Source organism: Aplidium turbinatum, chromosome 1 (genome assembly GCF_918807975.1).
Source record: "Aplidium turbinatum chromosome 1, kaAplTurb1.1, whole genome shotgun sequence".
Classification (NCBI taxonomy): Eukaryota; Metazoa; Chordata; class Ascidiacea; order Aplousobranchia; family Polyclinidae; genus Aplidium; species Aplidium turbinatum.
In genome coordinates this window covers 15186796-15258884 of record NC_137472.1, presented here as the reverse complement: position 1 = coordinate 15258884, position 72089 = coordinate 15186796, and the positions used below count along the sequence as shown (strand labels likewise).

At 38.4% G+C, this 72089-nt stretch overlaps 2 protein-coding genes across 2 annotated transcripts; both read right to left on the bottom strand.

The window, feature by feature from the left end:
• Nucleotides 1-33652: 33652 nt before the first annotated feature.
• LOC145781691 (uncharacterized) lies at nt 33653-34882 on the bottom strand. The gene has a single exon (XM_082593390.1). It carries the CDS (start codon nt 34880-34882, stop codon nt 33653-33655), a length of 1230 nt encoding a protein of 409 aa, XP_082449516.1.
• A 4454-nt stretch (nt 34883-39336) lies between these two features.
• Nucleotides 39337-60697, bottom strand: LOC145769548 (replication factor C subunit 3-like). The gene is made up of 8 exons (XM_082581202.1): nt 60393-60697; nt 55763-55937; nt 53266-53341; nt 52702-52821; nt 52120-52250; nt 41902-42016; nt 41189-41311; nt 39337-40902 (listed from the first exon to the last, which is right to left on the bottom strand). Exons 1-8 carry the CDS (start codon nt 60529-60531, stop codon nt 40711-40713), a joined length of 1071 nt encoding a protein of 356 aa, XP_082437328.1. The 5' UTR covers nt 60532-60697; the 3' UTR covers nt 39337-40710.
• Between the last annotated feature and the right edge of the window lie 11392 nt (nt 60698-72089).

Below are 72089 nucleotides of genomic sequence, written 5' to 3'. Positions count from 1 at the left end.
TGTAAAGTTGGAATTGAGTTGCGGGGGTTCACCACCCGAAAAAAATTGATAAATATAATCCTGTTTTGGTTACTTTTGGGGCATTTTTGGCGTAATAATGATTATTTATTGTAGAAGTGCAGTACACACTTTATATCTGACCGTAAGTTACAATGTATGTGGCCTAACCAAATCAGAAAATTGAAATTGGAGTTGAATAGAAAGTTTGGTTTTAAAATTATTAACATTTCAAAATTATTGCCATTTCAAAAACATTCAGTCACGGCCACAAACGGATTTCAATCACAGGCCAACAAAAAAAAGTTTGGCACAAAACGTGAGAGTCATTTTAAAGAATTTTAGGGCCCCTGATTCCGAAAATGCACTTAGTTTTTTCAAATTGGCTCTAGTTGTCGAGACATTCGACAATGAAAATATTTTTGAAATAATTGTTACTCAAAAGCTTTCAAGTGCCCCATTACTTATTTTTAGCCCTGCTTACCATTGTCATATCATTATTGCACTTGTCTAGTTCAATTGATTGATATTGTACCAAACTTCAAAACGCAGGCAAGGGTTGAAATGAACTGTGATTAATGCAAGCAAAGGAGACATGAATATTTAATGAAAACAGTTGTGAATCAAATACCTCACACAAAAAATAGTCCGAAAGTCATGTGTTTATGAATGCAGCTTTATATTGAAAAGGTAGGTCTACTGAGATGGATACTTGTATAAATGAAATTTTATTCTAAGCCTTTGCTAAGGCCAAGTCTTTGCTACAAGAATTTTTTTGATCTATAGGCTAATAAATGGCATCGGCTAATAAAATATGCCTTTGACCAGTAGGATGCTTTCCTCTACTGTATACGGCTGCATTGGCACTGTCTGCATTGTAAAGCGCTGAGGAGCAACGCATTCTGCGATAGATACAGCGCTATATAAAAAAAAGCATTATTATTATTATTACTTTGACATGAAACTGGTTGATCAAGATAAGTCCTGGGTTCCTCCTAAAGCAGGATTACTCAACTAATTTTAGCAAAGGTCGAGTTTGACAAGTTGAATATTTTAGCGGTCCGGTAAATAAGTTATTTCACACGCAACCACGAAAGTAAAACTATCTGGCAGTGACTATTGGGGAGTCTGGGAGTCGAAGCCCACAAGCAGCTTTGCTTCCTACCAGTAGCAATCTGTTTACAGAAGCCCTGAAACGTGGCAATGAGGTTAGTCTTCCAAAAGCTCAAAGTCCACCATCAAAGCCCAGAAGGTCCAGATTCGGACAGCGGTCCGCCAGTTGAGTAGCCCTGTCCTAAATTATGCAAGCATTGCATTCAAACCCGTTTCTGGGCTCAAGGATAAGAAGAAGTTTAGAGTATCATGGCGTAAAGAGAGCCGTGGAATTACCTTATTGAAACTTCTGTACAGTAAACATGTTCGAATGAAGTCGTCACAAAGGAAGTTGGAACATCATATTTACATGGAGTGCGCAAGGCGGCCATTGCATGGACGTTGCTATTTATGTTTTTTTCTTTGCCCTCTCTTGTTACAAGTGGGGATTTGCTTGAAACAATAGTAAAAGTGGAATGGCCGAGAGTAACTTCAATACCTTCAGCAATGTTTTGGAGCAAGGTCAAGGTTTTTTCTCAAAACCCTTTCTACCACCTATTGTAGGCTAGTTAGAGATTTTATTATCAAAAGTGGCAGCTCGACTTTTGGCTCCTCATCTCGATCAACGTGGCCAGTGCCGGTCTTAGGGTATTTCGGGCCCTGTGCGGAATATGCTTTGCGGGCCCCAATGACAATGATCCAATTCAATAGCGTAGCTAGGTATTTTGAAAGGGGAGGGGGTGGTCTGACGCAGTGGCGTAGCCAAGGGGGGTTTTGGGGGTTACAACTCCCCCTCCCTTTGGCACGCGTGTGACGTCACGATATTGAAAATGATGCTTTCAGTCTAATAAAAAATTGCCTAGTTTTAAACAAAATTGCATTAAAAGAACGAGTTTTGCCAATACCAAACATTCAAACATCTCAGCCAGGAATTAGCAACAAGAAAACACAGAGACTTAGCTTTATTTCCAAAAAATGCCGAAAAAAACATGATCTTATCCTTTTGCTATGCAACCAGACAGCACCATTTTACAGGAATATTCGTACCCACATTTTTGTTAAAAATGCTCTCAGAATGCACCAAATTCAAAGTAATTTTTCAAAATTTTCTGGGGGAGACCCCCAGACCCCCCGCCGCTGGGTAGTCAAAAGCCCCCTCTTTCAAAATTTCTGGCTACGCTACTGGCTGACGGGTGGCGGGCAAAGTCTGACGGCGTGATCGCCAAGGGCGACACCCAGCAGCGGGGGTCTTGGGGGCCTCCCCTAGAAAATTTTGAAAAATTACTTTGAATTTGGGGCATTCTGAGAGCATGTTCAACAAAAATTTGGATATAAATATTACTGTACAATGGTGCTGTTCGGTGGCATAGCAAAAGGATAAGATCATGCTTTCTTTGGCATTTTTCGGAAATAAAGCTATGTCTCTATGTTGAGTATGGATGCAACCTATTTCGTCCCCTGAAAAATTCTTAGGCTACTCCGATTTCGTACCCTGGAGTCGTGTAATTAAAAAAAAAAGACATATTTTGTCCCCTGAAAAGATCGAGAAATTTTAAAATATTTGCGGCAACTCCGATCAGCGACTTCGGCTCTGTTGTTTTTTTTCTCGATCTTTTCAGGGTACAAAATAGGTTGCACTCGTTGAGTCTCTATGATTTCTTGTTGCTAATTCCTTATTTGTTGAATTCACTTGTTGAATTTTTCCATTGGAAATGACAAAATTACTGCAGTTTCTGACTAAATTGCGGCCCCCTAATTTGCGGGCCCTGTGCGATCGCACGGTTTGCACACCCCAAAGACCGGCACTGACGTGGCATTCTTAACTCCGAAGCCAAGATTACGTTCTTCCGTAACAAGGATGAAATTCTAAGCAGCTACTTTACTGATAAATAACTTTGTATTCTGTAATTACATAAATGGACTTCATACCTTGATGGGGTGTTGCTCAGTAGGCTTACCATAATAAAGAGTTGCGTTTGTTCATCAATAGCTTTGTTTTGTTTATTTGTCTAGTTTGTTAAGCGAAACAATGTATGCATTTTGTTTGTACTTAGTAGCTTAGTTAGTAAGTCTGATACTGTTGAAGTCAACAAATATATTAACGCAAAACACAAATTATATATTCTACATCTTGCATCATCAGGCTTGCTTCACGTCGTATTTTGATTGTTACTGGGCCAGTAAACGTTAAATAACTGTTTGTTTGGGTTGTAATCAACGTGATTGGTTCCCAATAGCGCTTATACAACTCAGAAATGTGCCTGGGATTACTTTCAGTTTTGTCTATGCAATAAACGACACGATGTTAAATCTATAGGGGCTCAAAATTCCGAAAAAGATGTTTTTGTTGTATCTCAAAAACTAGAGCCAATTCGTAAAAACAAGTGCATTTTCGGAATCAGGGGCTTCGAAATACCCTATAATGACTCTAACATGTCGTGCCTTTCAACCCGTTAAGTGCGTGATTAATTTTTTGAGACTCTCCTTACTGTGCGTATTTAATTTGATCACTCACAGTATTTTTTGTCGCATTATTGCTTGCGATTATTGCTTGCTTGCCCCCATGACGCAGCACAATACGCTTTTGTTCAATTTTCTTTTGTGTTTAATGCTGAGAAGTCTCCGGCTGGACTATTTTTTTTCTGGTGTAATCGCATTACTGTCAAGTGATTATACCTTTCACCATTGTGAAATTATTCAACTAGTTGTTTATTATGAAAAAAAATACATCAGTTCACAGAACAGAATAATTTCTAAGCATTTATAGGACATTAAACAAAGTACACGTAAGTTTAGTTTGGAAATATTCAAACTGTATCATTTTCTGACGCTTGTTCTAACATTAGCAACAACACAAAACCCTATTGTTTTGTTGACTATTTATGTTACAAAATATGTTTTCGAACACAACAAAATATTTCTGAAAGTGCTTGCATTACATCAAAATGGCTTCATACTGACTGAACGCGCATGATGTGGTTCGAATTTTGTATATTGAAAGGAAGCCATTTCAGAAAAAAAAAAAACGTTTGGGATGAAATCTTTTTATTCTTGCAATTGTGGTTATATTGTAGGTAAGTGAAGAAGCTACATAATATTGTAATAAAGTGATTTAGGAATTAATGATTTCCGTAAGGCTGCAGCAATCGTTATTGTAGTGTATGATTGAAATTCCTGAAAATTGTATAGCCTATTCCTATAGCTTAGTGTTGAATAGACTTCCAGCAGGCTAAAACTTCGAAAACCTATTTGAGATATCCCAACCTTCACCTATAGCATTTTTACGGCACAATTCACTTCATAGGCTAGCCTATCTCCATGAACACTGAAATTTATCAATTTAATTATTAATTAACTATACTATTTTAGTGAGCAGTGTTTACTTGGAATATTAAATTTACTTACAACTATTTTATGGGACATAAAAAACTTTTTATTTTCTTAATCCACTTCTGAAACCATGCATGCCCTAAAGCCCTATGTAGGGGAGAGTGGGGTTGGTTGAATCATTTTTAGGTTTTATTCCGCTTGTGGGCGCCACAGACTACGGATCATAGTGAAAATTGGTATGCTGATACTTGGACATATATTCTACTAGATGAAAATGGTTTCATATAGATACTACAAAGCAGTTAAAATTGGTGCAAATTTCAAAAAAAGTACTATTTTTTGAGACAACGGGGTTGGTTGAATCACATGGTGGGGTTAGTTGAATCATTCATAAAATCATATCAAAGAATTCCTTGTTGTTTTGTATAACATAACACATTATTTCGAATAACTACAAACTAACTTAATGGCAAAATATTTACAGCGTTCCACAAAAAACAAGCAAAACAGTTTAACACATTTTGTGCAAATAAACAGCCCATCTGTACAGAGCTCATGAGCCTATTAGGATACATTTCACCCAAGCTTCTCTGTCAACACTGTTATTGTAATTTTCTCCACACTGGATGCATAGCCATGCCCTTCCATCTGCAGTAGCTGCTGAACGTCTTTTTTCCTTTTTCTTGTGCTCTTTTTTTCTGGCGTGTCCGTCAGTATCACACACTTGAGGCGTTTTCTTCCTCCATTTCTTTTACCTGTTTTGACAGGGGCCTTGGGGAACGCATGCACCATTTCAGAGCTGAATGGCCTTGAATTAACTCCGGGACTTGTCAATACGAGTTTTTTCCTACATAAACGAGAGATTGAAGGTGTATTGACCGGTTCCTCATCGCTTGTGGCGGTTAACAGACCTTGCACATCAGAAATTGAGCTTTCGTTCGAGGCTGGTGACTCATCAGCAACGCCAATGGTCTGTGACATCATAGACGTTTGAACACGATTACATTGGTTAGTAGATTCATTTGACAGATTATTTGACTCATCTCTGATTAATGATTTCATCAGGTAAAAATATAACGGGGTTGGTTGAATCACGTGATTCAACCAACCCCACCAAGATATCACAGAAAATAAGAGTAAAAGCTATTTTATACTGAGTTTGAACTTGGCCGTCATTACTGATTTCTTAACACTTAGCTAACTGGCTACAAAAATAACTTTCACCTTCTCATCTGCACACTATCTAACTAAAGCTAAACGAAAAATACAAAAACACTGAAATGTTACAAACAGCTATAAAATATGGGGGTACTCAAAATCGCCAACTAAACACCAACTTCAAAACTTGTGCGTTGCAGCATGCTGAAATGATGGCCATGCCTTGCGAAACAAGTTATCTGATTCGGTTCAATGCTTTTAGTCTCAGCGCAGTCGACCGTGATTCAACCAACCCCCGATTCAACCAACCCCACTCTCCCCTACCACTGGTCAGGTGAATAAAATGTGGTTGAACGAGCAAAGCGAGCGAGAAAACCAAGCAAAAATGCATGTTAAGCAATAAATACTAGCCTATTAATATGGTACTATACCAAAAGTACTCAATGCCAAGCAAAAAAGCCAAACAGAGCAAACTACTATAGTTACAGTATTACTTCTCAAAACCTTTACAGCATGTTTCACTTCAAAAGGGGATCATCAGGGTTAAATGTGATAATCAGAACGTCCTTAATGAAATAGAATATTTGGATTATTCAAACAGTTCCTATTCAAAGTTTTATTTGAATAGGCTAAGACCTTCTGATGATCTCCTTTTATGGTGAAACAGGCTGTAGAGGTTTCAGAAAGTAACAACTATATTTGTCCGCCCCGTTAGCTCAGTGGTTACGCGCCCAGCTCAAGATCACGCGGCGCTGATTCGACTCGCGGGGTGTGCGCTTGAGTAACGCATTTCAGGACTGCTCTCCATTCAGCGGCACCTAGTGAATGGAATAATTACCCGGCAACAACACTTCAACAATTGGAAAACTTCACTCTGCCAATTTCAGTAACCGGCCCTGCGTCAAGATTTAAGAGCCTCTACAATTATGCTAAACTATCAGGAATAACCTATCAAGGCTTTGTCAGTCCGAGGATATAGATTTAAAACCAACCAAACCAACCAACCAAATGTTACATGAAAAACTAACAGCCGAAAAACGCTGTAGGCTACAAACTAAGTTTGAGTGGTCCCCTAGACGGAGGTGGGCGCCCAGCAGAAGTTTGAGAAGCGTTAAATACCGCCTTGCATGATTTAAGCCATTGATTAATTAATTATCGGGCTTCTGTGGCAATATTTTTTACTTTTTAAACAATAAAAAGACCTTAAACAGACTAAATGGCGTGGGACCTTCAATATTTGTGCCCCCTCCCACCTGAAGGTATGGCGGTAGTTGACACGGCCTTGCGTGGACTCACAGCTCTGCTCGGTCACACGTACCGCTATTATTTATGATCACAACAAAACAATGGCGTTTCATATGTTACAATGAATAATCAACAACAGTTTCACAAGGTGCGCCAATTTCTTGTAAAATATATGAATTGGCATGTTGCGTTGGTACAGCATATTTTTGGAAATTAAATAGGCTTCCCTGCAAGCCGCCAGGGAAAAATTCCCAAACAATAAAATCCTGTTGAAAATATAAGCTAGAAAACTTAAAATGCCAAAAAAAGGACATTTGAGCATTTTTGAGTTGTTTCCGGAGGATCTTTCATTAAAAAAAAAGACAGATCACTTAAAAGAGGACATATGGTAGCCTTACAAAAACCAATGAAATATTGCTACCTGGGCGCACAAACGCTTACCTACCTCTTCAATGAAAATCCCAGAAAGACCTGGCAACACTGATTTTAATAAAAAGTTTTTTTTATTTTATGTTAAAAATAAGTAGACTACTCAGAACACGTCTGGTACCTATGAAATTGCTAAAACACCCCTTACAAAACTATTAGTAGACCTCAGTAATTAACACAACACGAACAAACGCAACTGGAACAATATCAAAGTAAGTTAGAAGAGTGTGGTTAGGTAGAATAGGTAAGCAATGCTACACAAAGAATCAGCAAAGTAAACTTTACCAATGTGGAAAAATTCTACTTTTCCAATCTTTCACTGTCAGTTGGGGCAATAAAATTAATATTAAATGAACGCTGTTGCTTATAAAATGATGCATCACGTTGTCAGGGAAAAGAGTGTAATCATTAAGAACCAATAATCCATCAAGTATTACGGTTGTTACAGAAATGTTACAGATTCTTTTTAAAGTTTTCATTTGTTTGCGTTGGCTACTGAGAAACTCCTTGTCTTGCTCAGCAGCTGCTACCATTGAGCTTTTTTTATAAATTGGAAAGCCAGAGAGCCAAGCCATCATTATATGAATGAACATAAACGAAACACTGCCTAACACTAAAACCCTTTGAGAATTTGTTCCATCACCTAAAGTCCTGCAAGTATACGTCCCTGGAATTGGAATGAACTGAATCCGTGTTACCAACAAATATATGTAACATGCTTCCAAACCTAAACCAACAAACAAAAGAACTGACTTGACAAGACGATGAAAGGCAGTTATAAAAAACAGAAGGTCTTTCTTGGCATAGCAATTGTTTAATCTTAACCACAATTGCACAAAACTTCCAAAAAGAGCTAGAGTCATCGCTATCTTGCCAGATTTGGGTGCAAAACCGCAGGTGATGACTAAACGAGCACGAAGATTCAATCGAAGCAGTGGAATACTAAATCCATATAGAAGAAATAGTAAAGAAGAAGCGTATGCCATGCAAATTAAAACGTATAAAGCAGTTTTCCTTTTGTCCGAGCTTTCTCTCCATTTTTTCATGTTTCGAAAACAAGCAGCAATCCAACAGAAGAATACCAAAGCGGCAATAATACTGTAAAATGCAAATAATCCATGTATGCTCTTGTTCTTGGACATAAATATCAAGTCCTTTGTTTCAAGCGTTGTAGCAAGTTCGGTTGAATTGGTTTGAATATTCATTGCTGTTTCTTCAAATACACAGCAACGTGTCTATAGTCTATCAGTTCACTGAGCAAAGACAAATTAAAAGGTGTGGCCACTTTTATATCGCCTCGTTTTCCCGCTTTTAACAAGTAGGTGTTATGGTTTCCATTTTTTAGCCTATTACAGTAGCTAATGAAGCTAATGAATATTGATGGCACAATAATTAAGTTCAATTACTGTTGTAAGCAAGACCCTTATTGCTGGGATGTATTTGACTTGAGTACTTGACAGTGCCTTATTGTAGATTTAACTTATCCGTGAAGTGTGTGGGCTGCAACATTGCAGAGCAACAGGGTCGTAGCCAGAAGCGTTAACAGAAGGCTCCAAGGGGTAGCCTACTTTTGGATGGTTTTGGAGATAGTAACCGCAACCTTTCCAAAGGGCAGGAAACTTGAAGAAACTGACGCGTAGTCTATTCTTTAGATTTGGGTATAGTTCGTTTTTCTTGGGAGTATGGTCGAATATTGGTACCAGGCTCAAATTATTCTCTCAACGGCACTGGTCATAGCCTCCACACTTCAACGATGCGATGAGAATGCTGCTACTGCCCTTCCATCTGGCTCAACGTATTAATGTGAAGACGCATCTTTATCTCTTGTTGCGATGAAAACAAAATCCCGAAATTGAATGAATGTCAAAGAGGATTGGAGTGGTGACTGTTGCCATGCATTGAGTCTCGAATACCTCTTCTCGCAAAAACAAACTCAGACTTTGCATTGATTGTTGTGTAGCCTTGGTCGGCTAGTTCTACTCAGGCACGGATTAGCAAGCCAGAAATTTGGGAATTTTCTCTCTGAGCTGGTTGAATTACTAGATGTGTGCCAATCAGGCGATTACTATTTTTCACTATGTAGACTACTGAGAAAAAAATCAAGATAAAGTGCACAACTGCACATGATGTAGGCTACTTATTTGACTCTTTATTAAGGCAACTAAAAAGAGGAATCAACCAAATGTCTCATGCCTCAGGATTTCACAATCATTTTTCAATAATATTGTTCATTTTTACATAATTGAGTATGAAGACACGGTTTGATTCAAATAAGATTTGGACAAATGGTTTGGTACTAACATATTATCACAACTAACTTATTACCTATCTTCGCATCATGAAGAAAACTTCCACACTTTTAAAGTATTTCCAAGCTTTTGGATGAGACCATAAAAACGCTTCCAATATGGGGGTCTGGCGGAAGCTATTATAACTTACAAAATGATAGGCTATTAAACAAATTAGTCGTGACTTTGTAATAAGCCGATTTGAATGAAGCAGTTAAACAATATTTATAATGTTATTACAAGTGATAAGAAGGCTATTAATAGTGTTTACTTCCCCAATGTGTAGCTACAAACGATATGTTTGAGCCTGATGCTGCGTTGCTCACCAGCCTACTGTACTGCAATTCGGAAGCAGAGAAGTACATTGAAAAGTAAGCTATTAGGCTACTGCAGAAGTTATCCTCTTATAGGCCAACAGGCATAGCCTACCAAGTAGGCTAATCCTCACTCTTTCAGTTACACATGTGAGTTGTGAAAGAACTTTTAGGAAGGTAAGCTAAAGTCGCCTACGTGAGGAATCGTTTAAAAAGTCAAGATAGTCTCGATTGGCTTCCTATTATCCTAGTATTACGTGCGTTCAACGTTGAAGTTTTTCTTTACAATTTCTAAGCATGCAGGCTATTAGTTTTTCTACAAATCATTGGGGCAAACTGGTGCGAATCAAAATTTTCACTTTGATCTATATACCTAAAAACAAAACAGGCCCCATTTCTATTGCTACCAGACTACGCCTCCATTTCTTGAAACATCAGTGTGCCTGTTCCGTTTTGCCACGTTATGTTTTGTCTGGTTTTAATATTTTAAGCTGATACGAACCATAGGATAAAAAGTAGCCTAAAAGGTTAGTAAATTTACTAGTAAGACATTCCATCAATTAGTTAGCCTACGGAGTATTTTTAGGATAACATTTGGCCACGATTATGAAAAGGTTGGGAATCTTCGAGTTAGTGCTCAACCTATTGACCTTAGGTGATAAAAAATTCATGCTAGGCATTTGTTTTAATGTAGTAAAAATAGATCAAAAGTAGCTTAATGGTCGTTATGAGGTCATTCAGTATGCATACGACAACAATTTATAGTAGCCTACTATTTAGGCTATAAACATGGAAGGTAACCAGCAAGTTGAACGTGTGATCATTAATTTATATCCGAGAAAGCATAATTACCTGAAGTAGGCCTACACCAACAGCACAAGACAAATGACACTGAAGCAAACCACTTTGCAAATGTCTCAAAGCTGAACTAGAGTGTTAAGGCACAAGGAGATCCAACCCGATACTTGGTCACATGTCCCCTACAAAATCTAGGAAAAACATGTTAATTTTCTCGCTTGCTCAATCCCATTTTTTTAACATAGCGAGTGGCATTGGAAACGCATGGTTTCAGCAGAAAAAACTTCAATAAGTAATATTTTCAATAGTTGCATATAAACCACATAATACAGTAGTTTCAAAGCGCACAGTGGAAAGAAACTTCAAACAGTGCATCAAACACTGATAGAAAGGTAGAAAAAAGTGCTCAATGCCATGCCTAATGCCAATGCCTACAAAAAGTGCTCAATGCCAAGCAAAAAAGCCAAGCAGATCAAATTAGATCAAATATAGTTAGACTACGACTTTCTAAAACTAGCGTAGGTTACTACAGCCTGTTTCATTCTAGATCATCAGGAGGTCTTGAAAAATATGCAAAAACAATAAATCGGTAACACCTGAAAAGATATTAAACATTACGAAACATTATAACTTTAATTCAATCTGCAGAAAAAACCTGATGCGATGGGTAAAATCTGACGTGATTTTTGAAATTAGCAGCCTCTATATAGGCCTACCCCAAATCACATCTTACATTGCAGACACAATTTTTTTTATCTTTTTTGTTGGCCTGTGTAATCTTATAAATATGAGCGCAGTTCTCGAACGGAATTGTGGACGTTCATTAGTTTAGTGGATAGTGTGGGATATACTTTATGCTGAATTACAGTGAAATTTGCTGAAGCTTACATGTATTGCTGCAGTTTGATATAGACAAGGAAAGTTTCGAAGTATGTTATTGTATCTGTGCGATACATTGATATACTGAATAAATGGCTGACGTAGTCTACAGTGCAATACTGGATGGTGCATTTGGTCTTCCATGTGCTTTGTTTCTACCACAACAGCAAAGAAAACTTGACAATACTTTGGTAAACAGGCTTTGTTTTTGTAATGGATTACTTTGCATGTGCAAACATTCTAAATCTTATCCCGACCATAGCATGCGACAAGGAGGGAGTTGACTTCATCGATGCAGTACGATTGTATGAAAATGATCTTCCAGCACTTGAGATGATGCAGCAAGAGTTTTTTCGATGGCAATATTACTTTAGAAAAGAAATCCGCCGCCCTTGTACTTGTGCAGAAGCACTCAAGTATAGGGCTCAGTATCCAAATATTGACAAATTACTAAGGATATCAGCAACAACTCCAGTCACTTCATGTGAACGCGAGAGGGCAGCAAGCGTTCTTCGGCGGCTTCATACCTTCAACAGATCTACCATGAAAGAAGAACGCTTGACCTGGCTCGCAGGGTATGGGATGGAATGGAATGAAAAACGTTTTTTCCATCTTCCATCCTGAGATTTTCTTCCATTCCATCTCCATTCCATCTTAGAAATCTTCCATTCCATTTTCCATTCCATCTCTGAAATCTCTTCCATCTTCCATTCCATCTTCACATTTTGTGATCTCCACGTTGAATATGCCACAAGCAAACCTAAAAACCATAGCTTTCTGATTGGTCAATTCTGCTTAACGACAGTAGGTTTGACAAATACGCGTCAGGCAACAGTCCCGTTGGTTTAATTAATACGAGCCGAAAATCGAATTATTTCAGCAAGCAACGTAATATTTTATATGTCTTGATAAAGCGTTAGAAAGTTAATGATGGAATTAGGATGGAATGATGGAAGATTGTCTTCCATCCCATCATCAAGTTCAGTTCAGTTTATCTTTTTGTTGGCAAAAAAGAAAGACACAAAAAGCAAAAACACAATAAACACAAATAATTCGCACAACAAGGATGGCAGCGAAAGACCAAAAGGTCACCAAAGTCAGCTGCCACCCAAATATTTAAACAAAAGACCCAAAATTAAGAACATTAACACATATAGCACAATACCAGCACTTTACATAATACATTAACAATGGAATAACACAGGACAACATAAAAAAAACTGTGTAGAGAAATAAGCGGATGATACGTTGCAGGAGTGATCATTGTACAAATTCTTTAAAAAACATTTATATTTAAATTTAAAAACATTATACGACTTTTCTTTTATTTCTTTTGGTACTTGATTCCATAGTTTCACTCCATTAAAACATAGAATCTTCTTACCAGAGTTTGACGTTGTAGAAGGCAAATATAAATCATTCTTTTGATTCGGACGGGTTTTATGATGGTGAATTTCGTTTGCAAAAATAAAGCAGCCAGCAAAGGCCCGAGGCAGCATTTTGTGCACATATTTGTACATAAATTTTGCAGTCTCTAATTTAATAATAACGTCAATTCTGAGCACATTAAATTGGTGATAAAGAACAGTTGTATTTGTTGACCTCGGCAAAAATAAGCAGGATCGAATGAACTTGTTTTGTAACACTTGTAGTGGAGCAAGCAATGTAGAGTTTGCTCTTCCCCAATTTATAATCGAGTATTGGATCAAAACCGAAATTCCTGTCAACTATCTCTTCCCAAACCTTGACTCGACCCTGAAGTGACACCATGGCATGCAATCAAGCCACGCATGACTCCGGACTCCCACAGACTACCCCAGGGATGTCCATCACACCCAATAATCAACGATCCATCCAAGACCCTGTTGAACCGGTCAGGGAAAGTAAGACGAAAAGCTCCAGGCGGGCTCTTTGCAGTTTAGTGAACCTTACTTTAGCGGGTGGCATAAATTTTGACCGGTTCTGCTTTGAATTGGAAGAGTGGACCGCTGGCACTCTTCCAATTCAAAGCGTGCAGCGCGTTCTTCTACTGTAAGCCTGCATTAGGAGGTTTGGGCATCCTGAACTTGTGTCGCGAAAGTGACACGCTTTCAGTAGCTCATGCTTTCAAGATGCTGACGTCACCTGACAACATTGTCTCTGCCGTCGCTCTCGGGCAGCTTAGGCGTCATGCCTGTCAGAATCTCGGCACTCCGGATCCCACGCCTGGTCACCTGGCCAGTTATCTAAATAGTGAGCCCCCTCCCGACGGCGCCCACTCAAGACCGTGCCCTACAGGCGAGAGCCTGTGGGGCCGTGTCCCGGCGGCCACCCGCCGTCTGAATGTACGTTGGTCCGCCCACCCGGATGGCGGCCTTGAGTTGGCCGCGGGGAGCTCCACAATCACCCCTAAAAAAGTGGTGCCGACCCTCCATCAACACAATGACTTGTGGTGGAGGAGACAGTGGGAATCCAAACCTGACCAAGGCAAGACAGTCAGTACCCACTGCCTGTCCGGATTTTCAAATTCCTGGACCCGGCGTCCGGAGCTCCTGGATCACGCGGACCGAGTATTTGCGTACAAAGCTAGACTGAATCTAATGCCACATAAGTCAAAACCAAGCCATGGCCTCCGTTATCTACCTGCCATGTGTCGTGCGTGTGGGAAAGCGGAAGAGACTCTCCCCCATATATTGAATCACTGCCCTACCGTGATGACTGTCGTCACGGAACGACACAATTCAGTATTGAGGGAGATCGTGGGGCACGTGCCTGCCGAATGGCAACCCGGGCTTGCCATAGATAGTACGGTTTCAGTGTCCACACGCGACGGGTCGCCCGGCCCGTCGCAGGGCTTCTTTCTGGGCTATGCAGAAAGAGCCTGTCTCCCTGGCCCACTCCGCCATTCTGAATTTTCGGACGGGCCATATAGTGTTTCGATCCACACTCTCCCTCCACAGGTACCTCGACTCCCCAGCCTGGCCCTCGCAACCTAAGCTGGTGGACTTAACCCTCCGGGTGCATCGTCACCCCATAAATCACGCCGCTCCCCGCCGCCGCAGGGTGTGGCAGGCCGGTTTCTTAAAGTCTTCGACCTGGCTATGTTTGTTTGTACTCTCTCGTCATGTCAATCTTTTGTACCGTGAGCTACTGATGCGAATAAAACAGTTCAACACAAATACGGTGCGATACTGATGAGCCCAGCCTCATGGGCGAAACACGTGTCTATCGCTGTCTATTTGATGCTACAATCGGCTGCCCAGAAACTTATAATTTGAAGTTTGTTGGTCTATATATTATGTACTGTCACTTCTTATGTTTTGATTGCTTGTGAACGCGATAAGAAGAAAGTGTTTTTAAAAGGTCCATATTTTTGGATTTGGGAACCTCCCCTTGAAAATGTCTGGCTACGGGCCTGCTAATCACAATAAGTTTAACTACATATTCATCACAAGTGTGTAGAAACAAAAACATTACTTTAATAAAAGAAAATGAATTATTTAGTGATTATTATTATTACTGATTATTTGATAATTATGATTCAACTGTAGAATCTATAACCTTTAGGTCCATTATATCAACGATCAGGATGGAATAACTTTGCTCTTTTATGAAGTCGGTAAGGTAAAGGAGGTCCCATACTTGATTCAAGTGTCGGGTATGAGAAGATAAGGTTCTCATTGTAGGCTACTAAGCCTTCGGCACTAAGGAGAGTAGGGTGGCCAGTTTCTTTCTCTCGGCCGCCTTTCCTTCAGCAACTACGCCCACCCAATTTATTACACCCTGGGTAGAGTGGTGTTTTCAACAACCAGCTGAAGCCGGGAGTCGAACCACGTTTGCATAATTGGAAAGCCAACGCCTTATCCGTTGCGTCATCCCACCGCCGTCGGCAAGATTTACTTATTATTTGTTTTACTTTGGTGACAAGCCACAAACGACTTCTCGTATCAGCATGGTGGAAGCCAGGCATGGATGCACCATCTCGATTCAGAGGTTGCATGAGTTTTGAGATTCTGCATGAGACCGAATTTTGCATCACCAACAGGTATTTTTATAACGAAAATTACCTTAATTCTTGTCCTTAGATTTATCATGTACAATACCGGTACTAAGTCAAGTGTAGCACTAGGGCAGTGTTTCTACACCTGAAGCTTAAGAACCCCGAGAGGTAGCCAAAGTTTACAAGTAACCAATTAGCGATGTGGGTCCTCAAAACAAGGCGCTTAAAAAACTACAAAAAATTATCACAGCTCACATGAGTAGCCTACTATTAGGAACAGCCTATGACAGTATTTTTATGATTCCAGGTTACGATTAGGATTTATTATTGATTAATGATTGCAGGTTATTATTGCAGGTCATGCATGGCTGTTAGCCTTCTATTTGCTCAAGAAGTCGTATGGAAGAAATAACAACATCAAAGTGAAAAACGATGACAATTAATCAGGGTTACAAAAATTGAGGATCACTATTCAAAATAACATATTTTTACTCCAAACCTTGGGTACGGTAGCCTATTACACGCAGGGGTCACCAACTGGCGGCCCACCACGCTGTTATGTGCGGCCCGCGGAAGGTATTAGCGTACAAGTATAACAAAAAATACTTTTCTTGAGAAGTTATAAGAGCATGAAGGCAAAAAATACTTTCCGGGAAGCATATTTTCGCTTTGCATACGATTCCACCGACCGACCAATCAGATTGTAGTTCTAGGTGGGATAGCTTAAAGTTATTCCAATGCGATGTCTAGCCACACTGTCCAAGTGGTTGATTAAAACGCGTACAAAGTGGAATTATTATGCTTCCAGGCAGTTGAAAAATATTTAGTTAGTAGCCTACTGCAAAAATTTTGTTAATCAAGAATTCTTGCCATGCTGGTAAGCACTACAAGTGACAGCGGTCTAATAGTAACCAAAGAAAGACGGTTTTGTAGACTCTCACAAAAAGGATGAAAAACCAACTCATTGCTTTTTTAGAGGGAACACTGTTCATGAGTTACGATAGAAACGTTTTTTCGGTGATTTCCACAAGCGTTTGTTTCATGGTGCCTGGTTTCTTTCTCCCTGTTATTGGAGCCTATTTTCGCTGATATGTTTGCAGGTCATCAATATTGTTGCCTGTATTGCGATGTGTCAAATATTTCCTTGTTTACTGAAACTGTTAATTGCAAGTTATCTTTTGTGAAGCGAAGGGACAACACCAATCTTGCTTGGCGATAAATATTCGCTCGCCTCGCTATAAGTGCACAAAACAAGTGGCCTCGTTTATTAGACATTGTTAAAGAAGTCAAAAGTGTTGGTAAAAGAGCTTGGCCTGGCAGTAGCGCTGTTCGACTAACTTTGTTGCTGGGTATTAACAACATGTAACGCTGGATACTGGGTACGAAATGCGTTCATTTTTAGCATAAGAGTCAACCTACCTCCAATTTTATTAGTGCGGCCCACCACAGCTCTCCTTAGTGCCAAAGTGGCCCGCATGCAAAAAAGGTTGATGACCCTTGCTTTAGAGTATTAGACCCACATATGAATTCAACCTTGTTTTAGTGCGTTTTAAGATTCAATAGTGTTTTGTGATCAAGGCGCACACTTTGTAGGCCTATTTCAATAAAATTCTTAAAACTGGTCTTTTGTAGAAGTTTGAGTAAGAAGTTGTGATGTAAAATTAAAGTTACGTTTTGACTAATTTTTCTTTGTTACAAAAAATGTTTCAACAATTTATGGGATCGCTTCGGGACCACAAGTGAGCTACGCAAAACTACCAGAAATAACCTAGCAGAGGTTTTGTCAGTAGGAGGATAAAGATATAAAACCAACCATATTAAACAATGTAAAACTAACAGCAAGGGGATATGCACTCTACATTTACCTAACTTAAGTTGGCCGAAATAAAATCCAACAACCTTTCTGGAACTGAAATCCAAATTGAGACAAATCACCCACTGAACCCTATCTCAGTACGAGCTGTTTTCGTACGCGGAAAGTACGTCAGGGGCTATTTTAGCCCCATGCCAATTAATCGCTAATAACGAGAGCAATGAAAATCACAGAGCCAAAATATTTTACAAGATAATAGCCATGTGTATTGTGCGTAGCCTATAGATAAAAATTAAATTTTTACCCAAAAAAATGATTGAAATATTTTGTTTGAGATGAAAAACCGTCAGAAAGTCGGTTTGTATTCTAATTACCAAAAAATGGCTTCAAAATTGAAATTTTTGAATTATAACATAGGGCAGGAGTCGGCAAACTTTCTGTACTACTGGGCCAAATCTACAAACTTCCGGTAACGTGCGGGCCGCATAAATTTCAACCTATAAACAATCGCCACATTATCCTTAAAATCATGGCGCACCTGCAACTCCTATTTCTGTGTCTATTGCACAATGAGACGTGTTTGTTGCCGTTTCATATTTATTATCAAACACGTATTAAAACGCAATACATCGTTTTCATTTACTTATCATTTATCAATGTGAAGGATGATGTTTGTTACTGTGTCATGGCCAAGGTGTTTAAATCAACTGGCAACTTTTTGATGATATTTGCAATGCGTCATTCAAATGACGATCTGACAGGCGAGTGCGAAGCTTATTCTTTGCGTAACTCATTTTTGAAAAAAGCTGCTCACAGCAATATGTGCTTCCAAGCGTGCACATTACACGTTTTGCATTGTCATACAGATGAGGATAGATGGATTTCTGGACATATTCTTTATAAAAGTTGGCAATTGGAACTGAATCGTATTTGGCCTTCAATAGCCTATGTTGGATGATTGAAGTTTAATTATTTCCATTTGCATCTCATGTGGCACAGTATTGACATCGATGTAACTCGAATCTGTTTTTTTTTTTTTTTAAATCGCAAAATTGAGATTCAAAGTTAGTCTTAGTGGAAACGATAAGTGATATGTAGGCTACTTATCAGAGGACACATGTTAAAGGGCTTTTTGTTATGATATAAAATAAATTCATGCGTACAAAGTGATGAAACTTTAGTTTATGCACTAAAAGTAAGATCGTTCGAGGGCCGCAAAAAGTTTGTCCGCGGGCCGCAGTTTGCCAACCCCTAACATAGAGTAATGCTAAACTAAACAAAAAAATATTTTTGCTCATAATAGGCCTACAAGGCATTTTTGGGCGTTTTTACATTTCAAAGTGATTGCACTAACATTAACATAGGACAACTATAGCATTGCACGAAAATGTCTAACCACCTGAGACGAAATGCTTCGTTAGCTCAGTGGTTACGCGCCCGGCTCAAGATCACGCGGCGCAAGTTCGACTCTCAGGGTATGCGCTTGAGTAACGCATTTCAGGACTGCTCTCCATTCAGCGGCACCTAGTGAATGGAATAAATTCCCGGCAACAACACTTCAATAATCGGAAAACTTCACTCTGCCAATCTCGGTAACCGGCCCTGCGTCAAGAGCCTCTACAAGTATGCGAAACTACCAGGAATAACCAATCAAGACTTTGTCAGTCCGAGGATAAAGATTCAAAACCAACCAATCAAACCTTATTGTGAAGGACAGGAAGGTAAAAAAATGACCAGTGTAGGTTTGGAAATTACAAATTAAAAACTAAAAGTTAAGAAATTTCATATTTCTAGCTGTTACATCGCCATCAGGTTAAATTGGTAATTGATTTTTATATTTAAAAGTGGAAACACCGATTTTGTACAATGACTGATTTAGTTTTAAAAATGTGCTTATTACTGATTGAAGACTGAAGTGAACTAATAAGAAGCTTACTGTTACCTAACGTGTCAATATACTTTCTAAATCATATATATGCTTGTGCTGAGTATTCTTAGACAGTCTACAAACACAACATATAAACTGGCGACGAGGATGGGATTTTAAAGTTGTTTTCAGCAAGAAACCACTTCACAATGAGTAACAAAGAACTTGTTGAGCTACTGAAAACACAGTTACAACAGCAAAAGCTTCAAATTGAAGAACAGAATAAGCAAAGTAAAGAACAAATGGATATATTTCTTAAAACTATTCAGAAGATGGGAGAAAGTACCAGTGGAACTTCTACACACACTGAAAATGTAAGTTCTGTTTCCAATATAATGCCTAACTTTAGTGCATTTGATTCATCAATGGAGCTATGGACTGACTACTACTCTCGATTTCAAACATTTGTTAATGCCCATTCTGTTCCAGAACTTAAAATTCCTCAAGTCTTTCTTACAAACCAGTCTCCTATGGTATACAAATTACTTCAAAATTTAGCCTTGCAACAACAACCATCAGTTGATGTCAACAAGCTAAACATAAACAACATTGTTACTTTCATGTCAGAACAATATGACCCTAAAAGATTTGTAATTCGTGAAAGATATAAATTCTGGAGTGATATGAAACGTCGACCAAATGAATCTATCAATGATCTAGTTGCTCGGATCAGACAAGATGTAATTACTTGTGACTTTTCCTCTATTGCAAACCCTCAAGATGAGGCTATGTGTACCAAATTTCTTTGCTCTATCAAAAATGAAGCTGTTTTGAAAGCAATTTTCAAAGAAAAAAGTGATCAATTGACTTTTGCAAAGGCAATTCAAATTGCTATTGAGATTGAAGAAGCCGCTCAGGTTGCAAAAGAAACTGTATATGGCTCAAATGTTTTTCAACAAAGCCAAACCAATGTTGTTAAGCATCGCCAAGAGTATAAAGGCCCAGAAAAGAATCGCTTTTCTAGTAAATATTCAGGTGCTGCTAAAAACCAAAGTGAAATGGGTTTTGGCCTAACTTGCATTCGCTGTGGCAAGAAAGGACATCTGCCAAAAGTTTGTCGTTATAAAAATGCTAAATGTCACTACTGTGATAAAATAGGTCACATTGAATCAGCCTGTTTAGCCAAACGAAAAGATCAATCTGTAAAGACAATTACTTCAGCTAAACTACAAACTGTGAAAGCTATTAATGCTGTTCCTCAATTAGAACAAACCATTCAAATTGATGGGAAAAACATTTCGTTTGAAGTTGATACTGGAGCAGGTGAAAACTTTTTGTCAAAAACAAATTGGTTGAAGTTAGGAAAACCATGTCTGCAGAACATTGACACAAATTTTGAGTCAGCTTCTGGACACAAGCTTCCTATACTGGGATTGTACTGCCCACAGCAAGTCAACCTTATCAAAGATGGTAAGAAGCTGAATACTGACAACAACAAGGATGTGACATTCATCATTACTGAGTGTTGTGTTTGTAGACTGTCTAAGAATACTCAGCACAAGCATATATATGATTTAGAAAGTATATTGACACGTTAGGTAACAGTAAGCTTCTTATTAGTTGACTTCAGTAAGTTCAGTCTTCAATCAGTAATAAGCACATTTTTAAAACTAAATCAGTCATTGTACAAAATCGGTGTTTCCACTTTTTAATATAAAAATCAATTACCAATTTAAGCTGATGGCAATGCAACACCTCACACCCACTCTTGAAAATAATTGAAAGAGTCAACAATCATGTATAGCTCGTGGCTTACGACGTCTTGTAGATCGTCTGTTGTTATCAGGCATTTTATCATTAGCTGGGGAAACACCAAGTAAATTTACACATTCGTTAAAACAAAATTTATCATCAGAAATGTCGAATACGTCATCGTCGATTGCGAGATCATTGTCATTTGGCGTCTCGTATCGTGGTCGGAGTTGATCCACGTGCCGTCGCCACACCGGACCTCGAGGTTGGACTCGCACGTTCACAGTTCGGGTACCGTACTCTTTTACTACCGTGGCAGGAACCCATTTAGAATTTGAATTTCGCGTTCCATAAGTCAACGCATAGCAAGGTGTGCCCACTGGATACCGTTCATTGACGACGACGTCGCGTTGATCTCGTCGGTTGTTGTTCATTTGTTTGCCTTGCGCAGCATGAGCTGGTGAAGGCATCAAAGCATCTATCTTCGTACGAATGATTCTTCCGTTAAGAAGTTCAGATGGTGAATACCCTCCTGGTAAAGGAGTTCTTCTGTATTGAATGAGGAATTCTTGCAGGGCTTGCTGTGGTGGCAAGCTGGATTTCTTCAAGGCTTGTTTGAAAGATTGCACTAACCTCTCAGCTGCACCATTGGTGGCTGGATGGTAGGGTGCACCAGTTAAATGCACGATTCCTCGTTCTTTGCACCACTTTTTGAAATCATCGGACTTAAATGCTGTAGCATTGTCCGACACAATGGTATGGGGATACCCGAAGTGCGCAAAGTCTTGTTCAAGAAGTTGGGTTGTAGCTTCAGTACCTACAGAGGTTGTGGAATGAACACAAGGATATTTTGAGAAGGCGTCGATTAAAACAAGCCAATTCCTCCCCATGAAATTGATCGCATGGTCTATATGAACTCTGCTCCATGGCTTTTCAGGTAGCATCCATGGATGATTGATTGGCTTCTCCGGCTTGTTCTGATGTTCAGCGCAGCTAATACATTGGCGACAAGCCTGCATGATGTCTTCTTCAATTCTCGGCCAGTATACAGCTGTCCGGGCCAATTGTTTCATACGTTGCATTCCAAAATGCCCAAGGTGCAACAGTTGCAGCACTTGTTTCTGAAGTGTTCGTGGGATCACGAGTCGTGATCCGTACAATAAACATCCGCTTTCCGTGGACAAAGATGAAGAGATTTTTCTGAAATCCTCCACCGAATAGCTGTCAGTTTGAATCGTATCAGCAGTTTTTGCATCCGGCCAACCTTCACGAGTGTAACGCATGACAGCCGCAATAACTGGGTCTTTGCAAGAAGTCTTGGTTATTAGATCAGAGTTGACAGGATTTAATTGCAAACTAATAGTTTTGATTGCGTTGACAATGTGTGAATTTTCTTCTTGTTCTTCCTCATCGAAGTCAAGGTCTGGACCAACGGGTAATCTACTAAGAGCATCGGCATTGCCATGATCTCCAGTTTTTCTATATTCAATAGAGTAATCATACTGACTCAATATTAAAGCCCACCGAGCCAGGCGGTTAGCTGCTAAAGCTGGAGTTGCTTTAGAAGGACCGAAAACGGATAGTAACGGTTTGTGATTTGTAACCAAGATAAATTTTCGTCCGTATAAATATTGATGAAATTTCTGCAATGCGAAAATTATGGAAAGTGCCTCTTTCTGTATTTGACTGTATCGTCGTTGTGTTTCCGTTAGGGTTTTTGACGCGTTGGCGATTGGGCGTTCGCTTCCGTCTGGCAAGCGATGAAATAAAATCGCACCAATTCCAACACTTGAAGCGTCACAAGAAATTCCCAGAGGCAATGATGGATCAAAATGTGCCAAAACATGTTCTGCACATAACATTGCTTTAAGGTTTCTAAAAACTTCATCATGTACATGATTCCACTCCCATGCAATGCCTTTACGAGTTAGTTTGTAGAGTGGTTCAGTGACAGTTGAAAGATTAGGTAAGAACTTACCATAGAATTGTACAGATCCAAGGAATGATTTCAATGTAGAAACATCATGAGGTGGTGGCATTTGTAATACGGCATCCACCTTTTCACCTTTGGCTATCCCCGATTTTGATAGCCGATGTCCAAGGTATTCGACACTAGGTTGAGCGAATACACATTTCTCTAAACGACATTTCAAACCATTTTCTTGAAGGCGCTGCAAAAGTGCTCGAAGGTTTTGCAGGTGCTCTTCGGCATTTGAACCACTTACCAATATATCATCGAGATATACGGCAACTCCTTTAAGATCAGCTGTTAGTTTAGACATTATTTCCTGAAAATAACCAGGAGCAGAACTAATACCGAATGGAAGCCTCATTTGTAACAGTACACCTTTGTGTGTGCTCAAGGCAAGACGCTTTTGACTCTCAGGGGTCAATGGAATTTGGTTGTAGGCATCAGATAAATCTATTTTTGTAAAACCATGGCCTCCTCCTAGCTTTTGCATCAATTCTTCTGGGAGTGGCAGTGGTTGCCTATGCGTCTCTAGTTGAGAATTAACAGTAACTGAATAGTCACCACATACGCGAATAGATGCAGTTTTGTGGCCAGGAAGTTTGGCTTTGCGGACAGGTACAACTGGAGTACCGTAGTCATTAAATTGGGTTATTTTCCAGACACCTTTGGCGATACCTGCATCGTAGGCTTGAGTTAGCTCATCTTGTAATGCAAAAGGTACAGGGCGTGGTTTACAAAATATTGGTTTTGCATCATTCTTGAAATTGATGTTTAATTCAAAATCTTTTAAACACCCTAGTCCTGGTTCAAACAATTCAGGGAATTCTTGACATAATTGTTGACATGCCTTTTGCAATGATGTATCAGGACTCAATGAATCAAAAACATGGTTTACAGAAGTACTTGATTTGTGAGGAAAAATTAAGGAATCAATTGATAGTTTCAATGTTTTAATTGCATCTCTACCTAAAAGATTTAAATGTGGTACCTCAGTAATGATGAAAGTCACATCCTTGTTGTTGTCAGTATTCAGCTTTTTACCATCTTTGATAAGGTTGACTTGCTGTGGGCAGTACAATCCCAGTATAGGAAGCTTGTGTCCAGAAGCTGACTCAAAATTTGTGTCAATGTTCTGCAGACATGGTTTTCCTAACTTCAACCAATTTGTTTTTGACAAAAAGTTTTCACCTGCTCCAGTATCAACTTCAAACGAAATGTTTTTCCCATCAATTTGAATGGTTTGTTCTAATTGAGGAACAGCATTAATAGCTTTCACAGTTTGTAGTTTAGCTGAAGTAATTGTCTTTACAGATTGATCTTTTCGTTTGGCTAAACAGGCTGATTCAATGTGACCTATTTTATCACAGTAGTGACATTTAGCATTTTTATAGCGACAAACTTTTGGCAGATGTCCTTTCTTGCCACAGCGAATGCAAGTTAGGCCAAAACCCATTTCACTTTGGTTTTTAGCAGCACCGGAATATTTTCTAGAAAAGCGGTTCTTTTCTGGGCATTTATACTCTTGGCGATGCTTAACAACATTGGTTTGGCTTTGTTGAAAAACATTTGAGCCATATACAGTTTCTTTTGCAACCTGAGCGGCTTCTTCAATCTCAATAGCAATTTGAATTGCCTTTGCAAAAGTCAATTGATCACTTTTTTCTTTGAAAATTGCTTTCAAAACAGCTTCATTTTTGATAGAGCAAAGAAATTTGGTACACATAGCCTCATCTTGAGGGTTTGTAATAGAGGAAAAGTCACAAGTAATTGCATCTTGTCTGATCCGAGCAACTAGATCATTGATAGATTCATTTGGTCGACGTTTCATATCACTCCAGAATTTATATCTTTCACGAATTACAAATCTTTTAGGGTCATATTGTTCTGACATGAAAGTAACAATGTTATTTATGTTTAGCTTGTTGACATCAACTGATGGTTGTTGTTGCAAGGCTAAATTTTGAAGTAATTTGTATACCATAGGAGACTGGTTTGTAAGAAAGACTTGAGGAATTTTAACTTCTGGAACAGAATGGGCATTAACAAATGTTTCAAATCGAGAGTAGTAGTCAGTCCATAGCTCCATTGATGGATCAAATGCACTAAAGTTAGGCATTATATTGGAAACAGAACTTACATTTTCAGTGTGTGTAGAAGTTCCACTGGTACTTTCTCCCATTTTCTGAATAGTTTTAAGAAATATATCCATTTGTTCTTTACTTTGCTTATTCTGTTCTTCAATTTGAAGCTTTTGCTGTTGTAACTGTGTTTTCAGTAGCTCAACAAGTTCTTTGTTACTCATTGTGAAGTGGTTTCTTGCTGAAAACAACTTTTAAAATCCAATCCTCGTCGCCAGTTTATATGTTGTGTTTGTAGACTGTCTAAGAATACTCAGCACAAGCATATATATGATTTAGAAAGTATATTGACACGTTAGGTAACAGTAAGCTTCTTATTAGTTGACTTCAGTAAGTTCAGTCTTCAATCAGTAATAAGCACATTTTTAAAACTAAATCAGTCATTGTACAAAATCGGTGTTTCCACTTTTTAATATAAAAATCAATTACCAATTTAAGCTGATGGCAATGCAACACTGAGGTACCACATAAGTCCTGATACATCATTGCAAAAGGCATGCCAACAATTATGTCAAGAATTCCCTGAATTGTTTGAACCAGGACTAGGGTGTTTAAAAGATTTTGAGTTAAACATCAATTTCAAGAATGATGCAAAACCAATATTATATAAACCACGGCCTGTACCTTTTGCATTACAAGATGAGCTAACTCAAGCCTACGATGCAGGTATCGCCAAAGGTGTCTGGAAGATGACCCAATTTAATGACTATGGTACTCCAGTTGTACCTGTCCGCAAAGCCAAACTTCCTGGCACAAAACTGCATCTATTCGCGTATGTGGTGACTACTCAGTTACTGTTAATTCTCAACTAGAGACGCATAGGCAACCACTGCTACTCCCAGAAGAATTGATGCAAAAGCTAGGAGGAGGCCATGGTTTTACAAAAATAGATTTATCTGATGCCTACAACCAAATTCCATTGACCCCTGAGAGTCAAAAGCGTCTTGCCTTGAGCACACACAAAGGTGTACTGTTACAAATGAGGCTTCCATTCGGTATTAGTTCTGCTCCTGGTTATTTTCAGGAAATAATGTCTAAACTAACAGCTGATCTTAAAGGAGTTGCCGTATATCTCGATGATATATTGGTAAGTGGTTCAAATGCCGAAGAGCACCTGCAAAACCTTCGAGCACTTTTGCAGCGCCTTCAAGAAAATGGTTTGAAATGTCGTTTAGAGAAATGTGTATTCGCTCAACCTAGTGTTGAATACCTTGGACATCGGCTATCAAAATCGGGGATAGCCAAAGGTGGAAAGGTGGATGCCGTATTACAAATGCCACCACCTCATGATGTTTCTACATTGAAATCATTCCTTGGATCTGTACAATTCTATGGTAAGTTCTTACCTAATCTTTCAACTGTTACTGAACCACTCTACAAGCTAACTCGTAAAGGCATTGCATGGGAGTGGAATCATGTACATGATGAAGTTTTTAGAAACCTTAAAGCAATGTTATGTGCAGAACATGTTTTGGCACATTTTGATCCATCATTGCCTCTGGGAATTTCTTGTGACGCTTCAAGTGTTGGAATTGGTGCGATCTTATTTCATCGCTTGCCAGACGGAAGCGAACGCCCAATCACTAACGCGTCAAAAACCCTAACGGAAACACAACGACGATACAGTCAAATACAGAAAGAGGCACTTTCCATAATTTTCGCATTGCAGAAATTTCATCAATATTTATACGGACGAAAATTTATCTTGGTTACAGATCACAAACCGTTACTATCAGTTTTCGGTCCTTCTAAAGCAACTCCAGCTTTAGCAGCTAACCGCCTGGCTCGGTGGGCTTTAATATTGAGTCAGTATGATTACTCTATTGAATATAGAAAAACTGGAGATCATGGCAATGCCGATGCTCTTAGTAGATTGCCCGTTGGTCCAGACCTTGACTTCGATGAGGAAGAACAAGAAGAAAATTCACACATTGTCAACGCAATCAAAACTATTAGTTTGCAACTAAATCCTGTCAACTCTGATTTAATAACCAAGACTTCTTGCAAAGACCCAGTTATTGCGGCTGTCATGCGTTACACTCGTGAAGGTTGGCCGGATGCAAAAACTGCTGATACGATTCAAACTGACAGCTATTCGGTGGAGGATTTCAGAAAAATCTCTTCATCTTTGTCCACAGAAAGCGGATGTTTATTGTACGGATCACGACTCGTGATCCCACAAACACTTCAGAAACAAGTGCTGCAACTGTTGCACCTTGGGCATTTTGGAATGCAACGTATGAAACAATTGGCTCGGACAGCTGTATACTGGCCGAGAATTGAAGAAGACATTATGCAGGCTTGTCGCCAATGTATTAGCTGCGCTGAACATCAGAACAAACCTGAGAAGCCAATCAATCATCCATGGATGCTACCTGAAAAGCCATGGAGCAGAGTTCATATAGACCATGCGATCAATTTCATGGGGAGGAATTGGCTTGTTTTAATCGACGCCTTCTCAAAATATCCTTGTGTCCATTCCACAACCTCTGTAGGTACTGAAGCTATACAACCCAACTTCTTGAACAAGACTTTGCGCACTTCGGGTATCCCCATACCATTGTGTCGGACAATGCTACAGCATTTAAGTCCGATGATTTCAAAAAGTGGTGCAAAGAACGAGGAATCGTGCATTTAACTGGTGTACCCTACCATCCAGCCACCAATGGTGCAGCTGAGAGGTTAGTGCAATCTTTCAAACAAGCCTTGAAGAGATCCAGCTTGCCACCACAGCAAGCCCTGCAAGAATTCCTCATTCAATACAGAAGAACTCCTTTACCAGGAGGGTATTCACCATCTGAACTTCTTAACGGAAGAATCATTCGTACGAAGATAGATGCTTTGATGCCTTCACCAGCTCATGCTGCGCAAGGCAAACAAATGAACAACAACCGACGAGATCAACGCGACGTCGTCGTCAATGAACGGTATCCAGTGGGCACACCCTGCTATGCGTTGACTTATGGAACGCGAAATTCGAATTCTAAATGGGTTCCTGCCACGGTAGTAAAAGAGTACGGTACGCGAACTGTGAACGTGCGAGTCCAACCTCGAGGTCCGGTGTGGCGACGGCACGTGGATCAACTCCGACCACGATGCGAGACGCCAAATGACAATGATCTCGCAATCGACGATGACGTATTCGACATTTTTGATGATAAATTTTGTTTTAACGAATGTGTAAATTTACTTGGTGTTTCCCCAGCTAATGATAAAATGCCTGTAAACAACAGACGATCTACCAGACGTCGTAAGCCACGAGCTATACATGATTGTTGACTCTTTCAATTATTTTCAAGAGTGGGTGTGAGGTGTTACATCGCCATCAGGTTAAATTGGTAATTGATTTTTATATTTAAAAGGGGAAACACCGATTTTGTACAATGACTGATTTAGTTTTAAAAATGTGCTTATTACTGATTGAAGACTGAAGTGAACTAATAAGAAGCTTACTGTTACCTAACGTGTCAATATACTTTCTAAATCATATATATGCTTGTGCTGAGTATTCTTAGACAGTCTACAAACACAACACTAGCATAGCCTATTTCCTTCTGTGAAATATTTCTCTACTAGAATGGGGCGTCCTCATAAAGCCCCGTAACGCTACAGATTGGGTTAAAGCGCTTTTTTGGTTCATTATAAGTCACGTCGCATCAACTTGAAAATTTATTTTAAAAATTTGAGGTTCATATTATGACTTCTTTCGTGTGAGAAAAGATTGTTCAGATTTCAGGGCAGGTGATGGAAAGCCAGGAGTTTGTTTGTTTGTTTGTTTGTTTATCTTTATCCTGCATTGCGGGAAAGCGGACTTGAGCGCTATGCATCGGTGTATAGTCCTGTAGAATTTTCGGTCAACCTAGAAAAAATTCTTATAAAGACGAATTATATATCGTTGGAAAGATAATTTTATCAGCTTTTCAATGATGGGTTTTGTCATTTTTTTTACCTTGGGGAAAAAAAGTTACGGTCAAAAACGTGCCGGGGGGGGGGGGGGGTAAAACACTTTGCTCAATATTATAATACAATTATAAGCTAAAATACGTTTCCTTCGTAACATAATACAACACCATAAATTGGAATATTACTATCAACAAAGCAAACTAACAATCGGAAAGCAAAAATATAAAACATAACCTAATTAGGAGGTATTTATCACACGTCTAAGGGAGTAAAAGTTGACCGAGACGGAGATAACAGGATAGATTTCACCGAAATAAAAGGTTTTTCTTTTATAAGCAAGGATATGTAAGTAACACATAAAAGCTATCTAGGACGTATTGAAGAAAGTTTTAGTTAAAATGCTATTTCATAAGGTGTTTTGTTACAAAAACACTGTGTCCCCCAAGTCCTGGAGTGCCAAAAAAGCCCGGTTTTGCTAGGGTTAAACCAGCTGTGAAGACGTAAAAACGACATTTACAATTTTAAGTTCTAATAAAATGTACACACATTTCAATCAAAGTGATGCAAACGCATCCATAAAATTTCTCTCTTCTCCCAATTCGTCATCAAACACGACTGTAATATTTGTGCATGTCTGATGATAGGCTATACTCTGAAGCCGTGGTGGTATGCAGCTCGTGGTGATTGTGGAAGGAGAGCCGGATCAACGTGAGAATGATTAGACATGACCATTTCGATTCCTCGTACTTCTGTTTAGTGATTTGTGGTAAAGTATATGTAGACAAGTTTAAAAGTTCGAGGAACCGTATCCAAGCCCTGCCAACTTGGTGTGGAGACATGTCGTCTTCGTAGAAACATCGGCAACATTTCGCAAACTTGCTTGATTTCAACTTCTCAAATAGACAATTAGACATCTTGCCAAATTTATGAACTGCTGAAGTTGTATCACAGCCACTCCAAAACAAGAACATCTACCTTCGCAATAACATCTCTAACTCTGTGGCACTGTTTTGCTGGTAGTTTTTCCCTTTTGTAATGTTTGGCAAGAATATATAATAGTCGCGGATGCACTAGTAAGAAAAGGACATCAGTATCGTCAGAGTACACAGTTACAGGTGTCCTACCTACCGAATCAAAGCAACTTGCACGATTGTTGTATCTGCAACACTAGGGCACAAATGAACTTTAAAACCATTCAACTCCAGTTGTTTCGTTAAAGCCACCACAAATCTTTGTTTGTATAGTTTGAAAAAAAGATGTTCCTTTCAGTTTGGCAAGAATTTTGATCATTCAATTCAACAGTTTGAGACGTCGTACCAGAGCGTTTTTGATGGGTGGAATCTTTGGTTGACACCGTGTCATTCTTTGCTTGATGATGTGCCTGTTAAGCCCGCTTTCCGACAAGAGAAGCGTCTGTCACATGATTCCTTGCAGCTACATCGAAAGATTTTCAAGACATCTTCTGGTGCGGCAGCTACATCCGTCATGACTGGAGAAAACATGTCATCTTTCTTCTGCCAACCCCATGACAATGGTTTCAAATCTGAGTTGCTTAAAGTTCTCCAAACTTTCAGCTGGTGATATACTCTGAGGCCGTGATAGTAGGCTATGCAGCTCGTGGTGATGGTGGAAGAAGAGCCGGATCAACAGGTGAACGATTAGACATGACCATTTCCTTGTACTTCTGTGGTCGTTGCCCATGTGAGTCCACCCCGATAGCTTAATTGGTTAGCCCGTGACTTCGTGAACGAAGAAGCTTCATCAAGCTGCGCTGGTTCGACTCTCGGGGTGTGCGCTTGAGCAACGCATTTTAAGGACTGCTTTCCATTCAGTGGGACCTAATGGATGGAATAATTTCCCGGCAATAACACTTCAACAATCGGAAACTTCACTCTGTCAGTCTCGGTAACCGGCCCTTCGTCAAAAGCCTCTACAAGTATGCGAAACTATCAGGAATAACCTGTCAAGGCTTTGTCAGTCCGAGGATAAAAATTCAAAACCAACCCTGTAAAGATTCAAAACTAACTCTGTAACCTGTGTCAAGGCTTTGTCAGTCCGAAGATAAAGATTCAAAACCAACCATGTAACCATCAAAAACAATAACGTTGGCGCGCAAGTGCTAAAGAAAACTGATGTATTTTTGAAGATCTTGTCGTGAACTAATACATACTTTATTACGCAAGCTTATATTAGCTTTAACAAACTAAATGGAACATCTAAATAAATATAAACAAATGAATTAAGCTTAGTACTTCAGACAATAAGATTATCAACCTGAACCGCACCTCAACATAACAAGCAAGTAAACAGAGTGGGAGCGCCAACTGAACAGTTGCGTTGGCCAAAGGCATTATGCGTGGAACGCGGCAGGAGTTTCTACTGTAGCATACAACGTAAATTACACGACATTCACCCCTTCATAAAAATTACAGTACAATAAATACACAAACGCTCAATTGTAGTTCAGCCTTTTTGGCGGGTTTTTTATACGAACAGAACGCCAGTTTTTCTGTGTTTGCAATTCAACATTAGGTTCAATAGGTTGCGTGTTAATAACCGCACCATCGTCTGCAGAGCTCCTCTCACAGGTAATTTCACGTTCGACGTCATCAGAAACATTTCTAATTCTGGAGTTCACTTCATTCGATTTCTCCACTTCAGCAGGGTTGACGGGGTCGGCAAAGTCTCGTCCTGGCGCTGCCAAGTCTCTGGCAGATACAGTTGCTTCCCTTCCATTTGGGAACTTTACCACAGCATAGTTTGGATTTGCATTCACAAGTTGAACCTCGTCCACTAGTGGATCGTACTTGTTACGTACAAAACGTTTTACCAGTACCTTGTCTTCTTCAGTCAACCACGAAGGTACACATAACCCAAAAGTTGAACGTCGTGGAAAATTAAAAAGTCTTTCGTGAGGCGTTTCATTTGTGGATGTGCACAATAACGATCGAAGTGAATGCAATACTTCTGGAACAACTAATTCCCATTGTGAAATTTCTAAATTTTTAGTACGAAGAGCTAACTTAATTGCATTCCAAACAACACCATTATAACGTTCACACTGTGAATTGCCACGCGGATTATACACTGACGAATGTGTTGTGGATATGCCTCTCTCACTTAAGAACTGTTTTATATCTTTGGATATAAAGCATTTTGCATTATCACTATGCACTACGGCTGGCATACCAAACATGTTGAACAAAGATTTCAAACAAATAATTACAGTATGAGAAGTAGTGTTACTACAAGGAAAAACAAAGGGGAAACGCGAAAATTCATCAACAACAGTTAAAAAGAAATGATTTTTAGTATTTGACGGCAATGGTCCTTTAAAGTCAATACTCAAGCGTTCAAATGGTTGCGTTGCTTTAATCAATGTAGCTTTTGGAGGTTTGTAAAACCTTGGCTTCACTTCACAACAAACTTTGCAATTTGTGACCAATCTTTTCACATCATCTATCGAGTATGGCAAATTCATTGTTCTTACAAAATGTTGCATTCTCACAACTCCCGGATGACACAAATTTTCATGAATTTCTTTCAGTGTGTTCCCAGTTGTACTGGCACAATACGCACGAGATAAAGCATCAGATGCCACGTTAAGTTTGCCTTCGCGATACACGATATCATACGAATACTGTGCCAATTCGACTCGCCAACGCATTATCTTGTCGTTTTTTACTTTTCCTCTTCTTCTGTGGTCGAACATAAAAGCAACTGAATTTTGATCAGTGATCAAAGTAAAATGTCTGCCTAAAAGGAAATGTGACCACTTTCGAACCGCTTCTATTATGGCAGTAGCTTCTTTTTCGATACTGGAATATCGCTTTTCGTTCGAATTCAGGGTCCGAGAAAAAAACGCCACAGGCCTTCCCGCCTGATGTAGTATTGCGGACAACGCAATATCCGAGGCATCAGTTTCGACTGAAAAGGGCAAGTTTTCATCTATTACCTTCAAAGTGGCTTCTGCCAAGACTTGCCGAAGTTTGTTAAAACACGAGATAGCTTGATCACTCAGGGGAAACCTATTACTATCAACAAGCGGTTTTATTTTGTCCGAATATTGCGGTATCCATCGAGCATAATATGCCATAAGACCAATAATTCGTCGTAGCTCTTTGGCTGAGGTTGGAACCGGCATTTCTAATAACGACTTCTATTCATTCATTTCTAAAATTCATTTTCAATAAATTCATTTCTAATAATCGATGATATTGTCAACAATTCTTTGAAACCAAGGTACAGCATTTGTTAATCCAAACGATAGTCTTTTGCTTTGATACAATCTACCATTGGCTTCAAAAGCTGTATAAGGCCGATCTTCCACAGGAATTTCAACTTGATGGTATGCACTTTTCAGATCCAATGTGCTAAAAAATGAATAGTGAGCAATCTTGTTGACCAAATTTTGCATGTTAGGCAATGGATATCCGTCTAACAACGTAAACTTATTGATAGTTTGACTGTAATCAATGCACATTCTTTTCCTGTGATTTTCTCCAGATACCACAAGGACTTGAGCTCGCCATGGTGCAGTGCTTGGCTCAATTACACCTTGCTGAAGATCTTTTTGTATAGTTTCAGTTATAAACCTTTCGTTAGCAGCAGACTGCTTTCTGGACTTAGTCACAATAGGCTTACAGTTGGGCGATAAATGTTGAAACAATCTTGGACAAATATCCGTTTTCACGCATTTTAGTGCCCCCAGATACAAAGGAGCTTCGCTACCTCCAAAGTTAATTTTACGTGCTTATGCTGAGCCAAGAAGTCCTGCCCCAGAATAACGTCCGTTAACAAATTATCAAGCACGATAAGTTTCACTTTATCGTATTCACGTCTTTGAAAGTAAACTTTAACAGTAGAAAATCCATCGCTTTGTGAAGTTTTTTTATTCACGGCCAAACCAATTTCATTAAACTCCGGTTCGATAGGAATTGCATTCTTTAAAGCAAAATGTTTGCTCACATGACTTAGGGTAGAACCCGTGTCCACAAGTGCTCTTGCAGTAACACCGTTAATACACACAGTGTAGTTAACTTTATTTGGAGCAGAATGTAAGGAGAATAAAGAAGCACTAGACGGATTTTGTGAAATTCGTTTTCTACGAGAACGACACTCTCTTGCATAATGACCAAGATAACCACACTTATAGCACTTACTGTTCTTCGCAGGGCATCTTTCTCTTCCATGATTGTCAGGACAGCCACAGTGGGAGCATTTTTTCTTCAAGTCAGCTGCAGCACAACTTTCATTTAACGGAAGTCTTTCACGCAAAGAAATCTCTTGTTCAGCCGATTCTCTCTGAGAACACTGTATCGTGTTGGCAAATGTTGATGTGTTTCCTTGACAGTAGGTTTGCTGTTGATTTGAAACTAGAAAGGCATCAGAATTTTTCTGAGCAATATCTAATGAGCGAGCTTGATTAAAAATAGCATCGAGGGTTATGGTCTCTTCTCTAATATTTTCCAAGAGTCTTTGACGTATTGATGCAGACAATATCCCTGATATAAAAGCGTCACGAATCGCTTCATTGCGGCAAACTTCCGCGGTTACGGCTTTATAATTGCAATCTCGAGATAGCCGCTTCAAGTTTAATACATAATCATCTAATGACTGTTCTGCCTGTTGTTTGCACGTCATTAGAAAATGTCTGGCAAATATGAGATTATTTGGTTTCACGTATAATCTTTCTAAAGTTCTTATTGCAAGCTCATAAGTATTACATTCACTGATGTAATCGTAAACATCCTTATCAACGTGGGCGATCAAACATCGCAGTTTATCGTCATCACTGATCTCTGGTTCAGCTGGAAATGCTGCAAGAAAATTCGCGAATGTTCGATGCCAATGTTTCCACTCTTTACTAGCTTGACTAGAGTTGGGATCAGCGCTGAACAAACTGGGCTTTATAAACTTGCTATCCATCTTCAATTAGTTTGTTAAATTGTCGTGAACTAATACATACTTTATTACGCAAGCTTATATTAGCTTTAACAAACTAAATGGAACATCTAAATAAATATAAACAAATGAATTAAGCTTAGTACTTCAGACAATAAGATTATCAACCTGAACCGCACCTCAACATAACAAGCAAGTAAACAGAGTGGGAGCGCCAACTGAACAGTTGCGTTGGCCAAAGGCATTATGCGTGGAACGCGGCAGGAGTTTCTACTGTAGCATACAACGTAAATTACACGACAGATCTCATGGAACTTCTCATTCTTCTATCAGTCACAACAAGGCACCGCCATCAATAATTTTAATGGAGTCAGATTCTTTTGTCATTTCAACTTTGTGCAAGATGTATGACTTCAGTTTTGATTTTTGCGCAGTTCGTAAAACTCCATCTTTGAACAGTGACATTGGGTAGCCTACGGTGATAACTCGTAGAAGAAGTAGCCTATCGGTAGTCTGCAATTTCGTTTTCTGGCGATATGGATGGTGATAGTAATAGTATTATGATCAATTTTTAGACTGGCATAAAGGCTCTGTCTGTATAAAATTTACTTGCTTCTTCCTCTTAAAGGAACAACTAGTAAAGGTTTTATCATCAAGTTCAATTTGGATAAACGTCCCTATCTCCTCAGATCGGTCACAGGTCACACTGTTGTTGTTATCAATCAACCCTGAGTCTAGCGCCATAAGCTGAACTCCAACGGATTATGTGAACGAAACCAGGTTTGTACTTTTTTTAAATCATCATTATCACGTTTGATTCTTCCAGCAAATGCCTCTTTGTGTTTATCATCAGAATTTGACAATGATGAGACTGTACTGAATGCATCTGTCACTTCTGCACATCTGTGCATGGTTTTATTCCACACCCTTAATACATTATCATCGGTGGTGCCCCTGCCGATGACTCCGCCTTTTCCTTTTAAAGAGTTCACGAGAATCAGTTCAGAATTCTGCCCATACAATTGTTTGTTAGAACGCCTGACGGTGTGATTTTCGTACATAAATTGCTGGTAGACATCTGGGGGACTTGTTTCCAATTCTGCAACTGTTTAAAGATACAGTCGACATGTTTTGCACAATTGTTGTGACCTGTGGCAGCAAATAGCTTCAGCATGCTTTTTGACGCAGAAATGTGTAGTGACCAGTTGCTTGTTCTCTCTGCTTGAATAAACTCCAGCACAACTGAAACGTAATTAACATAGCTCAACCACAGAGCTGATGTAGCCTACGTGATTCTCGTGTGAACTGCTACTTTTTATCGGTGAAAATGCCATCATTTTATGCCCAATGTTATCATTATTATGATCAGAAGGACTGTCTGAGTCATACAATTTCTCCAAGGCACTCTGCTCTCCGGGCGTCAACTCACTCCAAAATTCTTCCAACATCAGGAACAGAATAGCTGTTGCGCATAACAGACGACCTCGAACAGCGCGGGAAACTGCCTTCCCACTAAACATGTGCCCTACTTACAGTTACAGGAGCGTATGCTGTCTCAAGAGCTCTTCTCAAGCCACTTCCTTCCATAAAAGAACCAATTGATCCCAGAAAACTCATAAGCTGGTGTAAGCCGCCCAATCGAACAAATACGCTCATGTTCTTTGATGATGATTCTATGTCGTATGCATTTATATGAAGCTGTTGGTCGAAGGTTACACATGCCATTCGGACATACAGTTTTTGGCACTGTTCAACCACAAATGATAGAAACAAGTGTTAAGCTGTTAAATCTGTGGCGTGTAAGTCGATCACCGGTAACATGGGTACAACAGACTTTGGCTTAGAATGCGATGTAGTTTTCGCACTCATGTATCCAGACCAACTGGGGGGTGACTTCTTGAAGATGTAAGATGCGCTCCAGAGAAGATCAATAAAGCGATTGTGAAGGTCCTCCTGAAAGTACATATGAAAAACAATACGGTTTGTGTGGCATTCTGTAATCAAATCATGATTCCAATCGTACACTGACAACGGTGTACAAGTCCATATCATGTTCCATTTTTTTTACATACAGTATTAAACAATGTCATTTTTTCAGTGGATGTTGGACGACCAGGTGTTGAATACTGAGCAGGATTTTCAAACCTTGTTCTACGTGGTATCTGGCTTCAGCAACTAACAGGTCGTGTGCACTAAACAGTCGTTTCTGAACAGTTTTAGCAAGTACCATATCACGTTGAGAACACCCCACCTTGTCCGATCATCGTCTCTACTTTGGCATAAAGCAAGTGTTACATAATATATTCCTGACGATTTTGTCTGCACCTCTTCAAATTTATTTCGATCAGGGTGCCGTTCATCAAACATACAACTACTGTATATCCACAGTAAAAACACTGCTTTTTAAAGTCGAACGACTGTTGATCTGACCTGGTCGATAATGTCTTGCTACTGGATTGTTCATTGCTTGAGGCTGGACGTTTCTTGGATCTCGCATGGTTTCTCAAGAAATTACGGCATGATGTATGAATGTATGTAATATGGCCACTTTCTCTATTTTTCTCAATTGCAACCAGCGTTTCACAATCCATTTTCAAAGCATGACCAATTATAGTGTCCAAAGGGTGTGTGGTAGGCTACTATCACTCTCGCAGAAATAAGCTCCAACATGACACAGTGAATCACCAGTCCGATAGACACTTAACACAAATTGCTGTTTCTTCTTAACTTGAATCTATCTGCAATGTATCACACTAACCGTAGTAAGTAAACTATAATATAATAAAGTTATACCGGTAATGAACAATGACAGCTTTACTGGCGCCCCCCCCCCCCCGTCTTGCTCACTCTTACCCCCTGAGATATATATTTTCATTTATACCTTTTGCATCTATGTTCTGCTTTACTGTTGATAATTCATAAGTTTCTAACCTTTTGTTCACCTATTACAGGAAAGATAAGAAAATAAATATTCTTATGTTAATTTTTTTTCCTAATTTCAATTTTTACCCCTCTGGCACGTTTTTGGTCGTAACTTTTTTTCCCCAAGGTAAAAAAAATGACAAAACCCATCATTGAAAAGCTGATAAAATTATCTTTCCAACGATATATCATACGTCTTTATAAGAGTTTTTTCTAGGTTGACCCATTTTTAGTCCAAATTCTACAGGACTAGTACGCCTTCCGACATACACCTGACCCACGCTGCAGCCGACGGCAATGTCTGTTTCCGGTTGTCTACTCTACTTATGACTTAAATTTGGTACTACCCATTACTCGAAATCGATCACTAGGTAGAGACAGTTATCGTTAAGTTTCTTGCCCAGAGAAACAACAGCAAGTGCGGGTGGCTGGAGTCGAACATGCAAGCTCTCGACTGCGAGCCCAACGCGCTAACCACTCGGCCACGGCAGTCTAGCTTCGTCCAGTGCGGTTATAGGCTACCATGCAGCTACTATCTTATACTTTGTACAGGCCTACGGGACATTCAAGAAAAACATGGTGAGCAGTTTGATCCTTCGCACCCGCAGGTCGATGAGGAAGTCAAACCTCACTTGGGTAGGCTATGTTGGAATGAAAAGGACCGACGCCTGTTCGAGTTCTATTGAGCTTGACCAAAGTCTATATCAGGTGAGCGCGCCCCATTTACACTGTAGCCTACGCTTGAGCAATGGATTGCTCTTCATTCAGCGACACACGGTGGATACAATAATTCACAGACAAGAACAACCAGAAAACTGAAGTGTCAATCTCAGTACGTTTTTCTAGGGCTCTGCTAGTTTGGCATAGAGGCTATTGTTTTTTGTTGTGGTGGTCAGAAATAAAAACAAACTAAACTGAACGGGCCATGCGTCAGTGGTTTAAACTTTAAAGCTTCTACAAGTGCGAGAAACTGCTTAGAATAACCTATCAGAGACTTTGTCGGTGCGAGAATAAAAGATTCAAACCAATCAAGACCGCTACGTTATCATATGATAGGGATATTAATAAGCTTTGCCTATTAAAGGAAGCGGATTAGACAAAACATCTGTTTTAAATTAAGCCTTTTGTGTGGACACTCAGGAGTTAGATTCTTTGGCGAGAATGGAATAAACAGGACAGTTGTTTGCGGTTATTTTTTGTGCGACCTATAATGGCCTTGTGCAACCTACACTTTCCAGAAATATGATTCAAGCATTGGACCTTTGGTAGGCAAGAAAATCAAAATGACATTTGATTAAGTGTCTTTAAATCTTCAAAACTTTCGAACTTGATTGCCTACCGTTTTATCTTTATTGTGTTACTTTCTGTGTTGGGATGCGTGTTGCATGAAGTTATGCTACTTCTGCAATTGTGCATGTTCCTTATTTTTGAGGAGCCTTCACATTGTTCACTGTGATCGTTCATCTAACTTTTGCTCTTCATCAGTTTAATTTAAACTTATTTGTTTTGTTGGCAAAACACAAAACCATAAAAAACACAAATAACGGAGAGCGGGAACGATCGATCTCGGTTGTGAGATGAAGAGTCATCAGCACATAAACAGCTTCGGCACATAGCACTGATGACGGAAAGGCATTGTCGACGGAAACTCTCCAACATCCTGTAACTAAGCCTAAGCGCTATTGAGGATGTTTCTCAAACGCCTTGGGTGCTACACTATAAAATACCTTTGTAAAAGAAGATTCGTTTTTAAGACTTAATTGAAAAAATACAGCAGCAGCCAGTTGTACCGATACTATACAATAGAGTGAAAGTGCTAAGATCTAGTAGGTCAAAAGCTTCCTATCGTTTATTATTAAAAAGTATCTGCCATTTATGAACGTACACTTGTAGAGTATAGAAAAAATTGTTAATTTTACGATAGCAGCACAGAAGTTAACACATTCATACCGTCTTTACACAGCAAAACAAGTTTAAAGGCCTACTAAATGAAAATTTCAAACGGGAATTAAGCATTAAAATGCGTAAACTGAACATTCAAGAATACATTTTAAGAAAAATTACCGAAAAAAAAATGTTTTCAATGGCGCTGGCAAGGCCCAAAGTTCAATGTTTCATTTTTTTCAAAATAACCAAAAGTGCAAACACTGCTCGAGAATACGTCACAAAAAACAGCAATAACAAAAGCAACGTTACCACAACGTTACCAGATGTTTTGAGCAAACTGTCTGAGATTTTGATGTTGAAATCTGATGTACATACATACATAGCCTACAGTCAAATCGCCCGCAGTAACAATTATTGCGAGATCAGCTGATTGCTAGTCTCTAGTGACGCAGACTGTACAGTCGCACGCTTCGCTGCTCAAGCCCAATTTCGTTTTGAAAGCTCTGACAAAAGCACGCGCGCAATGGTGGTCAGACCGCAATGGGGCAAAATTTTATTGAAAATCGTTTTATGGTAGCATGTTAAACAGAAAGAACGTGGAAAACAGAAAATTGTTAAACAGAAAGAACGTCGCCCAGCCAGGTTTTTCCTTTACTATCCCTTTAACAGCCTAGTAAATGTTTGTCATTTTTATTCTTGGCATCAGAATATAGTAAGAATTGACAGCTGGCAGTGCTGGTAGACAAAGATAACTTTCTTTCTGCTTAGTTTGTCATTTTCTCCGAGAAAGTATTCAATTAAAAATCCAACGAAATGTCACTGAGAAAATTTGCATGATGGAAATCATTTGGTGTAAAAGCAACAAACTAATGAATTCCTTCTTCGTTCCAACCATATGAAGTGGAAAGTTTTGTCTCCAAACTTTGAATAGAAAAGTGCCGAGCCAACGGCATCAACCTTCATCTTGACACTATTGCGAAAATGTACTGTCCCGCAACGTTAAACTTTCAAAAGAAAATCTTTTCGACATTTCAGTGGCAAAATCAAAACATCATCGCATCTAAACCGTCTTCGAGAAATTTCTTATAAACGCTCATGAACTTAGCCACAAACGCCTCGATGTGGTAAATGGGCTTCTGGCCTAAATGGATTCTATGTTCGTACTCTGCAGCAATCTGCGTGATCTCGGTCTTCAAGGCGCCGTCGCAGTTGTGAATCAATTCATCATAAAGTCCCTGGAAATAAATAAAACATTCAACCGCCAAATGGAACGATGCTGTTGTTTGCTTAGATGGCTTTTACATCACATGTGGTTTCAAATAGATTTCATTCCAGAAGAAACTTTGACAATATGTGAACAACATGGACGTCTGGATAAATGCTTTTTGTACTGCAGTTCATAAACAACACGCCTCAGCAACAGACGGCACTTGGCAAAACGAGCATTGGGCTACCAGTTTGACCAGGTCTGTTCTAGATGACAACCAGAGAAAATTAGATTTACAGAAGAAAAACGTTTACCTTCATAATTGTATCGGCTGGAATGCATTTCGTGAGCAATTCATAAAGTCGTTGCCTAACTTCAAACAGTCGCTTTGGGCTCTGTTCTGATACGATAGCGTTGGCAGTTTCACGGAGGTAGATCTGATGAACGAATTTCAACACAAACGTATTTCAATTAAGATGCTGTTTAAACATGTTGTTTGTAACATGTAAAACAACAGCATACAACAGGGGTAGTTTAAACGTTTTACATGCTACAAACAACATGTTTAAACAGCATCCCAATCGCTCTTTACAGATTTCGAAATTGGAGGCTGGCTCCAAATAAAAAAAACGTTCTAGATAGGAAAACATACAAAAGACAGTGCACCCGCTTGCAAGTTGATACTATACTTAAAATGTATTGTACTGCAGAAGAAATAGAAAGGACTGGTAACTTCGGTTTGTGCGTGGAAAGTGGAAGTCTTACACTAATTAGTGCCCAAAACTACAATGGCGTGGTTAGTGAAACTTGGTAATGTTGAAACGCAACTGCTTTTTGTAGTGGTAACCACAATTTACAGCCAAGAACAGTTCAACGATCAGAAACTTCACTATCAAACCTCGGTGGCCGAGTCTGCGTCAGTGGTTCAATGCCTCTAGTCTACAAACATGCGAAACTGCCAGGAATAAGTTTTCAAAAGCTTTCTCAGACTGACTATTAAGATTCAAGCAACCAAAACTCAACCCACCTCCCAATCTGGTTCCATAACTGACTGGTCGGCAGTGAAAGGATATTGCTGCACTCTGCAGGTTTCGCACATCAGTAAAGCACGACGGAGGTTACGTTTGGACGCGATGACGATTCTAAGAACAATGCAAGACGTGATTCAATTCAGTGAAAGCAAGAAAAAAGCGGGTTGTGGTTTTCTAAATGTTAAAAGTATTTAACCTTTCGGGGATGATTTTACTTAAAAATTGATCCATTGGTTTAGTTAGAAAAGTAGATTTTATTCAGATGGGTAAAAACAAATGAAATCAACACAGCACCGAAACCCGAATCTCTCAGATTTTAATGAAACTTACATGATTTGAAGCCCTGTAACAAAAAATCATTTTCCCAAAATTTTGTCTTTCTACGTCGAGTACTTTTCGAGATAGAGTGGTTTGAAATTTTAGTCATTTTCACCACTTGATGGCGCCATTTTTCACAGTTTGACCCATATCTCGGCCAATTTTCATTGTAGACACATGGTTGATAGCTCATTTGAAAGGTAATTTTAAGCTCTATCAATCCATCTAAAAATAATGAAACTTTATTTAATAATGAAAGAGGAATGTTGTGTTCTTGGTTGTAAACTTCCGACAAGCATAGCAAAAATATATATTTTCAAAATCAAAATTTTTTTTATTTTTTTTAAATTTGATTCTTCTTCTACAGTAGGGTGTTTTTAATTTTCTCATATCGTAAGTTTGATTTGTACAGGGCACCAGGTTGTTACAATTGGTAAGAAAACAATGTCTTTCAAATTTCAAGAAATTATTTCAACATTTACAACTTGCGCAAAGAGGTTGAAAAATTCGCAAAATCAATAAAACAAGCAACTTTACAACACGCAACCAAATAACCAGCTTTATTCAGTGCTTTTAATATGCACGCATTTCAGGCACGTTTATAGGATAACAAAGCAAATATAGCAACAAAGCAACTATTCCTCTAACAACCTTTACACCGTGTTTCACCCATAACCGAGATGATCAGAAGCAGTGGCGTATTTAGAAAGCTTATTAGGGGGGGGGGGGGGGGCAATACATTGTGTCAGTCAGCCGTGTAGCGGTCCAGAATCTAATAATAATGTGATGTTGACAGGCTAAATTCAAGAATTGTTTCTTGAGAGAAGCTTCGATCAAAACACAAACTCCGTTCTGCCAGCCAGTATTGACACTGGTTGTGTCGAAACACATTGCACGTACAAGATCCGCTATGCCCCAACTATATATTTCGGAGACCACTGTTTCAGCTTCGACGATTGATTTCCCGATTCTAGTTTTGGTACAGCCAGAAGTTTGGTAACGTCTTTGCCAGACACTAAAATTGGCAAACGGTCTACTTTGATGTGATTGTATTGCTCATAATCACCCATGATCTTCCCATCCCAATGTATGGTCAGTGGGGTGCAAGGGTCAAAAGCCTCCCTAATTTCGTCCGACAGCTTTTGGCGATAGATCTGGCGAGCTTTGTGAATTGAACTTGGGCTAATCATCAGATCACGGGTTGGATGGAGCAATTGCTTGGACACCGCCAGTGCATTTAAAATATGAACGGCCTTCCTCGAGGTAGAATTGGTCCTGTCCAATGCTGCTGCTATCTCGGGGGTTACTACAGCAATTTTACCTCGTCGGAATTTCGGCAGACAGCTTGCAGCACTGGACCCAGGCTGTTCGGAGCACGTCGATCCACCAGCTAATGGATGACGCCCATCTCCAGACTTGTCGAGATTATCTTCTTGCTGAGTATACATTTCTGAACCATTGGATTCCAGTATGGTTAAATTAGTAGATTCGGCAACACGAACTGCTTCCGCCTCAACTCGCTCTCTCTCCTTTAATGCTCTATTCCTCACTCGCTCGTCTCTCCTGCATAGAACCATATCAACGCCAACCATGGAACCTAGGCGTCCCTCTTCTCTCTGGGCAAGAAGGAACTGGCGATCTTCTTCTATGTTGCTCATTTCCAAAGCATTACTGTGTGCTATATCGAATAGGTGATCCAATGATTTCTTAAAGTCTGTCCGTTTGATTAACTCAAGCGCACTCTTACGATTGATAGATTTTTTCAAGTTTTGCCATTTCTGGTGTAATTTTTTCACCTGATTAATCACATGGTTTTGATGGCGTGTTGGAATTCGTGCTCGACTCCAAATAGGCAAAAGCAAACTGAAATAAATGCAACAGCACAACAGACTTGACAGTGTAATTTTTGTAGTTTTACGAGGTGTTGCAATTGTGACGTAACAATGCTTTATTTGTTCTGTGAAGTGACGTAGCCTACAAGTACCGGTAATTGCTTATATTCCGCTGCTAAATTATAGGCTAAACAACCTAAACTTTAGCTTCCTTGCGCAAGTAGTAAATGTCGACGGATTTCAACAAAAATTTGCCAAAAGGATTTTTTTACTGAAAGGAAATGAACACCACCCTGTATATTAATATTAACAATGGTTAGAATTTTGCGTATTACGCTAAAAACACCCTATTCTACAGCCATGCAAAATATTGTGTTGTGTTTTGACCATTCTGTGTGTTTTTCAATCAATTCATTTTCCTTGCTCTAACAATTCACCATAGTTTGCTCTACATGACATTGTAGCCTATTAGGATGCATTGTATAGCCTATCTTGTCTGTACTGTAGCTATCTTGAAAGGACACTAGGCAAGGGGCATGCATGGTATGTGGATTTCAGGTTGTCATATACAATGCAGTGTGCCTTCTAGATTCTAGAATCTTGATCTACTGAAACAATGTTTGCTTTCTACTACAAAACTATCAGTCAGATGTAAAAATATATTACCTATTGGCTATTGCATAGTTTGCGCTGGTTAAGCCAGCATAAAATCGATAGCCATGGTGTTTGGCAACACATTAAATACGGTTGTGTTCTTTCCATCGTGCAAACAATGCTTCAAAAGTTAATTTGAATCATTTCTTTACAATAGTTAGCTACAAACACCTACTTGCCCGCCTAGCTTGCAACCCTGCTCAGTGCTCAACCAAAATGTTTTCTTGGACTAGCCTATGCGATAAATGTAGTCATATCAATGACCTTAAACGTATGATCACGGAAATATTTGAAGAAAACCTGATCGTTGATTCAATCACATACAAAGCATGGTTGTCTGTTGAAATAAATAAATAAAAACAACTGAACTGTTGACCGCACACATTTGGAAACCTTAATAGACCCCTAGACAAATTTGTAGAGAGCCTGTTGGAAAAACTATGGATCCTTCAAAGACATGATTTTATAGCTAAGCAACAATCTGCAAGTTTGAAGCGAATGAAACAACAAATTGATGGCTCTGTTATAATTTTGAGTGTTTTTGCTGAAAATTACTCTTTTTTTGTGCAAGATGCTGCTCAAAGTTATCATTGGACATGGACAAATATGCAGGCTACCGTTCACCCATTGTAATTTACCACAATTTCCCTACTGCTGAAGATCCATCTACGGTACTTCTCTGAAACACATTTGTTTGGCCCTAATTTCTGATACTCTTCAACACAATGCTGTAACTGTTCACACCTTTCAACGTCATCTATTCAAATATTTGCAATCTTTTAAGTTTCTTGTAAAACAGGCAATCTATTTTACCATCACATGGAAAAGGCCGCTGTGATGGAGTAGGAGGTACCATAAAACACTTGGCTGCCAAAGCCAGCCTACAAAGAGTATCTGATGACCACATTCAAACACCAACGCAACTTTTTGTTTGGGCAGAAAAGAGCTTAACAATAAGTGAAATGTTTGTATGTTGAAGATGAAGAAATTAAACGACATGCATCGGACCTTGAAGAAAAGTTTTCCTATGCAAACCCGATTCCAGGTACACAAAAATTACACTTCTTTGAACCACTGACGAGATCTACTGAGAAGCTGATAGTCAAAGAATATTCATCGTCATCCAATTTTTCCACCGTAACTATCAACAACAAACACAGTTCAAAAATTTTACAATGGGAAGAAATTACCTCATATATATGTTACTATGTGTATTGTGTGTATTAAGGCGATGTGAAATTTGAATGGACAAAATCGAATTATCACACAGGGTGACTACTGTTGTGTAGAGTATTTTTGTGAAGTTTTATGCAATAAAATCCAGTATCCGTAAACATGTAAGCGTTTTAAGGTTAGTATTTTCTAATTCTTGCAAGGTGATTCCACAAAAAATACTATCACAACGCATCAATCCACGTGATCCAGATAGCGCGCTCTGAATGGCTAGTTAGGGAAAACGCGTTGTGTGCCGCACACACGCGCGCGCGAGCGATTGCTGTCTGCTGCTGAGAGATTTTTACCTTGAGATGCTGAATTGCTGATTATTATTGAAGATAAGGCTGCAAAATTCAGATAAGAAGTTGTGTTCAGCCGAACTGTTTGCTATGAATTTATGCTTGGTTGTTAAATAATCATTCAGGCTTCGGTTCAAAGTTAGTTTAGGCTAGGTTTTCCAAATTGTGTAAAGTAGGCCTAAGAGGCAGTGTCTGTAATTATCAGGTCTTCTGGAATAAGAACTGCTTATTCAGGTGAAGTTGCTGTTTGTGGTTCTGTATTTTTTATATGTAGCTTTGAGAATGACACTAATAAAGTTCATAGTATTACGGAAGGCTCAGACAACCAAGTTTTCAGCAATTAAATTCTTAGTTCTGTGTACCGTACTGTAAGTGGGCTATGTTTTTTTTCTTCAAAAAATACATTAATCTCTTCACATATTATCTTTAGTTCATAAAGCTGACCTTGATGTGGGTAGCATTGTTAACTGTTAAATCATGCCTAAAAGTTCTAAAAAGAGAGTAAGAAGCATGGAAAGCTCTTCTGTCATTGGACCCTCCAAGGAGCTTCCCACTGCTGATTTACCAACACTACGATATGTTCTTGCATTCTGTACTTTGTTAAAGGTGATACTCAAGTACTTTATTACTGCAAGTTTTTCTCTGACTGGTTTTAATTAAGCTTGGTAGTGACATAAAACATCGACCAACTCGTATATCTTCGTATGGATGAAGGGTAGTTGTTAAAAATACTAACATATAGCTTGCATGAATGAACAGTACACGTAGGCTACAATAACCAACTAGAAGACACTTTTCAAAACCTTAATGTGTTGAAATAATTAATTGCACGTTTACAGAGACAGAGCACTCATAAGGAATTAATTTTTCAGGAAGCTGGAAAAAAGCTAACTATTCTCTTTTCAAATGAAGATCGCATTCCTAAAACTGAGGTTTCTCCTCTCCCAACGTTATCGTAGAGTAGAAGCACTGTTATACCAAATTGGGCCTCTTGACAAAAGGACAACGAAAACGCTTCAAAAGAGAGTTAACAAAAAGGTAAGTACTTACATACGGTATCTTTTCAAACTTTTTTGTCTAGTAATTTTCTATGAAATGTAAGGCTTTTATAAGTATATTCTTTGATAACAGGGTCATGCATAGACATGTCCCATGTTGTGTACTGGGGTTGGTCTGTTGTTGCCATTGACATGACTCTTCTAACAATATTTGTTGAATGGAGCCATATGAGAAGGAGAATGGGTTACTGCCAATTCTACAACCCCACTTCACCATTGCAGATGTAGTTCAAACAACTCTAGATAGTAGGTGGTTTAAGGATTTTTCGATTTCCTAAAGCATTTCCTCGTGGGAAAGTGATTCAGATGTTCTGATTTCTATATCTGTAAAGGCAGGCTTGTGCTTTCACTAAAGCTAGTCGTGCTATAGCGAGAAGATTTTTCTTGACTATCACTGATTTTTACTGCCATTTGTCCGAAAGAGGATTATTTGTTATGTTTGGCATATATTGTTTTTCGTTGTGATAGTCAGAAATAAAAACAAACTGAACTGATTTACATGGATTATTTTGTGTTCTTTACATTTATCATTCACACAAAAAACTTGTTTTTCAAGAGCCTCAAACAACAGCGAGGAGATGATTTCGCTGCACCAAAGAAGTCACAAGTGATAGAGGAAGAGAACTGGAAGAAACAGCAGTTTTCTGCAGCAATTGATGAAGAAATTGACTCTCCTTTCGAACCAGCTGCACCTGGTACATCTGAATGTAACAATGCTCCGGTATTCAGTGATGATCCTGCTCTGCGATCTTTTTCTGTGAACATGTTACAAAATATTCGCAAAGGCAGTAACTCTTGTGATGTTTCTGTCCACACTTTTACCCAACCAAAATTAAATTTGGATGCCAACTCACTGTTCTCTTTGATTGGGACCATGCCACGCTTACTGAGTCTATCCTTACTTCACACTTGACCATGGATGAACTAAAGGGTTTGATAAACACAAAGTTTGAATACCCTCATTTTCCTGCCCATACTCAGGCTGTGCAGCGTCTCATTTGGGAAGTCACAAACGACTGTGGAAGTGTTGCTGGCCATCAACGACGGGATGGTTTCATTCGGGCGAGAATTGCTTCGCGTAGGGTCTTGCCGAAAGCAGACACGAAATCTGACTTTCTTTCATTGGCTGCAGTATAATGTTTTGATATTCACCACTGTTTCTTGTTCATTGTCTTTATTCTTCATTCGTTTGTGCACGTTTTACAAGCACATATAAAGTTGGTTGGTTGATGTGTAAGCTACCATTGGAGAGTTGCAGTTACTATATCTGTCAAAAAACAAATGTAAATTGGCGAAAACAATCGAATATTAATGCAGTGCGTTGTGTGATTATGTAATACATATTACTACAACAAAACCAAAGTGTCATCTTATGCACAGTGCATTCCTACTCTTGCCATAGAAGTGAAAAAGGCTTTAATATCATCAGTTTTTGCTGACCAAGCAAAAATAGGGTTGCCAGGTGATTGTTTAATATCTTACCGTACACCGCCAGACTTTACCTAAAAGGGCAACTAGCAGTCGCATCATATGTAATTGTTGTTGTGGTTGTTAAAGTTGGAAATTTTTACAATTTAAAAAAGATAAACAAAGTTTTTTCTTCAAAAAAATTGTACCTGGCAACTCTGTGCTGGCAACAAATGCCAAAGACAAAATCGACTACATGTTTAAGGTTACTGAATATTTTTGCGTGAAATTTTACAGAAATACTCTACATAGCAATAGTCACCCTGTGTGATAATTCGATTTTTGATTTTTTTAAATTTTTTGATTTTCACATCGCCTTAGTGTGTATGAGAAGAATTGGTGGCTAGCATATGTTTAGAAGAAGTTCATGAGTAATGACGAGCTTGAACTAAAATTTCTGCATCTACATTCCACATGGTCCTGTATCATCATATTCATTGCCAAGAAAAGATGGTGTTCTGATAGTGCCACGCAATTCTCTATTTTCATCAGTGGATCCTTAAACTACTGCAAGCTCTGGAAGGACATATTCCCTCACCAACAACAAGTTGTTGCATGCCGAACAGATGCTAGCTTTAAAAATTCAATTGCAACTTGAACAGTGAACTAACGTGTAATGCAGTGTTCCCACCAAAGTCAGTTATTTAGGTAAAATATGTATTTTAAGCAATATTCTAGGACTACATCTAAAAGTTTTAAAAAATCAATTCTGTTGATTAGGAGGTGTGTCTACGTCATTTGGTGGGCATAGCCCTATACAGTCCCGGTACTTTCTACTTTGCATGCAAATTAACAGTACGATCACGATAACAAAGATTCAGTGTTCGTACTTTTGGCATACTGGTACTCGATTTTCGTGGTTTAAAATGAAAGTTAATGCATTGCTATGAAATAGCTGCTGCTTGGAATTTGTGCCATAACTTTTGTTTTCGCGATAATGTTACAATTTTGCATGCAAAGTATAGAGCCATGCCCACCCAATGACGTAAGCACACCTCCTAATCGCCAAAATTGATTTGATGATTGCTTCCAATCAAATAAAGTTGCATAAGTTTCATTGGCATGTTTGTAAAGTGTAGATTTTTTGGTATTTTATAAACTACAGTTAACTTTGAGTGGATTTCCCCTGTAACAGAAATTAATATTATTAAAACCTTGGAGGGAACACTGATGTAATGTATGTATATTGCACATTTTTGACTTGTTCAAATAAAGTGACGAGCTTTTACTGTTTGGATATTTTATTAGTAGTCTAGTAGCGAGTTATGTCCACTAAAATTATTTATATTTGCTTATAGTTAACCTCTGAAGGTAACGGTGGACAATGTCATTGCTTAATCATGAATTTTTATCATTATATCTTGGCTATTGGATTTCATCTTTAGAACCTACAAAAAGCTATGTTGTATAATATTATTTAAAGATTTCCTGGCACACGCAATACAAACTGCTACAGTAGCCAACTTCATTCCTCAAGCTGAATTTGTATTTTTCAAAATGTTGCAGCATTGCGAAAATATAGAAATAATTTAAATCATCTGCCTCTGTATAACTCCCAGTCTCTTCTTGCTTAATTATATCAAAGACACACTGTATGAAGAGTTGAAGACCTCCTCTTCATCGAAGCTGTACTTATTTATAATTAAGATATCTCAGCATTTAGCTTGTTACTAATTCCCATGTAAGTTATCCTGCAGATACGTATAAAAAATTTAAAAACAAAACAAAAAAAAATTGACTAAGGAAAATAAAATTATTAAAAAACACACAGAATGGTCAAAACACAACGCAATATTTTGCATGGCTGTAGAAGAAGAATCAAATTTAAAAAAAAAAAAAATTTTGATTTTGAAAATATATATTTTTGCTGTGCTCGTCGGAAGTTTACAACCAAGAACACAACATTCCTCTTTCATTATTAAATAAAGTTTCATTATTTTTAGATGGATTGATAGAGCTTAAAATTACCTTTCAAATGAGCTATCAACCATGTCTCTACAATGAAAATTGGCCGAGATATGGGTTAAAATGTGAAAATGGCGCCATCAAGTGGTGAAAATGATTAAAATTTTAAATCACTCTATCTCGAAAAGTACTCGATGTAGAAAGACAAAATTTTGGGAAAATGATTTTTTCATACATTTTTACTAATGATGTGATTTTCATCACAATCGGTGTCGTCGAGGTTTTAAAATGCAAAATTTTGTGTTGATTTCATTTGTTTTCACCCAGATGTAGTTAAATTGTATATGTTGTTTGTTTTGTTGTTTGTTTATCTTTATCCTGCATTGCGGGAAAGCGGACTTGAGCGCTATGCATCGGTGTACGCCTTCCGACATACACCTGACCCACGCTGCAGCCGACGGCAATGTCTGTTTCCGGTTGTTTACTCCACTTATGACTTAAATTTGGTACTACCCATTACTCGAAATCGATCACTGGGAAATCGATTACAGCGAAATCGATCACTGGATCACTGGGTAGAGGCAATTATCGTAAAGTTTCTTTCCCAGGGAAACAACAGCAAGTGCGGGTGGCTGGAGTCGAACATGCAGGCTCTCGACTGCGAGCCCAGCGCGCTAACCACTCGGCCACTGCTGCCAATTATGTTATTCCTGAAGAGGACATCTTGTAATGTCGAAAACGTTCGATATTTAATTTGCTGCGTGGTTGTGTGTTTCTGTAAATGTAATAAACTTGAATATGTTAAACTTGATCACGTTACTCGGCTTCATATGCCTATGGTTCAACAAGACAAACTCTCTACCGAAGCTCTAAAGTAGAATGAAAAGTAAAAAAAACTGGGATAGACAGAGCAATTTAAAGCTTTATTATAAACCAGCAATCTATCTAAACGAACTGTTTCTAGCATGAGGCCAGCAAAACGATAGGGTCTTAAAAAAAGCATAGCAAGGACACACAAAGAGGGCATACTTATTACCGAAGTCCTATAAAACGATTAGCCAAGCCAGAACACAAAACAAAAATTGGCGCTTACATTTGTAACAGATGCAGACTGACAGTGCGCACGAATTAAAAAAAAAATGTTTGGCCAAATGTGATTTTCAACTTCGACACCGATCGACGTCTTCAGTTTTTACAATTTAGGATTACGGTAGGCTATTTTAAATAATAATTTTACTTCTTTGGTTAAAATTTGTATGAAAATCAAATTGTTTCAAAGCTTAATTAAACAGCATTGCTTACATTTCGAAACATAACAAGAATCTTTCTGTTATCAACAAATATAACAGCAAAGAAAGTTTATATGTCACAGTGCTCAAATATTAAAAAAAGTTTGAAACATTCATATTGCTGTTGTGAAATTGGGCCGAATGTTTGGTCAGTTACTAAAATCGTAATTCGCTCACTTGTCCACCAGTTGCTGGGGAATAGTGAGACCTTCCTTTTTACAGACGGACTGAATGATTTTTGATATATCTTCATGCTTGGGAGCAGGGACTCGGATGGCTAAGCATCTGCTCTGGATGGCAGGAGTAACCTAAAACAATCCATAATTATAATAATATTGCAATTTAAGTTAAATGCTAAAACTAAACCACTTTACAAAAAGCTTAAAATTAAATTTGACCAAAAAGATTAAGTTTTTTTAAGTTCTTTTCTGTGGAGGAAAGAGACAAAATTACTTAGTTCAGATGGGCAATAAACAATTAAACAACGACTGAATAGTTGATGACTGGTAGCTTTAGTATGTGCATAAAATTAACGTGTTTTAAAAAAGTTCCAAACACCTAAAGTTATAATACAGCAATATCTTAAGTAAAAGCACTAGCAAAATGAACAAACAGGCTTTCGCAGAGTTCTAAAAATATCGATTTATAGAAATTAAGTTAACCTAATATTTTAAAACTTCTGTTTACAACATCTAAATTTTAATACAAAAAAACAGCATTGGTAACTGCAGTGGTGGTAGCGTCGACGACTACACTTACTTTGCTTGTGGAATTGCAATAAAGAATCAGTCTGCAGGTTGACATATACTTTTCCATGGTTCGTCTCAATGCATGCTGGGCGTCCCGAGTTAGTCGATCCACCTCAGTCAATACGATGACCTGAATCAAACAAACAAACAAAATGATGCAAATCATGGTAGGTCGCTATGGTACAAATCCTTGACTTGTAAACACTGTATTTTAAAACCTGCATCATCTCTGAAAGTGAGACTTTGCAAAGGTTAAAAAACATGCTCTTTTCTAACATGCTGTTTTAAATACAGTTATACAGCGACTTCATTGAGGTTGTAGCACTAGCATAGTAATATAAGAAGGGTATAAAGCTCAAAACTTGCATTCCGTCATCGCATCATGTAATCATTCTGAATAAAACACAGCCCTGAATCACAGCTGCTGAACAAGCACTTTTATTGCTTTATAAACATAAAACACAAAGATAAGTAAAAGAACAAAATATCATGTCAAATTTCCATCGAATGACAACATACCGTATACGGCGTATAGGTTAGTTACATATATATATACGTGATATTTATTATTTACTTTGAAGTGTCTTTGAGCTGTTACTTCTAGCTGATTCGATTGGGCAACAGTTTTGATCAATTCTTGAATAACAACCCTAAAAATGGTGGAATTAAAACAATGTTTAACAGTCAATTTTATCTTCACATCTTCATAACCCATAAATTACACCTCGTCCTACAGAACTGTAACATGTTTCTAACTGACAATTTCTAATTAGCACATTTGGCTGAAACCTATGAGAATTTGCACCTGTGCAAATTCAAAACCTAAATTCTGCTCTCACGAAATTTAGCCCACCACACCCTGTGTTGGAAGCATAGGCGCCGACTCCGGGGGGCGGAGGGGCGGCGCCCCCCCGTGAATTTAGCTCGGGGTGGCTGCCCCCCAGCAAATTATTTTTAAAAAAATCCCAAAGCAAATGTTTCTAATTTCAAATTTGCGTTAGTTTAACCTTCATAGCGGATCGATCTCAATTAAAAGATCTACTTGTTGCAACAAGAGCGCTGCTCCTAAGATAACAAAAGAAACAGAAGTACGGTAGCTGATAAACGCCAGCATGGTGCCATTGAAGCATAGTAACAATGATTGAAAAACGTTTTTCTTGATTTCTTCCGCTTTGTTTTTTCTTGGGAGTGTCAATAACGAGGTGCGGTTTGCTGTTTGCTCAGTTTAGTATCTACGCGTATTAGGAGCTAAAGTTCAAAGTGACTAGCATATAATTCGTAGTAGCCTACAGGCCTCGAAATTCGCTTTTGTTGACGGCGGACAAACGTGTCCGGTCTGAGCAGCTATCTCGGCGGACAAATCAAGTCTCACGGCGGACACACCAGTTTTAGCCGTCGATCGTCATGCTTAATTAATCACTTTATCTTAATAATAATTCTTCGCCATTTCAGAACTATAGCCTAACCACGGTTTTAGAAGGCTTTTTAAAAAAATCAGTAAAGTCACTCTGAAAGGTTTTCATCAGACCAACGACTTGCGCTTGAAGAGTCAAAGCGCCGTGTAGCTGGTCAATACGTCACATAACTGATTAACTTCCACCGAACGAGGTCTTGTGGCTTATTGCGTCGCAATACTCTGGGCAGGAGTCGGAAAATTTCTACACCAACGCTACTATTTTCTGCTGTGCAAAGTTTCACAGGCTTTTTTCTTTAAGTTTATTTTTGCGTGTCATGTGAGCGAAAGTGAATTTTCCTTGGGTCTTTTCTTTCTTACTGTAATACCAAAACTTAACAAATTTTGTTGCATCTTGCTGTAATAGCCTACTCGTATAATCTAATTTAGTAACCAACCTTGCGTATCATTATTACTCGGAGATCAAAGCCAGACATTGTGATGTAAAACTTGAACTAAATTGCGCGTGATTAGTGTAGCAGTACCTCTGTACCTGTACTCCTATCGATTCTTATCGAAGAATTCACCTTTGTTACGTTGATTCAATGTCATCAATCGTTGAAGCAACGTAAAAATCGAAAGTTTTCCTCTTTCAATGGAAGCTAAGGGATACAGTAGCCTATTCACAATTTCTAGATGCGCGCTAGAATACGCTGGAAAATATATTATTGCAACAATTGTTCGTGCTATGCAATGACGATTTGTATCGCTAGTTCCTGTGTTATTTCTCGGCGGACAAATATGACCGATCTAGATGGTACCTCCCGCGGACATCACATGCTGTGACGGCGGACATGTACGCCGTGAATTTCGAGGCCTGAGCCTACATTATAAAGCTTAGCGATATACAATGGCAGATAGACGCAAACAAACATCAATGCTGACAAACAAACATCAGCATTTTGAATGTAAGCAATCGGGCGGCTAGACAGTTTGTCCTCCAGCAATTTTCAAAACCCGGCGCCTATGGTTGGAAGCAGCATGACTGTGTAAAGTTTTCGCAAAACATAAAGCCTACCGTGAAGTTAACTTTAAAAAAACTCTAATTTAAGAAATAAGGCAGGAGATTGAAAAGTACACGTAGTGTACTGGTATATAAACCGAAAGGAATTCCATTTTTTAACAACTCTCTAACAAACATAGAAGAGCAGACAAAACAGTCACCCAGAATCGCCTTGCACTCAACTTGAAAACACTGAGCCTGCACCAGGCGGAAGTTGAGTTACCAAATTGAAGGTAAACCTCAAGATCGATAAAATGGAATTTGTTAACAGAAAGTGTTCCATGAGGGCAGAATTTAGGTTTGGAATTTGCACAGTTGCAATGCATTTCTCATAGGTTTCGGCCAAATGTTCCAATAATTGGTATTGTCAGTTAGAAATATGGTTCTTGTTACAATACCATGCAAATTAAACTGAATTTCTAGTCATTAAAACGTGCCATAGTGACTTGTATTACAATGCCAATACAAAATATTTTTTAAAAAGGTACCAATTTTGTGCACTGGCAATGATAATATATTTCTTGATGAAAAGAAATTAAAAGCATGAGCTATCACAGTTGCTGCAGAAGGCATAAAAGTTTGGCAACAATTTTTTTTAACGTTAATTGAACATACCTGTCATAAATTCCAGCATCACTTGGAGTAACTTCAATGTGATAATTACTAGCCAATGTAGCAATATCAACCTTTTTATTTGAGGGAGTGGTAAAAGTGTGCTTTTCTATGCGAAGCTTTTCAACCCCTGATCCATACATTTCTTTAAGAAGACACATGATGCGAGTCTTCTTTCCTGATGCAAAGCAAAACTTAATTATTAGCCTAACTACTGTAAATATATAATAGGCTAATGATTAACCCTTTCGCTGCTGTAGGTATGTCTAGTCCCTGTGCTAAGCATTTTTTTAGGAAAAAATATGCATTTTGAAATGAATGTGCAAAAAGTACTACAAGAGCTTTTTTTTAAATTTCTTTTGTGTATTAGATTTAAAAAAGGTTGGACTAATAAAAACAGGCAAAATTTTAGAGTTTTGCGCAGTTAGATCGTCACGTGACGTCATGGCAGCCATTTTGGATTTTTTCATTTTTGTGAAATTTGTGAAGAAAACGATTTTTTTGTAATGAAATGTAATTAGAAAGTCTTTTTGCTTACTAAATATGGATGAAGATACACAAAACGAACAAAATCAATTACTGAATAACATTTAAAAAATGAAACTGGTAAAAAAAGTAATAAATTAAAAAAAAAATTTAGAAAAAAATATGCATTTCATAATGAATGTGAAAAAAATAAGCTCCTATTACAAGCCTTAAAGCAGCCGGCGGCCATGGCCGCTAAGTAGTGCTTGAATGACCGCCGTGGCTACCTCCTCAGTCGGCCAAGTTTGGCCGCCGGTTTCTTCTAGCCAATTATTTAAAGTGCCCCTGACAGGTGGGATCCAAGTATAGTAACTTTTTTAAGCATTTTCTAGCGCAGAATTATGCTTAGTGAACATTTTAATTTTAACCTCGAAGCTCGACTGGTTAGGGCAAAATTTATATCAAACGCCTGCACTGCAGCGCCACCACAGGCTAAACTCCATATTTCACTGCTCTGGGACGACTTTGGTGGTGTTACGTCATCCTGGGTGGGCGTCGTTAGCGACGGGTGAAACAAATGCTTTCTAGATGTAATTGGTGGATCAAAGTTTGGTCGGAGTTGGTACAAGCGGTTGCTTTTTTCAAAGATTTATTGTTTTTTACAGTTTAATAAAACTGTACTGGATACGTTCCTACAAAACCTAAAATATACTTGAAGTGAAAAATGAAGAAATCGTACGAATCATCATTCATATTCACTATTCATAAATAAATAAAAGTTCTCTCTCTCTCTCATAATGTGCCTTCAATTGGACATTGTAATCCGGTGTAACGGCTATCTGGACTTGGAAAATTGTTGAAAAAATGACCACGAAGGTAGGCTATGTAGCCTACCTCCGTGTGGCGATTTGAGCCACAGAAATGGTACTTTCGCCAACCTTGCCAAAGTGCTGAGACTGCAAGCAGTGAGCTTTGCCCAATGCAATCTGTCAGTGCCGGTGTTAATCTTAGTTATACAGTTAGACTCATACGCGCCGACTTCCGGGGGGGCCGGGGGCGGCGCCCCCCGTAAATTTATGGTTGAGTGGCAACAAAAATGATTATTACAAGTGGTGTTTCAAAGATAAAACACTTCGCGAAAGAGATTGAGATCATTTAAACGGACGTAAAGAATGCCGAAAGCGAAAAATAGCCTACTTTGCTCTTGCCCGCAAAACAGCAGTTGATCACATGGCTTTCTCATACGGTATGAAAATTTCAAAGTAGATGGTAGAGTACCTTACGCTGCTGGAATAGTCACGTAACTATTCACTGCAATATTAAGAAAACCAGCTAAATTAGACGCGCTAGTTTCAACGATGTCTTCCCGCTGTGAGATCAATATGATTCAACAGAACGCATTGTTTTGTTCGCAATGTGTGAGAATTAAATTGAAATCCGATAAAAGAAAAGATGTTTAATGGTCTTGGTCGCAGATATTGCCTGCATTAACGACGTCTTTTACCGCTATTATCATCTAGCCAACCTGACATCATTGTTTTATGCGGCCGCTAATGTTTGACATCGACTTCAACGATCATGGAATGTTACGTACCGGTAATAAGAACGATTATATCCTACACGCAACAAAAAATGATCTCTTAAAACAGCTCTTTCTGCTGTTTTGTCTCGTGAGCTTTAAATATTGCTCAAGAAGTGTGTAAAGTTTAGAATTGACAAAAAATCATTAAATTTGAAAATTAAGTTTAAATCACTGCAAATGAACGTATGTAAAACTTTTACTTCGGCCGACGCCATTTCACACTCCGTAATCTACGTCGGCAATGATTTTGCCGCAGCAAAAATGCGTTCATTTTGAAAACTTCCGAGCTGGAGACAACAGCTTGTCCCATGTATAAGTTGAACCTGTCTTTTTAAGGTGAAAATCACTTGCGAACATCTCGACCTATACTCGAGTATTTATACGGTATTCGATAAAAGACAGAAGAGAAAACACTTGGCCGTTGATAACGCTTTGAAGGTAATTAATTAGCAAAACGAGCGAAACGAGGTTAATAAAACTGATAGCCGGTTTTCACTCTGCTTGAGATCATGATTTTTTGCGTTTTATTTAGATAACTTCAGTCTTGATCGTTGTTATTCCTTCGCACGAAATGGAAATTAATCGGCTTGTTTTCCAACTGTTGCAATTATAAGCTAACAATATCAAAATTTTTATGACTAGGCTTACTGCATGTGTAAAACTAATCGTTTCAAGCAGCGGTTCTAATAAATACGGTTTGCGACCTAGGTGTCAATATAAACAATCAAAGACTATTTTAATTAAGCAGAATAGCGTGATGGTTATGACGTCATCACCTTTCTTGCCCCCCAAGGTTTTTTGAAAAGTCGGCGCCTATGGTTAGACTACCGTACATAGCAGAGTCTATAGTAATGTAAAAGCCTACTTTACCTGTGCAAGAGGGTACGTAACGTTTTTGCAACGTTGTTGGTTAGAAGTGCTGTCGCTTCTACCTTTTTCTGGACCTCTGTTATGTTTGTCATATATTATATTTCGTTGTGATGGTCAGAAATAAAAACAAACTGAACTGAACTGCATCTGTGCTTTTATAGATGGTATGGCAGATTTCTTCAAAATGTAAAGTTTGCTCAAGCTCATTTTTACTTGAGTAGTGTTAACAAAATCATCTCCAGTGAAGGGAAGAGAACATACGACTAGTTTGGTATGGCCCATCCCACTTTCGAACGCTTGAAGAAAGAAAATCACTAAATAACTGCAAATGAAGAAAGCTTTGAAGAAAGGCTTTGAAGAAAGGCTTGAAGAAAGCTTTGACCATTTTCTTCTCAGCAAGTTGTTTTGTGGGAAAGCGTGAAAAGATAGCACACGGTCTTTGTCACTAACACTGTCACATAAACAGCAATTTGCAGGCATTAACTCAACCATAAATTAAGGGTAGGCTACTGTTTGTGAGATAGGCTACTGTTGTTACACTGCAAATGGCTATAGCCAGATTAGGACAAATAAAACGTTATCAAAATTGTAGCCCTGCAGGAGTTAAAAAAAACTGCAATTTCAACGGAAGTGAGGTGCTGTTTGATAAAAATAAACTCAACCTATTTGATCTAAACTTGATAGTAATAATAAGTTGACTTTTTCATTTTGTTAATTATCATTTTGCACATGCTTTAGAACAACAGAGCCCCACACATTCACGTTTTGCAGTAGTCATACCATACCTTACCAAATACCAAGTCACCAGAGAGAAAGAATGCATCCTTCTCACCCATGGTGACGTCACAGCGGCGTTGCCATTTTTATTTCCGCAATTGAATGAGTGCTAGATTCGCTGAAATTAACGAAAGTTTGCAAGCATGTAACTTAGTAGCCTGTTGATATTTTTTAGGATTTTCTGGTCAGGGAAGTTTGTTAGTGTCATCTCTTTGGTATCTTAGGTAAATTTAGCGAATTTATTTTCCTGTCAGAGGCACTTTAATTTCGCAATAGAATGATCGTGGATTAACTGTCCAAAATATCTACATCGCACATTCTGTGTCAGCAAAAATCTGACCTACCGCTTCCTCCGTATTGAATCGACTACCTCGCACATTGCTCCCCAACATTTTAAAGTTTGATGTTTTTAAACAGCTACAAATAGCTTCTAGTGCATAGAAACAAGCCAAGCTGGCGCGTGCAAGTCAATAACTAGCTTTAACAAGGTTTTAACTGACTATCCGATATTACCGGGTACACGCATTTCATCGACATGTTGCTATACCCGGTAACACCGGGTACACGCACTGAAAGGGTTAAAGCGCAGTAGGTACCATATCAAAACAAAACTCGTTACCAGTATTATAAACAATGACTTCAAGCATAAAAGTTGAAATTTTAATCATTAAATTTTCTGTTTTATAAACTAAGTCAATTCTTTTTACAGTAAATATATATTGTATATCATATAATAATAGTTGTACTTTGGCATATCAATAATAGCATACCGTATCAATAGAATAGCATATCTGCATGGCATATCAATAATACACAAAATTACAGTTCATCAATTAAAAATTGATATGATTAATTTACTGCTAAATACATTTCTTTAATGTCATGCCGCAAAACTTCCAGCTAGGCTCAAATTCTTAAAATTGCTTCTAAGCACCATACCTGCACCAGGAGGTCCATAAACAAGAAGGTGTGGAAAGTCTCCTTTTTGAACCAGTTTTTTTAAATTCTCAGCTTGTTCAAGATGAAAGTCTAACTTGGATAAACTTTTTGGTCGGTATTTGTCAATCCAGAGACTCATTGCCACAATCAAGAAGCAGCGTTAAACACACTTTGCACCGCTATACCAACATAGGCTACAGTACAATGGTGTAATACCAGATGCAACACAACATTTGGCAGAAAGCAAAAAATATATCACAGCTATCAAAGCAGCTGATAGAATTTGGTAAAGCCTATACAGTGGTATCAGAGATATCTTGACACAAGATATCCTTGAGTGGTATATGAACAAGAACAACCAATATCAGTATTCGCATACATGTAAGGTCTATGCATGCATTTACAGTCTTTGAAGTGATTGCAACCAACAAATATTTTGCAATTGAAAAGGTATTGGCAAAAAAATTTGAGAAATTTAATTATCACTAATGTCAGTACAACCAATAAAAATTTTAGCCTTTTGCGACAACCACATGTTCTGTTTTTGAAAATATTAATAAAACAACAGCCTTCCTACTTTCACTCAACATAACACTAGATTTGTGAAGGGAAGACCTTTGATTTTGTTCACAGGTGAATCTCAGCATACAAGTGAAAAACGGCATCCAGGCTGGATAGCGACTGTCAAAACAGCGACTGTCATAATGGCGACTTCATAATAGCGACGTAATGAAGTGAGCGACATTCCAAACAGCGATTGTATAAATGCCGACTGCATTAAAACAGCGACTGTTATGATAGCGACTTAACACTTTAAACCGAACCAAACCAAACCCAGCTACTACAAGGCAGAGACCTGACTCAGCGAATGAAAAGATATGTGACAATGAACACACGAATCACTGTTGTACAGCAAAATCGAGGCCAGTATGATCTGCGGCAGTTCCTTCGAGCCCTTGCTCACAATTTAGAAATAAACGTGGCTTGATTTTTATTGCAAGACTTTTGGTTGTTTTAAAGTCCCTTTTGGTTTCAATCTTTTTCTAGACCCTGAATTTTATTGCAAGGCTTGACGACTTTCTGTTGTTTGGCTTGACTAGCCTATTTCTTTTTAAATCATGTGACTTCTATGGATAGTCCAAATAAAATGTTGTTTTAAAGTCCCTTTTGGTTTCAATCTTTCACTACGCAGTGTTTGCCTATTTGTGCGTGCATACGTGTGTAGAGAGGTGTGGGGGATGGAAGGTATGTGTGGAGGGGGTGAAAGAGTGCGTGTGCGCGTAAGCCTTGGATTTAATAAAAGAAGTGAGGTCGCTGTTGTGGCAGTCGCTGTTTTTGATGAATCGCTGTCGTGTAGTCGCTCTATTGACAGTCGCTGTTTTAAATGAATCGCTGTCGTGTGGTCGCTCTATTGACAGTCGCTGTTCTGACAGTCGCTATTTGGAACCCGAGCCGTGAAAAACATAGCTCAAGTTTTATTTTTGCATTTATTAATAACTTTATTATTGATTTCTGTGGCCAAGCCCCAAGATTGACATGACTTAAACAAAGCCTACTACCACTAATTGTGAGTCAATGATTAAGGCTTCCCATGTTAACTCTTAAACTTAAATCAATACAAAGAGCATGTGAATGAATTATGATAGGTATAATATGGCAAGAAAATATTTGTCAATAGCCAAAGCCAAGCCCACCCACTCACTCAATCTACCTCTACCAACAAATTTGCCGCCAAACGCGATTTCACTCATTCACTGGTTTTACTTTTGGTATTAGAGTTGCCAGGTTAGAGAAGTATATCATAAAAATATTTGAGGAAGTAATTAACATCCTATACGATGTTGAGAAGGAGCGATCTTCCTGGGGTCAGCACTACTTGACTACTCACTATAGAACTCACATAGAGCATTGTGTTTCGCTAACCATACCGGTTCAGCCTCCACACTAGCCATCAAGACTTTTCCCAAAACATATGTTTCTCGGCAGTCGAGAAACACATCTTATACGATGATTGTGAATTTAAATTCTTGGTCACAAACATCTATTCCAATCAATCTCGGTAATCGATACTTCAAAAAGTAAACCAAACGCAAATCATTAAACTAGTAAAGAACATTGAATGTATCACCGAAAAATTCTGATAATTTAGTGTACCGTAGGCCTACAAAAAAGGTTAAATCCGCTGTTTGATCTTGAGGTCTCTTCATGTAGGCCTACAAAGTCGTACTCTTAGGCTACCCACTGAGCCAACGGGCGGCTCAGTCTCAACAAGTCAAAGTGTCAAACCATAAAAAAAATCATCACAAAAGTCCTAATTTTACTCTAATAGTTCAATTACACACTTGGCCATAAAAAATTAATGAAAACAATGAATCACTGTTCTGGTAGGCTAATGACAAACATTGATAAACAGATTATTATAGGCTACAGATTGCCAAGAAGCAATTTACAAAAATAAAATTTTTGTTGTTTATGCAGTAGGCCTAATTAGGTCTACAATTCAAGGTGGACAGAACTGCGACCCGTACAAGAATACTAAAGTTACTTTCATTTAATTTTCCTTAACCATTTAGCCTACCTTATTAGCAAACCAATCAAAGTAGGTAGCCTAGGCTATGGTATTAACTTCAGTTTCTGTTTTTATTTCTGACCATCACAAGGAAAAATACAATATGTGCCAAACATAAGCAGAGGTCTTGAAAAGGGTAGAAGCGACAAAACGCGGATGTTATAACGTGCATTATACTAAAGCGGGACAATCAGTTTAAAATGTGGCACGGTCGCAACTACCGACTTGTCATGTCGGAGGCTACAACCTACAACTCTACGTTCAACTCGCGTTTCACAGCTAAAATTAACATCAAATTGTTTCAGTTTTACGGTACCATGAGACTAAATCTTTGACATGAGCGTAGCCTATATCTAAGAGAACGTAGGCCTATGATCACCTGAAGCTTAACCTATTAGCTAGTTATGTGTATTAGCTCATTGTCCTCAGGACCACCACCAAAGCAAATTTTCAAGAATAGAATAAATTTATTGAAGAAAAAATTGCATGCATAAAGAATGGTTTCTTCTGATCCAAAACAACTTGTTGTTTAAAAGTTGTTAACAGATATTAGGGCATGAACAGTGAACACAAATCAGAAACTTTTTCACCTAGATTAGGCTGAATGTAGCTGGCTGTTGATGATCCACTACCGGGTTTGTTCAATTAAAGGTGATAGACTGCAAAGTTTGATAAAATTTTAAACGTGAAAGTTATAGCTCACTTTTCTTTATCCGTAGGCCTACTTTTTATGTTTTTTTGTTTGTAATGGAGCGTAAAGGCACACAACTTTTGCAAATGTCTTTTGGTAGCTTTTTAATTAATTCTATCTTTCTTTCCACCTAACGGCGTAATCTTTCCTTGTTGCAATGTTCTATGTGTCACTAAAGCGTCATTTTTGAAAAAAAAATCAACAAAAATTACTTATGTGAAGAAATTACTTAGTAAATTTTATACCGTGTCTAAATGTATGGAAACAAACATGTAGCTATTCAATGGATAAAATAAAGTAAAATTTAGAGCACATCTGCAATTTAGTTGGTTTAACAGACCTACAGTAGGCAAGGCTTAGGCTACTATTTTATACCTGAAAAATAAATCTTCCAACACTAGTTCCGAGGTTGCTTTTTCACAATAACAGTAACAACTATAGGCTAGACCACAAAATAGATATTTCCTTGACGCTTCTGTTTTGATTACCAAAACCTTCTTTGATACAACGATGCAGATCAGGTCTAATCCTTATTTTAAAATGTCCGTTAGTAATCAATAGCCTAGAATTACAGAGGCTGGACAAAACAATTGGAACAGTTAGGCCTACTAGACAAAAAAAATGGATAATTGATACAAAAAAACTTGCAATCAGTCTTCAAGAAAATTCTTTTTTGCTTAGTTTTTTTTTTTTTATAGACTCGCCACCAATGGGCCATTGGAGAAGGAATGATTAGATATACGCATCCTTAAGATTAATAGCACTGGTCAACACAATCTTCTACGCCGGAGATGTTTCATAGGGAGCTGCTGAGTCTAAAAAATGAGTTCTTTTTAAATTGGCTCTAGTTTTTAAGATATCTTCAAAGTTTAGGTTTAGAAATGATTAAAAATGATAAAATTACCGTTTTGTATACAAGTTTTATACATCATAATGTGGACTACAGAAGTCAAAGTGCCAATTGATATGATTTTCCTTCATTCTTGCGCTATTAGGCCTACTTCTAAATCATTAAATGTATGGAGAGATATTGTCACATGTTCAAACCAGGGATATCTAGAGAAGGGGATATGAAGGCTCGCAGCGATTGCCTTATTCTCGTGACACTACCAGGGCGGAAGTTTGTAGTGCTTTAAACATGTGGTTCTTTTTAAAATCGTAGAAAGTTTTGTAGTGCAGCTGATACAATGAGCTACAGAAGACAGTTAGCAAACGTTACATAGAGCATATTCAAAGAATACTTGTCTACAAAGTCAGTTGAAAAGTTGCCAGTAAGCTGTTTTTTTTTAAGAAAGCCTTTGCAGTAGGCCAGATGTAAAGCAAGTAGGCTATATGGGTAGTTGAATTAACAAGCAACCATGAGCATGCTGTGAATATCCAGGCCTGATGCTAATAGCGCAATGCAAGTTATCATAACAAGATTTATTAAACTACTATCGGTGCCAATTGTCATTTTACGATAAACACAGATTATTTACGATAAACAAAAGCCCTTCTATTGTCAGACGTAATAAAAGCCTTCGTATCCCCTTCTTTAGATATCCCTGGTTCAAACGTACAAACACCGTAAATCGAAAAAAATTGCGAAAAATGCAATCTAGTAAGACCTAGTTTAGATATTAGCAAGAAAGCACAACAACTACTCTATACAACCAACGTGGTGAATATATGGTCTCTACGTCACATTCGGCGTCCAAAACACAATTCTTGTGATCAGCAAGAGATTGTTGTTTAATTGAAACGGTCCAGTAACAGAACGTTTTCCACCCACTTCTAGGGGCGTAGTCAGGGAGAAAAAGAGGGTAATTGCCTTCCTCTTGAAATACTTCAAATAAACATTTTTTTCGATCTGTGTTACAGCCAGGGTTGGAAGTAACGACTAGTTGTCACTATTCGATAGCGTTATACGTTGCTTTCTGAATATCGAATGCTTATACCCATTCCTTTTAAAATTAAATATCGAATGCGCGTTATTCACTGCTTTTTTATGCAAGCAACGAAATCATTATTCGTTTTTTACTAATCGATATTTAGGAGAACTGCTGAATCATTTTTTGTTGTTCACTTACCTCGTCGTCAAAACGAATTTACGAGATTTAGTTTTCGGATTACTATCCTACCTAGTTTCCTTCCGCTTTTCGAACTTTAAAGGATTAAGGAAAATTTTGCGGCAACACAGTTCAGAAAAACCATGCTAGTGAGAGTCGTTAACAGCGTTGCCAACCTTGCGGTTTTCCCGCAAGTTTGGGCTTGTTCTTTCGAGTTTTCGTATTCTTTTGAGTTTGCGGGTTGCTTGTTTTCGGGCTTGTTTTTTAGCTAGTCAATTTTTAGTAATTGCTATTCATTGCTTTTTTCAAGTATCGATAGCGGAAAGTCATTGCTTTTTTTTAGCACTATCGAATAGTGAAATAGTCATTGCTCTTTGACTAACGCCTTCCAACCCTGGTTACAGCATCTTTTGACATAGTTTTCCTCTTGATTTAGACCAGGGGTGTCCAACGGTTTTGGCCAAAGGGCCACATGCGGTTTACGAATGATTGCGCGGGCCACTTGAGCGTTTACTGTTCATTTGTAATCTTAGAAACGACTGTCTTACAATTTCTAATTAAAACCCTCGCACCAAAATTCTAATCTTAGAAATGTGTATTATCCTATTTTACAATTTTAAAGAACAGTAGACTTACCAAGATATAGTACATTCAACAAAGATTTTACTATACGTCGACATTTCAATGTGAAGTTTGGCACTGTTTTTTTTTCTAACAAGTTTGGCAATATTCGGTAACATAGACGATGTAGCAAAGCGAAGCGAGTTTTCCATATGGCTGTCAAAAATTAGTGATCTCACAGGCGGAATTTACACGGTTTATCCGCGAAAAAACTTGCTCGCACAGGTAGGCTAAGTGATGTCGAATAATGAGGTCATGAAAACTGCCAATCTGTGAATTCTCTGATTTTTTTAGATACATATTTTTCATATCACTGCAAAGTGCAGAAGATATTTCACTGCTTAATGCGTTTTGCGCAAGTCTCTGATATCAGATGAGCCTTAATGAAGCAAGAAAGCAAGAAGTATTACTGACTGACTGACTCTTGAAGCACGACTATGATTGTGTGGAAAAGATGTGTACATAACAATGCGAAAAATGTGATGAGTAACAAATGTGCATTGTGATGCAATAAAGTTAACTTGAACAGTTGTGCACCCCTGCACTAGAGACTATAGAGTATTACACAAAGAAAGCAAACATTAAATGCCAATTCCCGGAATGCAAGTTTGTCGTAAATTATGCTGGCGATTAAGTTGATAATGATATAAGTCGTTTCGAAAAATAACTCGCGACCAACTCAAAACCTTCCCGCAGGCCACGGGTTGGACACACCTGATTTAGATTGAAAGTAGCCTACTTTTAGAATGCGCAATTTTCTGGCAATTTTTTTTTTACTTTTTGGGCCTCCTCCAGGTGCTTCGCGATCGCCAATTCTTTGCAGGCTCACGGACATGTGCAACAATACTGATTTATCTCCTCCCCCGAATTTTTGTGCTGGCTACGCCCCTACGCCCACCGGCATTTGTTATAAGGAGGCACAATACACATATCAGTAAAATGCAAACATTAGCAACATATTAAAAAGTAGCGTTTTTAATGACTTCTTGAATGATTTTATTCTATAGCAGACATCAGGACAATCATATTGAAGGCTCCATCGCTAATTGGCATCATGCGTTGGTCACACTTGGTACATTTCTTCTGTAACCTTTATTTCCTGGTGAAACCTCCTCTCAAAGCATAAGATTTTGATGAAAGGATATTAAGATAAAGTTTATAACTTTCTTATTACAATGAGGTTTATTCTCCTTTTGGTATAATTTTATACCAACTCTACCACAATATTATAAATTTCCATACACCTCAAGACACGTGTATGCGATTATCATACATTTGTAAAACCGAAACATGACTAACTCAAAAAGCTGAGCCAATTCGACAAAAGTAAGGCCATATCTAATGGCAAAAATATATATGTATATTGTATATATAAGCTTACTATATCTAATCTACATACATCCATAACTAATCTAAATGGACAAAATTAAGTTATGAAAATGCAGTAGCCTACGAACTGCTCAAAGTGCTCATGGTCGAGAATAATGGCGCATTGTATCCAAACCTACGAGGAAGGAACATAATGATGATGATGATGAATGCCATATTCGGATTTAGCGACCTAAAATTACCCTAAAACCGTTTAAACATCTTCGGCATCACAAAAAGATTAATTAATTATTAAATCGAAGCTTTTAACGAAATTGCCCATGCCACATTTTCTATCACAATCAAAGCTAATAGGAGAGGAGAGTATTTTTCAGCAAAAAAAAGTTTATAAAATCCAGCAACCAGCTCAATGATATTTGCAAGATAGTTAAGTGAATGATTAATTCGCAGGCGTGCTTATTGAAGGTGATACGTAGTCCCCAGACAGAAAATCAGTCGTATTTTTACAATGACTCAACGTCTGCAAATGTTGAAATAATGTAAAAAGCAACTGATTTGCTGTCTGGGTCACAGCCCGGACGTGAGTAATGAATTTGCATCACAATAGCTTCAGACAACGAATTAAAGAAGCCTGAGCAACACATAGCGTATCACCGGTATCACCGATAAACACTTTTGTTTGTTTAGTTACATCATTTACCAATTATTGTTCATATTCTGTAAGTGTTGCAACTGCGGCAATAGACCAATGAGAGCACACATCTATCAAACAGGCAGTTGGCTACACCCCTTTTCTATCAACTCTTCTGCAAAACATGCTTTGCAAAAATACAACCAGTTTCGGTTCCTTCTGAGATTTTCCAAAAACGCTTTTCAAAAATTAATTTTCATCAAATAGGCTATTTTTAACTCGTTGGGAGATATCATAAAAAATGCACACGATTGAGCCTTTGCTGTAATTGACGAACTTGAACAGAACAATTTCAATCTCATACGCTTCGACTCAGGGCCATTAGGAGGATAATTTGGGTGGGTACCAATGATATCTTCCGGGCCCAAATTAAGACACATCTAAGAACAACACACTGCATCCATACATCCATATATCGCTCTGATGTTTTCAAGTTTCCGAGTCCTTATAGAAAGGTTATGGGCCCCTAAAGTCATCCCGGGTCCAAAAGTACCTCTGCTTCTATTACTATGCACCATTGAAATCACTGTAGATGATGGTTTGGTTGGTTTGGTTTTGAATCTTTATCCTCGAACTGACAAAGCCTTGATAGGTTATTCCTGGTAGTTTCGCATATACTTGTAGAGGCTTTTGACGCAGGGCCGGTTACCGAGATTAGCAGAGTAAAGTTTTCCGATAATTGAAGTCATGCTGTCGGAGAATTATTCCATTCACTTGGTTCCACTGAATGGAGAGCAGTCCTGAGAATACGTTGCTCAAGTGCACATCCCCCCGAGTCGAAACAGCGCGCATGATCTTGAGCCTGGCGCGTAACCACTGAGCTAACGGGGCCGAGTATCAAATTTAAACAGTTTACTTAGAAGTAGGCTACTTTTGATAAGATTGAGAATTTCAAACAAAAAGTTGAAAGAATTACGATTTGGTTACGTTTGCAAAAGCGTTCTGAAATCATTGCAATAGTCTAGTTCTGGGGTTACCAAACTACAGTATATGCGACCTCAAGAGGGATCACAAATTGTAATTTCAGGGTTCCAATCAATCTAAAAGTGAGCGTAAAGCGTGTAGTTTACCTTGTAATCTGCCCATTAAGGGGTCGCATATAAAATTATTAGATTTCTGAAATGGCGTCGCACAATAAAAAAAAGTTTGAGAAGCCCTGGTCCAGGCTATTGATAGGGATGCTATAGTAAAACCGACGTTTGACATTACAAAAGCACATAGCCTACATTGAAGATCTAGTGACAAATTTCCAAGCAAAGGTTTTCTCATGAACAACGCCTCTTTTTTTTACAGCCAATCAGATTGTATTCTGCATTATCCACGAACTGAAACAACCCCCAGTCTTCTTTCTTCTCGTTGTGACATATGACACTTGAAGTATTTTGCTTACTTGAACAATGCAGTGTGGATATTTCCTATTTTCCGTTGTTAATCATGATTGTTCTACGTGCGGTGACATTTAATGTTTAGCTGTTATGATATTGCACAACAAAATAAATCAATCAATTTTGGCTTTTCCTATTGTTTGAATAGAAATTCTTCACAGGTTTAAATATGAATTCAAACCAGTGGTTCCCAGCCGGGGAGAAATTGTGTTATTCAATATAAACGTTATTTCAATGTGAACAAACCTCGCATGCCAGATCTGGCCTGTGGCTGTAGTTTGGTCACCTCGGATTTAGACAAAACGTTTTAACTGTTAAGTGTCTTAAGGCAACCGAGAAAACTTTTGAATAATGAATGTACAGTAGAATCTGAAACAAAACTACTATACTATCACTACTATCACTACTGTCAACGCTTCTATCACTATGCACCACTGAAACCATTGTAGATGAGACATAGGCTACATCAGATTTAAACCGTTTACTTAGAAGCACTTTTGATAAGGTTGAGAATTTCAAACCAAAATTAGTTGAACGAATTACGATTTGGATACGCTTGCAAAAGCGTTCTGAAATCGTTGCAATAGTCTAGTTCTGGGGTTCCCAAACTGTGGAACCCCAAAAGGGAACACAAATTGTAATTTTAGGGTCACAATCAATCTAAAAGTGAGCTTACAGCCTGTTGTTTACCTTGTAACCTGCCCATTAAGGGGTCGCATATAAAATTATTAAGTTTCTGAAATGGTGTCGCACAATAAAAAAAAGTTTGAGAAGCCTTGATCCAGGCCCACTGATAAAAATGCTGTAGTGAAACCGGCGTTTCACATTACAAAAGTACACACATTAAAAATCTAGTGACAAATTTCCAAGCAAAGGTTTTCTCGTAAACAACGCCTCGTTTTTGCAGACAATCAAATTGCGCTATGTCTGCATTCTCCACGAATTGAAACAACCCCCAGTCTTCTTCCTTCTCGTTGTGACATATGATACTTGAAGTATTTTGCTTACTTGAACAAAGCAGTGTAGATATTTACTATTTTCTGTTGCTAATCATGGTTGTTCTACGTGCGGTGTCATTTAATGTTTAGCTGTTATGATATTGCACAACAAAATAAATCAATCAATTTTGGCTTTTTCTATTGTTTGAATAGAAATTCTTCACAGGTTTAAATATGAATTCAAACCAGTGGTTCCCAGCCGGGGAGAAATAGTGTTATTCAATATAAACGTTATTTCAATGTGAACAAACCTCGCATGCCAGATCTGGCCTGTGGCTGTAGTTTGGTCACCTCGGATTTAGACAAAACGTTTTAACTTTTAAGTGTCTTAAGGCAACCGAGAAAACTTTTGAATAATGAATGTACAGTAGAATCTGAAACAAAAACGTCAGCTCTATTTTCCTTCTGTCACTTAGTAACAGCTTTTTGTTGACATTTTGATAAAATAAAGTGTTCTAATATTTTAATTCATGCTTTGCAAACACAACGAATGGCCTTAATAAATTATAAAATGCTCAGAAACTAGATTTTTTTTTTTTATTCCTCTACTTGTCTCATGGTCGATCTTTCATCCGTTGTAAACACAAGTTTTCAATAAACATAATGACACGATATGCTTGAGCGGCCCACTTAAGGACAGTTCTCCATACAGCAGCACTTGGCTCTTGGAATAATACACACTACACAGACAGCGACACTTCAAACAGTGGAAATCCGGCTCTGCCAATCTTGGTGAAAGGGCCAGCGTCACTGCCGCAAAACCTCTACAAGTAGCCTATGCACATTGCACAACTGCCGTTTATAGAGCACTATAGGCTGTGGTGGTCTATGACCTGTAGGCTACCCGTCAACTAGCGCTGATTAATTTGTAAAGAGACAAGAGATTATTAACAAATCAATTGAATAGAATGGCATAGGGTTTGTCCTGCATTGAATGTATCTTGACGAAATTGCATCTATAAGCTAAGAACCGAGATTAAGTTCCTTTCAAATTCGAAAGCAAAGGATAGATTAAAGCTTCTGTTGATTGTTGCAAAAGAATGAAGCATAAAACTAAATTTGTCGGGTTGTCAATGACTTCAAACAATAAAAGAACTCTCGCATGTGTGAGTAGCCTATCATAAAACTTTTCAAGAGCAATGCAAACATTGCTGAAAATATATTTCTTGAATTTCACTTAAAATTGTTTGGTTGTTTTTTATATTTTTCCGTTTATTATTATGGCGCAATTATATAAAAGACGTTTCAGTTCTTCTGCGGCAGGGGTTTTTAACCGTTTTTGCAGCGCGGCCCTCTCAAAGCAATTATGAGTAGACTCACGACCCCTAATACAAATACTCAATAAAAGCATATTTAATGCAAAGT

Coding starts and splice junctions, on each gene's coding strand:
- LOC145781691 (XM_082593390.1), bottom strand. CDS start 34,882: ATGGATAGCAAGTTTATAAAGCCCAGTTTGTTCAGCGCTGATCCCAAC.
- LOC145769548 (XM_082581202.1), bottom strand. CDS start 60,531: ATGAGTCTCTGGATTGACAAATACCGACCAAAAAGTTTATCCAAGTTA. Junction 52,251..52,701: donor ATTGCAATTCCACAAGCAAA/GTAAGTGTAGTC, acceptor GGATTGTTTTAG/GTTACTCCTGCCATCCAGAG. Junction 42,017..52,119: donor CCCCAGCAACTGGTGGACAA/GTGAGCGAATTA, acceptor CATTGTTCTTAG/AATCGTCATCGCGTCCAAAC.